Raw genomic sequence first — 67,587 nt, 5'->3', positions numbered from 1 at the left:
GGTTTTCCAGGGTACACACATGGGTATGCAAGAACAATTTTTTTAAAAGACCATGATTTGAAAGAGAGCAAGGTGTGTGTGTGTGTGTGTGTGTGTGTGTGTGTGTGTGTGTGTGTGTTATATGGGGGTGGGTTACAAGGAAGGGCTTGATGGGAGGCAAGAGATAGAAATGATTTAATTTTATTATAATACACACACACACATATATATCTATATAAAAGGCAAAGGTACACCATCCATCGACTGAGCTTAATGCATACATACAGGATATTCTACCCAACAAATAATACACACATTCTTCTAAGTGGCACATAGTACCTTCTCCAAAATTGTTCATGTCATGGGCCATAAATCAAAGTTTAATGAACAGTTTTGAAGCAACTGTATGTCATTAAAGAAATCTGAACAAATGTCAGATTTCAAGTGTCAAGCAAAAAGGAAAATATAACTTACCAGGACCTTCAGGACATAGCCAAGGGAGTCTAAGGGGACAATTTATAATTATAAGCACTCATATCAGAAAAGCCATCTCAAACAGCCTAATGATGTACATTAAGGCTCTGGAAAACAATAAGAAGCTAATCCCCAAACCCCGTAGATGGCCAGATAATAATAATAATAACAATAATAATGCAAATTTGGGAAGAAGTTATTGAAGTAGCAAAAATCAATATACAAGGTCCACCAATGAGATGGTTGTTTGAAAAAGTTGAGATTTATTTAACCTTAGCCCAATTTGCAAAAAGAAAGAGGAGGATGTGAAAAATTCTAGGTGAAAAGAGTGTCCTTAAAACAGACTTCAATGGCTATTAGCCATAAAAGTACAGAATACCCAGAATTGCAGAACTCAGGAAGGTTAACAAGTCAGAGTCCAAGTGAGGATGCCCTAATCCCACTTGAGAGGAAGAAGAAAGCAGTCATGGGGGTGTGGGGAAGGACCTGGATGGGAAAGGGGACAGGGAGGGCAAGAGGGAAACATGATCAGGTATTTGTGGGAGTGGGGATCGGGGGACAGGATTGAAGCCCTGAGGGCCAGAACAAAGGATGGAAACAGGCAACCTTAGGAGGTGGAGGTGGGAAGACCCTCTAGAATGCACTAGAGAATTGGGAGGTGAGAGACTCTCAGGACTCAGAGAGGGGGACCTTAGATGAACTGCCCTTCAGTGGGGAGGGCAATTGTAGGGTCCACCTCCAGCAGCAAAACGGCATCAAGTGGAGGGATGGGGTTGCCATCCCACAGGCAAAACACTGACCCAGAATTGTTCCTGTCTAAAAGAACTGCAGGGAGAAAAATGGAGAAGAGCCTGCAGGAAAGGAGATCCAGTGACAGGTCCAAATTGAGATCCAGCTCAAGGAAAGGCTCCAAGGCCTGACACTATTACTGATGCTATGGTGTGCTTCCAAACAGGAGCCTGTCATGACTGCCCTCCAAAAGGACAACAAGCAACTGTAAGAGTCAGATGCAGATATTCACACCCAACCAATGGACAGAAGGTGATGACCCCTGTGACTGAATTAGTGAAAAGCTGGAAGTAGCTGAGGAGGAAGGCAACCCTATAGGAAGACCAGCAGGCTCAACTAACCTGGACCCCTGAGATCTCTCAAACACAGAGCCACCAACCAGGCTGCATACACCAGCTGATATGAGGCCCTTAACACATATACAGTAGAGGACTACAAAGTCTTGATTCAGTGAGAGAAGATGGACCTAACCTACCCTCAAGAGACTTGAGGCCTCAAGGAGTGGAGGGTGGGGGGAGGGGTCTGGGGGGGAGACCCCTCTCGGAGAAAGGAGGGGTAGGAGGTATGGGATTTGGAACAATCAGAAGTTGGACCCGGACGAGGACTGGACTCTAAAACTAAGATTAAAGAATTAAAAACAAACAAACAAAAATCCAAAACAACAACAAAAACCCCAAAAGACAGACTTCAATGAAATCCAAGATATCATTGGGTAATTGTTTGAAACCTAACACATCACAAAGCTAAAAAAAACCTATGAAAAATATATGAATTTCTAAATACACTAGGCCTACCTACCACAATTAAAGCCAGATGATATGTAAGCTGGTCTATTGGGACAATAGAATGAAGGCTGTAATTAAGTCTCTGGGCAAACAAAAAAAAAGAAAAGAAAAAGAAAAAAAAAAGTCTAGAACCAGCAGATTTCTCTGTTTAATTCTATCGAACTTTGTTTGTTTGTTTTCGTTTTGTTTTGTTTTTAGGTAGATTATCAGTATGTAGCTCTGGCTAGCCTAGAACTTGATTTTCTATGTAAACCAGGCTGACCCCAGACACAGAGATCCACACCTGCTTCTGCCTTCTGAGTGCTAGGACTAAAAGTATCTGCCACACACTTGGCCCTTATCAAACTTTTAAGCAAGATGTAATACAGAAATCCGAATGGGGAGAATTTACCAAAGTCTTTCTATAAACCAGTATTATCCTGATGGCAAAACTGGATAAAGATGCTACACATTAAAAAACTGACCAACCAATTTTTTTGATAAACATTGGTACAAAAGTTGCTAGTTAGGGGATAGATGTTTCAGTGGTGGCTAGACGTGCTTCCTGCTTTTCCAGGAGACATAATTTGATTCCCAGAAATCTACAGGGTACCCAACACCCTCTTCTCAACTCCCTAGGTGCCTGCACACGTGCATGCACACACATATAAACAAACACACACATTAAAATGAAAATTCAAAAGTACTTGCAAACAAAATTCAGGAACACATTAGGAAGATCATATATCAAATATTCAGGCTTCATAACAGAGATGAAAGATTAGTTCAGCATATACAAATCAATAAATATAATATACCCTATAAGTAAACGTAAGGTCATAAATCATTTAAGTATCTCAATAGTCACAGAAGGCATTTGACAAAGTCCAACATACTTTCATGGTAAGTCCTGAAACATTAGGGATTGTTGAAGTGCACCTCAAAATAATAATGCTGTATATGACAAACTTAGAGTCAGTGTTATGCTAAATGTAGAAAGCTCCATTTCCTTTAATATCAGGCAAAGACAAGGATTTCTACTCACTTCTCCTTAATATTGCACTTAGAGTCTTGCTATGGACATAGGACTAGAGAGAGGCATAAAAAGGATAAAAATAGGAAAATAAGAAGTCAAGCTATCTTTATTTGCAGACAACAGGATTCTGTACTTACAATGTCCTATAGTCTCTACCATAAAATGTCTTGGATTTTATTAACTCTTTCAGTAAAATTGTAGGATAATATCAATGTACAAAAACCAATAGCTCATGTATATTACATATATACATGAGCGCACAGAGAGAGGGAGTTGGAGGATGGGGCTGGGAGACCAAGAAATGCAACAGAACAGTAAGGATTCTTGTTTCAGTTAACATAGATGAAGCGGGGGAGGAGAAGCTCCCAAACGAGAATCCCAAATCAAAATCCAGCCCTTACAGGCAGAAGTCTCTACATTTACCCAGCACTTCTGAAGATGGTCACAAGCAAATTCATCATTTGTTCCTTTCCTAATGGCAGTAATTTTTTCTTTAGCCCTTGAAGCTGAGTTGAGAGATAAACTATCAAGAAAGAAAGGTTGGAAGGTATGACACTATTCTAGATCAAGTTGTTACAGGGTTTCCATGCATCCCTGGACCTACAAATACTGCGTACAGTTAGTTCTTGATCCCCTTTTCAAGAAAACAGAATACAGACGTAATAATGACCATTATTACTTTAGTTTCTCCCTTACTCCCATAATAGGTATGGTGATTTGAATATAGCTGGTCCGTAGAAAGTGGTACTGTTAGGAGATAATGCCTTGTTGGAGGAAGTGTATCACTATGGGGGTGAGCTTGAAGCTCTGCCAATTGCTGAAAAGTCAGTTTTTTCCTGGCTGCACTCAGCTCAAGATGTAGAACTCTCAGCTCCTCCTGTGCCATGCCTGCCTGGCAGCTGCCATGTTCCTGCTTTGATGATAATAAACTGAACCTCTGAAACTGTAAGTCACACCCAATTAAATGTTGTTCTTTATAAGAGCTGCCTTACTCATCTCTTCCCAGCAGTGGAAACCCTATGTAAGACAGCAGGTCTGCTTAAATGAGTTTTTGAGAGAAGAGAAAATAAGATGGGATGATCAAGTCATCAAAAGAAAAAAAATATTATTTTTGAAATTGCAGCAAACCTTTCAGCAGGAAACAGGTGTACAGTTTCCCATGGCCTGTAGATGAATGATTACTGGAAAGAAAAGAAGACTAAGGAGGCCAAAGGCCTGGAGATGACAAAGCTAAAACAAAACCAAAAACTTATATCTAGATCCTGCTCCTCCCTGCTAAACTATTGGCCTCTTGTGGGTTCCAGGGGCAAGGTAGTCATTGTCTTTGGTTGTGTCCTATTTGTTGTGGGTAAGCCTAGCAGGCTTCCACGGTCAGGTCTAAACCCACAATTATACAAAGAACAATAGTAAATCTCAGTGGGTCACAAAGCAAATTGGAAAAGGCACAACTGTGAAAAAGGAAGGAACGAGAAGAAGTTTGATTGGTGGGAGGGAGAGGAGATGGTGGAGTGTGAATAACTAGAATGCATCCTATGAATATATGAAATCATCAACAAATTCAGTAAGAATTACATCCGTTCAAAAAGATGCTTATGAAACCTACCTGAGGCAGAAATGGTTTACCTGAAATGTCAAGTACTTAACATACACAACGAATGTTTTCCTCCCTCAAATTCTTCAATTTAAGAAACAGCATTTTACATTACTGGTGATGCTGGTATTAATACCATTAATACCACTGGTGAATGTTGGTGTTAGAGATGGGTGGATCGAGATAGTACCATGGATTCACTTCATTTCTAATCCAAAGTTAGTCTTGAAAGCGACCATGTATAGGCCTTTCATACCATTTTACTTTGTTAGGCAGCATTTCTTAAAATGTAAGAATTGATTTCCAGTAATCATTTTACCGATTACACTTCTTCCCCCAACCTGTAAGTATGAGTGTTAAATAAATACTCCCTTAAATAATTAAAAAGCTGGACTGGAGAAATGGATCGAACGTTCAGCACTTGCTGCTCTTACAGAGGTCCTAGTTTCAACTTCTTGGGCACTGAACACATATGATGCACATATAGGAAGTCAGGCTTATAAATGTTTACATTAAAAAATTATTAAAAAGCCAATGGCCTATGATCTAAATTTAATATGGAAGAGTTGGAAGGGTTTAACTCTGGACTATCTGTCTTCTAAGATTATATTCAGAGAAGGACAAGACAACTGAATGGAGGTGCCTACATGGCAGTGGAAACATACTGGAAATGTGCACCAGAGACAGGAACCTTGTAGGATTCAAAAACTTGGGGTAACAAGGGCCCAACAGTGCCTCCATAGCCTCCAGATTCTAGGTGTTAGTTTCTCAGTCTTCACAGATTTGCAGCCCACTATGGTAAGTAAGTTAAAATCTGCACAAGAGCCTTGCTTTGGAAAAGGGTGTTCCATCATCTCTCAGTGATCTGCCAAGGTGTCCTAGTTAGGCAGTCCCTCTGGAAATAGAGCCTTTGTCTCCATCAAGCTGTTCTTGGGGTGAGAAAGCATCACGTGTTTCATCTTTCGACTCACACTTATTCTATTGCATTGAACCGAGGGAAACAGCCATATAAACCCAACCTGGTACAGAGGAATGACTGTGACTCAAGTCCCATGGGTGCTTTCGATAGTCACACTCAAGGTCTGAGACATCAGGTAAAGTGTCTTCATACACCAATGGTGTGGGCAGCTTCAATGGAGATTTTTGCAAATGCCAGGTCTAAATGTTGCCATTTGTAGAGTCAGTGTCTTCCCCCTCCCTCCTGCGCTGCACCCATGGAACAATTACTGAGAGGGTAATCAAGACACAGCCTGACTCCAGCTGCCCTGCTAAGTGGGACTTGACATCTCTGAAGCTCTGGCCTTTGCCTCAATCCTCCTGTTGATAGCCAAAGGGAACACCCTAAGGCAGTGGTTCTCAACCTTTCAAAGCTGTTAAAAATCAAATATTTACACTGCCATTCATAACAGTAGCAAAATTGCATTTAAGAAGTAGCAACAAATAAGTTCATGGTTGACATCACCACAACATGAGGAGCTGTATCAAAGAGTTGGAGCATTAGGAAGGTTGAGAACCATTGAGGGCCTAAAGGAACTTTGCACAGGTCTGGCTGCAATCCCACTGCTAAACAGGCGCACTAATGAGGAAGAGAACAACAGTGAAAACTTGTTAGTAGCCACAAAAGCACAGATGATCTGGGAGAGTGTGTCAAGGGTGTTCTTTTGCTCGGTCATGACTAAGCATGCTAGCACTGCTCAGGGCGAGGTACTGGAAAGGGTTTATCTGCTAGAGCCTGTTTCCTGTCTTCCAAAAATCTGATTGCCTCACATTTTGCTGTCTCTCTCCTAGACCATTGTAGTTAGCCACATTGGATGGCAGAAGCAGAGGTGACCAACAAGTACTGAATGCTGTGAAGAGTTTCCACACCACCTTCACAGCACAGCTCTAATGACATGGGGGTGCTCCTTTCTGCCACATCCTCTTGAGTTATGACCCTCAGAATACATGCCCACACATATGCATCTGAAGCCAAGCATGTGCCCCTCCCCTATGGGAATTCCTAGTAAAGCCCTCATCTTTTCTTTGTTGGGGGGAACATCCTATTTTTACAAGTTGTGCTCTACTGCCTGCAGGCAACACTATTCTTCTTCGCTTGTCTATGCTAGCTGTGATGTTTGGCTTGCCACTTAAAGTTATGAGCCTATTGTGTTCCCAAAGAAAACGACAGTTCTTGCAGCTGTCCACATATAGGTCCCATTTCACCTTGTCTGACAGTGCATGGCTGTCTTGCCTGGGCATGGTACACAGGAGGGGAACCTGAAGTTTCTGCCACTTTTTTTCTTTCATACCTATTGGCCTAAGTCATGCCTTCTTGGAATTCTTCGGGTAACCAGTTCTGCTGGGACCCTGCTGGGAACATCAAGCATGCCTGTGGAGTGGCTGGAGAGATGCTAAGCCTAAGTCCATGCCTTGCTCTTGCAGAAGATCAGTTCAGTCGTAGCACCCAAGCACTGGGTAGCTCACAACTACCTCTAACTCCAGCTCCAAGGAATCCAATGCCATCTTCTACTGCATGTTCTAGTTCACATACATTCGCAGACACAGACACAGACAAAGACATAGACATAAATAAACCAATATTTGAGTGAATTCTGTTGGTCTGCCACTGCTATTTTAGGAATGGGCTACATAGAGAACACCCCCCCCCTTCATTGCTATCGGTAGCACATCTGTCAAAATTGCTAAAGACACCAAGGACAATGGATCATTCCAACCCTGCCATGCCCAGGATCATTAATCACAGCCAAAGATGCTGTTAAGAGACTACGCTGTAGTATTCAGAACAAATTAAAACCAACATTGCATGATATCACTGACTCCTGAAGACACATCTTCAAGACAAAGCAGCTTACTAAGAAGGCCACATTGAAAGTGGCAAGGCATTGCACAAATCTCAGCATGTCCCATGAAAAACATTCTTTTAAATTGGTGCCTTCAAAATAAAATTCTCTAGTGATATCTTACAAAGACACTGAAATGGATGAAATGACTGGTGAAGAATGTAACCTCTGCATGTGGTGGAGCACACCCATCAGCCTAGAAAGCTGCAGAGGCAGGCTTGCAAGGCCAGATTGTGATACAAAGTAAGTTTGAAACTATCCTTGGTGACAAAGCAAGATATAGTTTAAGTCAATAAATGAAGGCTTAGTGAGATGTCTCAGTGAGTAAAGGGACTTGCCACCCAGCCTGATGACCTTAGTTTAACCCTTGAGGCTCACTTGGTAGTTAGAGAACACTAACTCCACTTTCCATCTGCTGATCTCCACATACCTACACTCACACAATCAGTAAATAAATAAACCAATGATGACCAAATAAAGAAAACAACTGAGATATCAATGAGATCAAAAAGAATGCAAATACGCAGTTATACAAACAAACACACAAAAGTAGAATAATGAACCTAGGGAGATGGCTCAGGGAGAATTGAACCAGAGGTCCTGGGTTCAATTCTCAGTAGAACACAGTGGTTTGTAACTGCAGGTCCATGCGACCCTTTGCTCTCCTCTGCCATGTACAACCAACAGGCACTAAAGTGGCGCACAGCCATGCATCCATGCAAAAACAGTATACACTTACAAGAAATAAGTTTAGAAAAAAAAAAAAGGAAGACAATTCATACCCGGTTTGAGCGAGTGGAGTGAGATTTTAGGAGGACTTCAATAGAAATCACAGAAGTGAAGAATTTAACAAGCCAAAATATTGTTAAGAACTGGAACAACATACTGCAAGAATAAAGGATATCTCAACTTGATGAAATAGTCCTTTTGAAATAGTCCAACCAGAGAGAGAGAGAGAGAGAGAGAGAGAGAGAGAGAGAGAGAGAGAGAGAGGGAGAGACTGAAAACCTACAATATTTTTAATAACTATAGTCACCTTCTCTTCCTTCGCTGAGTTCTGGTGTTAAGGTGCTGATCTTCAGCACATGAGAAGGGGAAAGTAATAGAAGTTAATGCTGCTCAGTTGATCTCTATAGACAACAAAACGGAGACCTTGTAGTTAGCTATTGGGAGAGCGCTTGTCTAGCATGCATAAAAGCCCTGGGTTTGATCTGCTGCCCTGCATAAACTTAGTATGGCAGTACTCACCTGTATTCCTAGCCCCGAGGGCAGAGGCAGAAGGATCACAAGTTCAATGCGATCCTTAGTTCCATACAGAGTTTGAGCCCAGCCTCTTGTACATTAGAGCCAGTCTCAAAAGACCAATCAAACCCTAATATTCATGCTTAAATGGAAGCAGGGTGCCTTACTTAAGAAAGTTTATCTTTGCTCCTTAAACCACACAACAGGAAGTGATGGATGGTTGAGAACTTCCGGGCATGGTTCTACAGTATTTTCATTTTGTAGACAGAGAAAGTCTTAGGAGATAGACTTTTTAATACATGGAGAACACTGAGATAAAAATTAAAAGTTGAAGTCAAAATATCTAGTGATATGAGCCATATACATCTGAATGTAATCCTTAAATCTGGGTTCTGAGACTGCTTACTAGGATCACTTTAGAACACCCAGTACTTACTACATAGACGACAGCAGGGATGGATATGTAGCTTAGACTCTTCCCAATGGTTCTTAAACGTTTTCCAGAATAGCACTCTTTTCCCATGTACTGTGAACACTGCTGATAAGATTGCTCCCCAGTGGGGACTCAAAACAGAAACCAGAAAACGGGATTAAGTCCCTACTCTGTGATGGCTAATTATAAGGACCTGAATCCATGTAGTTCCACTGGCGGTTGGATACTTTATTTTTAAAGCAGTGAAGCTATTTATAGCACTGGATTTTTATAAAGGTTATATAGTATAGATGAAAGCACTATGTAACCAAAATGGGATGGTGCTACCATCCCTTGAAAATCCAGTCTTTACCCTTAGGTTCAGACTGAAGAATTTAAAGGAAGGAACACAACATAGATGGTAAGGAAGGGTTTATATGAGATTCATTGCTGGCATCCTGCCACACAGGATTGAAATAAATGAGGGAAAGAGCTATTCTTCAGTGACACAGGTGCTTTTCTCTCTGCCCTTTCGTACTTTTTTATTAACACGGTTCTGTTTTTAACAGGTGTTGTTTGTCTGAAATTAACTCCCATGGGTGAACTTCTTGGCATGGAACACATAGACTGTACCTGCAAAGAGGCATGTGTCAGAGAACATCTGTTCCAGCTGTTAGGATCATTACACTGTCATCAATAACCATCGCCTGAAATCTCATGGCACTGAAGAGATTCCCAGATGACTGTCTTATGTCCAGGTGTGGGGCTGTTGATATGCCAGATGTCTGGGGTTGGGGACTGGCATGTGCTTGAAGGTCAGGGGATAAATTGCAAGACATAGTCTTCTCCCTCCACTTGTGGGTTTTGTGCATGGACTCAGGTCCTGAGGCTTGCATACAGACACTTTAGATACAGGCACCTCATTGCCCTTCCACCTTTTTTGTTAGAAATAAATTTCATGTAGTCCTTCATGATTATTAGATACTCTGGTAACTTTTAATAAGATTAATATAGGTGATCTTTTAAAGGAAACAGGAGATGATTAATAAGCACTAACAGAGCCATATGAAATCCAACACTTTTTATGCTAACTTAAAAAAAATTAGTGGATGTTATCACCTCCCTCACTAGTATATAGTACCTTGTGATGAAAGCAAGCCTCAGACAGAGTGCTATACACAGATTCTTATCAGAAAGGAGACATGACACAGTGCTCAAACAGGACTTTGTGGAAGTCCTAAAAAGTTGTCTACATCCCTGGAATCATTTTGAAAGGAGTCATACTGCTAGCAGAAGATTTAAAAACAGTTTTTAAAGAAATCAATTTGCTTGATATATAAGTGTTTATTTTTATAGTTTTTAAAAATATTTTTTTGTTACTCAGTACATTTTGATCACATTTTCACCCTCCTCCAATTCATCCTAGATTCTCCCTATGCACCCAACCCAATGTTGGTTCTTTCTCTATCTCCCCTCTCAAGAGAACAACAACAACAACAACAAACAACAACAACAAATCAAAGAATATTCCTCCACACACAAAAAGATAACCTTCAAACAAAAATCAAAGCAAACAGGCAAAACACAAATAAGACAAAAACAAAACAAAACACAAAAACAAGCCTCCATGAGTATTTTTTTGTGTTGGCCTGCTACTGGGCATGAGACCTCCCATGGAATGTGGTTGACCAATCCAGTGACAGTCCCCTGCTGAACACTGAAACATCTGATCTTCCTGTTGCCAGCAGGTATCAGATGCAAATAGCTTCTTGGTTAGGGGTGGGACTTTGTGTCCTTTTCCCATCTCCATGCTGACACCCTGTCTGGCTTGTTGTACCTGTGTGGCTCTTGCGTGTGCTGCCACAGTCTCTATGAGTTGGTTCATCAGTAACGCTAAAACATGGTGTCTGAAAGACACATTTCCTTGGTGTCATCTATCATCACCTCTGCTTCACAGTCTTTCCACCTTCTCTTCTTTGCAGACTCCCAAGCCTTGAGGGGAGGGCTTTGATTCTTGGAAAAGAAGAACTGCCTTTGTGATATGATAGCCAGGCATTTTCTTAAACACTTTTCATTTCCACAGTTAAAAAAAAAATCCCTTGTAACCCTTCGTGTTAATTAATATACTTGTAGTCTGATTTTACATCATGACATTGAAAAAGTATGCATGCACCCGACTATCCAAATTAACTGCCTTTGATTGTACAGATTAAAGGTTTTTGAACCTTTAAATGCAAAATATTTTAAAATATACAGAAATGATAATTATCATCAAGAAACAAGGTGACAAGGCAGAGGGTCTGATAGAACCTAGTGGGGAAACCCCCACTCAATTCCCGATTCGGGGTGCACCCAAAAAATCACAAAGGACCATCTTGATGTAATTACATGAGGTCGTTTAATGACAGAGCTCCGGACCGACATGCATCCCACACAGGAGATAACGGATGTCGGCCATGAGGCTCGAAAGCTAGGGGTTTTTATGGGGTAAGGGGCTTAGGGGTGTGGAATTCAGCATAGCGACACACTATTGGCTTATTCAAACATCAGCAGAAAAATTACATGTACATGCAGGGTGTCACAGTTCTGTGAGTTGTTGACTCAGTTCAGATAGCCCTGTTATGTCTTCACATTCCTCTTTATCTTTAAGGTTAAGCTGTTCCCAGGAATGTTTTAACTACGGGGCATACCCAGGTTTGTTTTTCTTTTTTCTCAGCCCCAGGCAGCCTCTAGGCTCACAAACAACCAGCAATTTCTGAGTACTTTATATGACTTACAGGTCTTGAAATTTCATCTTTCTTTCGGGTCATTTTTGAGAAGGAAAAAGTCTGTTTTAAAGAGTCTTAGTACTGAGCAACACAAATTGCTATTTAAGTAGAAATGGCTGATTTAAGTAGAAAATAAATTTGCTAGAGGATATTTGGTAGCTCAAAGGACTCTTGGGGAACTAGATCTAGAAATCTACAGACAACAACTACAAGTGGATAATTAGTACAGGGGTCTTTAATTGGCCATGGAGCTATTCACAGACATTTCATAGCCTATAAAACGGATTGAAAGAGGACAGCAGGGTTATACTTGTCAAGCCTGGGCACCTGAGATCTAATAATGAAAGGCAGATGCCACAGCACACATACCCTTCACTACTGTCCTAAGACCTTAGCTCCATCCACTCCACTCCTACAGCTGAAGCTTTTCTAAGTCATCATCTTCTCTTTGGTGCTACTCAGGATTAAGTTCTCTTTGGTGGTACTCAGGATTAAGTGAACATATCTTTGGCAGCAAATGAAATCTTGAGTGAATGTGTACTGTTAAAATGGGTGTGGCCATGTCAAGAATCACAATGCTTCAGACCCAGGGAACCAGCTAGGCCTTTAGCAAGTCAGGCTGAGAGGACTGGTGAAAGAGAGCCTTTCTCTGGTTCAAGTACAGATGGTTAAGAGCTATTGACCTTTAACTAAAATCCATGCTTACAGAAATTATCAACCACAACTTCCCCTTCTTGGATGACTACAACCTGAAACTGTTCGCAACAGAGACTATCTACCTAGATTAACTAACTGAACTCCCCCAGCACACAATCAGTATACAGTAAGTCTACTCCTTGTTCGGAGATACATAATCAATACCCCAACATTCCAGGCTGCTGTGCATTTCCATCAGAGCATGTGCCCTACCTGATCCCAACTTTTCTGTGTGTCTTGGTGTCTGTCTTTTCTTCATTCCCTTACCTCTACCATCAGGTCAAGTCTGAAAGACAGGCAACTGAATAGTTTTTGTCATTACAGCTTCAGCCCCTGGACTCCTACGGTAGGAGTTTGTCCAAAGTGGTCTCAGATGGTGGCATAAAGCAAATAAATGAAAAACGTTTAAAGTGTCCACAAAAGGCAAGTTGAATTGGAAGTGAAAACAGTATCTCTGAGGTAGGGAGGCCCAAAATTATAGATTTGGTAGTCTGGTTAGGAATCAGGATTAAGTCTATAGCCAATCATTTTACTCCATATGAGAAATCTGAATCCAAGAGATGGGTTTAATCCTATAGATGTAGTGGCTGTCACAACTGCTTTAATAAATCACATTTATTAAATGAAAATGATTATATTTTCACTTTATTGATGTGAGAAAATTTGGAGAACTCCATGTAGAGCACCATTTGTTACCAGGGGAATTGGGATTCCTTTTTTGGGTTCTCAGTTTTGTTAATAGAAGTGAATTCTGAATCCCAAGGACAATTAAAGTCAGAGGGCAGGCAGGTTGGTAGCTACTAGGAGGAAAGCTATGGAGAAGACAAACAGAGAAAGCTGTGCTACTTAAAAGTTCAGAGGGCATATTCAGGAATGGAGGTCAGCTAAGTGGAAGAAAGGCCGGATTGTTTCAGAGAAACAGCAAAAAACCCCAACTGTGAGAGAAAACATGCTTAGGCTCTTGGCCGTATATGAAAGTAAAAGAAGAAAGAGAAAAACTCCTAAGTCAGAAAAGCTGCTAAGTCACATGGCAGGGCTCTGTAAGCAGTGAGACTTCTGGGAAGGAAAGCTCACTAAGAGGATAATTATTCCTCCCATTCCTTTCCTGAGGGACAGCCCTTTGACCAGATAATAGGCAGGCCTAGCTCCACTGACTCTGAAGGGAGGAGACAATGGCATGAAATGTTACAACCTTTGGAGCAGATCGGAATGTCAGTTCTCCAACCAGGGTCAGAAGTAGATTCCATTCTTTAGACCAGGAGGAAAAATCTTTCCCTTAATGAGTCTCAACAGAGCTCTGGTGTCCTCAAGCGTCTCCAAGGCGACTGTAACTTTAAGAGACATGGAAAAAAAAAAAAAAAAAAAAAAAAAAAAACCACACACACACACAGATAACACTAATATAAATTAAGTGTTGAGAACTAGCAAGGGCCAGCAATATTTGATCCCTTTGTTTTAAAAACATTAAAACATTTCTATCAGAAACTTAAGCTAATGCCATAGTAAGAGAAACTGGACAGGGTGGCAGGGGCTACATTTGAGGAAATGAAAGCAGGCTGGAGCACAGAGTTGGGGAGTGTGTGGGAGTTTAAACTGGAGGTGAAAAACACACAATTTGTTTCTATATGAGGATGTTCCTCTGTCCGCCCCCCCCCCCCCCCTTGCTCCATCATGCAAGCTAGGTAAGCATGCTACCACTGAGATAACACCCACATGCCCTATTTAAGGATTTGGAGGTTTATCTGAAAGGATAAGCCATTTAAAGGTTGTAAGGCATTTTTAAAACACACATTCTCCCTCAATCCACAGAAGAAACTTTGTCGGATAGATGTTATCAGTGTTTGTTTACACATGAGCGGGCTAGGGGTTTGAAATGGTTTGACCTATATGAGGGGCTGCAAGCAGCAGGAAATGGAATCAGAAGGCAGGCAGGGACTTTTTGGTGGAAATGTTTTTTTTTGGGAAAGGAAAGGGGTTTTCTTGCTTTTTGCCTGGCCGTATTCTATTCAGGCTTCGTTCAGAACTTGTTTTTCAGGCCCAACTGTGCATTCCCTAGTAAAATCTAGTTTTTAACTAAGAACGCCATGAAGTCAGTTTAGCTTTCTATCTTTCTTATCTTCCTGTTTTCAAGGTAACAAGTACCTTTGTTGTGTTAGCAACAATGTTGTTATGCTTCCAAGTCATTGTCCCCCTTAAAGCTAATGTGATTCCCCATTTGCTCAAGCATCCCTACCGCATCCTAATCGTTAAAGTCCCACTTTTACAAGCTCTCTATTGAACTGGAACCATTATCTCCTCTCCATTGCAAGATGGATTTATAGCGGTCCGTACGCGAACGAGACTGTCTTAAAGCCCTCCTTAACAACGTGTTCTTACAGGTATTGAATATCTTTTAAATTCATTTTGTACATGGAGGGACACACTGTTTCCCTGTATATTCACAGTCCTGTGAGAAAGGTTTTGTTACCATTTCACAGATGGAGAAACCAATTTCAACCCCTGAGACTGCTGCTCCGCAGCACCTGTGAAATGCGGCGCTCACGTGTGTACAACTATGTTAATTTAAGTGCCATCAGAATGCAGATTAAAATCATCTGTGGTGTTTGAAGGTGCGCTTAGGGCCAAGGAAAGCTAGCTAGGGCTGTAGAATAAAGATGTTCAGGATTGGGGATTAATGGCGGACTTAATTAGAAAAGCAGGCTGGGGCAAGGAGAGACAGGTTTTGAAGGTTTGGTCAGCATATGCAAAGCCATATATTATACCACCTATATGAAAGAGCAGCAACGCCTTCTACATAGATTTATAGTCCACTTGCAATTATCCCACTCTAGCTGGCTCAGTTTCGGTCCAACTCTAAGCGGTGACCTCGCTGCTTTGGGGCCTGATCATCCGTGGTCTTCCCTGCTTTTGCTGCTAATCCCGGGTGGGAGTTAAACAGGCCCAGGGTGGGGCAGCGCAGCGAGCACCTGCCTCCCCAGGCTCGCCGCTGGGCGTGGAGAGCGGCTAGGAGGCCGGGCCAGGGAAGGAAGCGCGCGGCGCGCCTTGTCCCTGACGGCGATCCGTAGCGCTGGGAGTCAGCGGCGGAAACATGGCGGCCGTGTCGGTCCTAGCGAAAGTTTCTACCGAGGCCTTGCGGTGCTAGTGCGGGAGGCCTCGGGCTCACGTCCCCACATCACCTCCGCGTTCTGGCTCGGAGGCTCCGCGCCCTTTGGCTCTGCGAGCTTCGCAGCGGAAAGAGCGAGGCTCGCTGGCGACCGCTGACTCGGGTAAGGGGCATCCGGGAGCCGAGGGGCGGCGGAGGGCTGGGGCGCCGCCCAGGGTCCGGCTGAGCCGGCCAGGCCCCGCCCCGTCGGCCTCCTGGTGGGATCGATGCTCGGGGGCTGGCGACCGCCAAGGGAGGGCGTGCCTCGGTGTCCCGCCTCACCCTGACCCGGGAGTCGCGTGGTGTCGCCTCGTCCCAGAGCTAAGGGGTAGCGGAACAGCCAGGGTCCCGAGCCCACTTCTCCATCTCTCGCTAGATCGAGCCCTAACGGGAGAGAAGTTACCATAGCTGCTCAAAAAGGAGAGTCCGAGTTGCCATTCTTCTAGTTAAGAGGTGGGCCGAAAGAGTTATTAGCAGGAACTCAGAGAAACTAGGCTGCAGGTCTCCAACTCCTGACGGCTCAGTGTTGTTCTTTCAGGTTTGGACATTTCCCCTACGAGGAACAGACATAGATTTCCACTGAAGGATTATGAAAGCGATACATTGTGTCTTGAAGTCCATTGTCTTAGGACACCATGAGGGCACTTTTCTGTTTTGGAAGAAATTTGGTGAATTAAGTGAAGGTTGGAGTAAAGCCAAGAGCAGACAAGCCAATGATTCCTGGACTCTCACTTAAGTACTAGTGCTAGCTGTGGCTTATTAGAAAGTGGTTTATTTTATCTGCATTTCTTAAGTAGTTTTTTCTATTATTAGTCAGTCTCCTCTCCCCGCCCCCCCCCCTTCGGAATTGAATGTTAACTTGATTACAGACTGCTGGATACTGAGCGTGCATTGTGGAAGACAGATCTCCCCAGAGACTTTGTGACCTGTGAAGAATGCAGACATTAAACAAATGGTGAAGAAAAGAGTAGTTTTACTTTTCCATTTCAGAGAGAGTGATCCGAGAGGCGATTCTCCTACGAAAAGAATTGTAAGCCCACACCTGAATGAAGGGTTTGACAGATAAAGGGCAGATAGGGCTAGGAGGAGGAAAAGGAATATGTCCAGAGAGGGCACGCCATTTCTGTAGTTCATAATTGAAGTGTAGTTGGAATAAAAGTGAGAGGAAGAGCAGTAACAGATGGGGCAGTTATTCCTGTCCACTGTGTAGCACTTTATAAAGGCACTGAAAAGTTTACACTGTAATACTGTGAGGGGTGGAAAGCCAATAGAGAATTTTGCATAGTGGAGCATAACACGATAAAATTCGGGTCTTAAAAACACACTTTAAGAAGGGCAGAAGTTGATAGGGAAGGGAAAAAAAAAAAAAAGGAACATGTTTAAGAATGAGGTCATTGTCACCAAAATTTAGGTGGTGATTTTTTGGCGGATAAGAAGTAGTAGAAATGTGAAAGAGATGCTTAGGGAAAGAGAAATCAAGAACGTGTGAGGATTAACTCATGGGTCAAGAAGTGTGGGGGAAGGTTAAAGGAGTAGATAGGACTATAGTGGGGTCAAAGCCAGCGCCTCCCCAATGCTAAGTATGCTTTCTGAGTTATGACCCCAGCCGGAGATCTTTCTAATGGACTTTAGCAGTGACTTGCTCATTGACTCCATTCTGCTTTTATTTGCCTCTGGAGTCTTCCATCAAATCATTAGGGAAGGCAGCTCAAGTAAAAACAGTCACAATGCTTTTAAAATTTGTTTTCATTTCTAGTTAAGGCTATTTTTAAAAGTCAGAATGGGTAAAAACCTTTAAAACTAAGGCTCATAAGAATGTGACTGCACAATATTTCATGGTACAGCTGTAGTTCTTTTTCAAAATTACATAATATATGGAAGCAATTTAGATTGCTCAAAGCCTAGGGTTGGGATTAAGCATGGGTTAGCAATGAACAACTTTCAAGAGAATCATGGAGAAAGCACTGACTTGTGAAAAAAATATGGATTCCTAGACTTTAGAAGCCAAGGGAAGTTTCAGAAGGCGATAGTACTCATCAGTATGAAGGCTTCTAAAGAAAACGTGGAGACTCCTGTAAGGATTCCATCATGTTCAGGAACTTGCGGATCATTCTAGAAGTTGCCAGAGCAGTTGCACTGAGGGAATCACACCTTTCAGCATTTTGAAGTGAGTGTATGAGAACTTGATCAAACATTAGCTGTGAGGAGGGAGGAAACTGAATGTGGTAGACAAGATGGGGAGAACAAAGATTTTTTTCTGTTGTTTCTTTACCCATTGGTAGTTTTAAAAGCCGACCTAGTAAGTGAATAAGCACTTAAGTACTAGTGAATAAAGCTTAAGTACTAGTGAATAAAGGAGAAAAGAGAGTTTGGAGAGAGAATGGCGTTCTGGAACAGGAAGGATTTATACAGGGAAGGGGACTCTGGCTGACATGCAGAGATGCAGAGAAAGGTGGATTTGTGCTATTGGGAACCTAAGGAAGTTTCTTTTTTATGACCTTATAGGAAGCAGTCATGTGGCTAAAATACAGTGAAATGTGAGTGTCAAGAGGGTGTTTCCTGAGTGTGCAGTGAATTTTTTTTTCTCCCTCTAGTAGTACTTATTTTAATCCTACAATCTACCGCCAGCATTTAAGTCTTTCCCTCTCTTTCTCGCTCTGTGTAGTATAGGCATAATATTTTATGAATTTTTTTGTAGTCCAGATCTTATCGGTTTGTTACACTTTTGTTTGTTTGTTTTTCCGAGACGGTTTCTCTGTATAGCCTTGGCTGTCCTGGAACTCACTCTGTAGACCAGGCTGGCCTCAAACTCAGAAATCTGCCTGCCTCCGCTTCCCAAGTGCTGGGATTAAAGGTGTGTGCCACCACGCCCAGACAGTTTGTTACACTTATGAAAAAACATCCACTATAAACAACAACAACAAAATACCAGACATTTTCATTAATTCCACATGGCAAGAAGTGCTTTCATGGAAACCCAATAGAGGAAAGTTACTTTGAATATCTGATGAATAGATTTATAAATAAAAATATGTTTTGGAACATAAGAAAGTAGATATAGAAATAGCACTTGAAATATGCTTGGAATCCTACAGTTGTCTCCCAGGCATTGCTCCCCAGCCAAAGGCTGGGTAGAGGTTAATTCTAAGTTAGCTCATGTGTCTGGTGAGAGTGCCTTTTAGTGCATCTCTATTAGGAAAGTTTAAATAAACTGATCCCCTATGTGTGGGTTTGGTGATGTGGTTCAAGCCTAATGCCTTGTTCATCGTAGGAAAGCACTCTTAGCACTGATATGTAGCCCTAGACCACAAACTATTTGTTTTCTGAATATATGAGTTTTTGAGTGTTATATGGCTAAGCTATTGCAATAGATCTGTTCTTACAGTATACTGAAGAACTACCTACTGGATGGATCAGTACTTGTGTGTGTGTGTGTCTGTGTGTGTGTGTTCATACACAGCTCAGTGAGTGCATGTGCAATGGCATTCTTGTAGAGGGCGGAGGACAACTTATAGGAGTTGGTTCTCTTCTTCCACCAGACCGCCATTGCACCTCAGTCATTGTACTTATGTAGTCAGGCTTCACAGGTGAGCTAGCTCATTGACCCTCACAGTGTATTTTTTTTTTAACCATTTTTGTATTTTAAGTCAAAGTTATGGGAGCACTTAGGTTGAAATAATTATTTGGGTCCTAGAAAATAATTGCTGTAGTGACTTTTTGAGAAGGTAGACTTGAAGTTTTCTTACTTTACCATGAACACTTACTGGTAAGCGGTCCAGTATTTGGGTTGTCAGTAAGAAGTTCAGCAATTGATTTACTAAATAGATGATCTATATATTTGAGAAGTAAGTGATTAACCCAGTGATTTATTTTCGTAGGAGTGAAAGCACAAGAATTATGGTGCAGCTTTTGGGACTGAATAACCGTATATAGAGTTAAATGTTATATAGAGTTAAATGTTACTTCTAGTTAAGAATTAGCTAAACAATATAAAGACTGATATTTTATAGCATTTTAGAATGGTTTTGTAAAAAGATGTGGCGGATTACAGTAGTAATTCTCTGTGTCCTAGTGCTTTCCAATTAGAAGTAATAGTGAAGCCCTTCATTCCATTTGAAAGGTGAGTGAGATTTCAGTGTGTCAAAGGCAAGTGCTTATGATCTCAACTCAACTAAATATTCAAATCGGGATAGGTTAGACAACTTCAGCATTAACACTGGTTAGTACTGACAGAGAAGACTCCACTTACACTTCATGATGCAATTTTATCAGTATGAATAAAGATCACGGGCATTTTCCTTTGTGTAACTTGCAGAGTTTGTATGATTATTAAGATATATGCAATTAGGATTTGAACTGGACGGCAGAAAAACCTTAGTTTTTCTCTGATTCACTTACTTAGTATAAAGAAGATGGCACAAAATATTATATATACTTAACTGTGAAATATCTTTCCTTCTCTTTAGGTCATTACAAAGAAAACTTCTGAGAGAATGTTGGAGTAGGCATTACCAACACCTTGGCTTTATTGAATGAAATACAGGAAGTTAATTTTTGTGCCTCTTGGGACCCTCCAGTGCCAGATTACATGTGCAGATCACTGCGATACTGTGTTAGTCATTGTCTCTATCTAGCAATGACTAGGCTGGAAGAAGTAAATAGAGAAGTGAACATGCATTCCTCCGTGCGGTACCTCGGCTATCTAGCCAGGATCAACTTACTTGTGGCCATATGTTTAGGCCTTTATGTAAGATGGGAAAAAACAGCAAATTCCTTAATTTTGGTGATTTTTATCCTCGGCCTCTTTGTTCTTGGGATCGCCAGCATACTCTACTATTACTTTTCAATGGAAGCAGCCAGTTTAAGTCTCTCCAATCTCTGGTTTGGATTTCTGCTTGGCCTTCTGTGTTTTCTTGATAATTCATCCTTTAAAAGTGATGTGAAAGAAGAAACAACCAAATATTTGCTTCTGACATCTATAGTTTTAAGGATATTGTGTGCTTTGGTGGAGAGAATTTCTGGATATGTCCGCCATCGGCCTACTTTACTAACCACAGTGGAGTTTCTGGAACTTGTTGGGTTTGCCATCGCCAGCACAACTATGTTGGTGGAGAAGTCTCTGAGTGTTATTTTGCTGGTTATGGCTTTGGCCATGCTCATTATCGACCTGAGAATGAAGTCTTTTCTAGCTATTCCAAACTTAATCATTTTTTCAGTATTGTTATTTTTCTCTTCATTGGAAACTCCCCAAAATCCAATTGCTTTTGCATGTTTTTTTATTTGCCTGGTAACTGATCCTTTTCTTGACATTTATTTTAGTGGACTTTCAGTAACTGAGAGGTGGAAACCTTTTCTGCATCGTGGGAGAATTTGCAGGAGACTTTCTGTGCTTTTCACTGCAATGATTGAGCTTACATTCTTCATCCTTTCAGCATTTAAACTTAGAGACACTCATCTCTGGTATTTTGTGATACCAGGTTTTTCCATTTTCGGATTTTTCTGGATGATTTGCCATATTATTTTTCTTTTAACTCTTTGGGGATTTCATACTAAGTTGAATGACTGCCATAAAGTGTATATCAACCACAGGGCAGATAACAATAGCCTTGACAGAATCATGGCATCCAAAGGGATGCGTCATTTTTGCTTAATTTCAGAGCAGTTAGTTTTTTTTAGTCTTCTTGCAACGGCAATTTTGGGAGCAGTCTCCTGGCAGGTAAGCTCATGGGTTTTTGTTTATTTTCTTATGTCAGTGCTAATGATAACTGATACGATCCTAGGTAGAGGTGCTAAATGCTGACGATCTCAGGATACCTATGCCCTTAAAAGCAATTCTTTCTGTAATGACAGGAAGAGACTAGCATGAAAAGAATTTAATCATAAACTGTTTCTATTGTAACAAACTATATAATTTGAGTACTTCAGTTTGGGATGTGGGCATACAAGAGCAACTCTTCTTGGTGCAATTCTTTGCTTTGTACCAATGTGTTGCTGCTACGTGTACTAGAGATGGAAGTGTTAACGGGAGCTAGAAAGCCTTGCCTGGGCATGGGGCTTCTATTCAGTGTGGGCTGCCGGCCTCAAGGAATCTGTGTGGGAGTCAACCCCGTGGTGAAAACTTCCGCAGGGCAGCTTCCTCATTCTGCCAGCTTGCTGTAGCTAGGGACTTTCAGAACTAAATGATGTCGGAACTCTGCAAGAACTTACCTCCTCTTCTTCTTTCTGAGTTGGCCACTTTCCCAGTCATAACTACATTTTCTCTGCCAAGTCAGCTTCATTCCTGCAGGGCTCCTTCCCAGGGCATGAAATTCTGTTAACCAAGTCCTTTCTTGGTCACTAGATGTTTTTTCTGCTCTGCATATATCAGTGGATTTCAAGTAAAGTATGTGTACCAATGGGAGTGAGTACACACAAGCTTTCTAAGGAATCTCTCAGCAAAGATAATGTCAGAAAAATCAATCTCCAGGTTGTAACTTTCAGTGGGATTGTTTCCTAAAGTTGACCTATTTGAGAAAATCATTCAAGTTGACCCTTAAGTGGTATCTCATTTGGGTTTTAATTTATAGGTGCCTAATGAAAGTTGTGTCATTTTGTATGCTCTTACATTTTCAACATATTTTCAAATATCCCTTCGAATTTCTTCTTTGACCTCTGGGTTATTTTTGTCTTTATTGTGGGAAATCTTAATATTTGTGGATTTTCCAACATCAGCCTTGTTGATTTTTGATTTATCTTTATAGTTGGAAGACACAATTTGTATGAATTTAGCCTTTTAACAAAGACTTGTTTATGATCTAAAAAAAGGTTAGAGTGCTATTGAGCCAAGTCAAGCTGGGTAGTGATGTTCTTATATCAATATCCTTGATGGTTTTCTATCTAATCTATCAATGTTGAGAGATATTAAAATGTGTACTTCCTCATTTAAGGCATTATTAGTGTGTGTGTTTGTTGTGTGTGTGTACGTAGGTAGGTATAGGTGTAGATGTGCATGCTGCAGAGGCCAGACAGGCGTTAGAGCTGTGTTTGTGAGCCATCTGATGTAGGTTTTAAAACTCCTTGTTACTTGATTTTTATCACGATAGATGGCATAGTTTAGTAGTTTCAATAAAAACTCCATGACCTGCCTGCAAAGCTTAAAACAGTAACTGTAGAAAAAGTGTGCTGAACCTTGTTCTTGGTCTCTGAGCATTTGAGTCACGTGAAATCTGTTTACGTTCTGAAGCCTGGGAGTCAGTGATTGGGGGGGCAGTTAGGATTATACTTTGCTAAAAGTCTCATGGGATGACCTGGGATTCAGTGATTGGGGGGGCAGTTAGGATTATACTTTGCTAAAAGTCTCATGGGATGACCTGGGATTCAGTGATTTGGGGGGGCAGTTAGGATTATACTTTGCTAAAAGTCTCATGGGATGACCTGGGATTCAGTGATTGGGGGGGCAGTTAGGATTATACTTTGCTAAAAGTCTCATGGGATGACCTGGGAGTCTTTGGGGGGGCAGTTAGGATTATACTTTGCTAAAAGTCTCATGGGATGACCTGGGAGTCCTCGTCAGCAATACACCTGTTAAATGCTTGTTAATTTAGCTCTTCAAAACTAATGTAAACCCACCTGGATAGATTTACATTTCCCAGTTGGCTGCTACTTGATAACAGTTGTACGTGATGTTGACATTTTGCCTTACAGAAACTTAGACTTTTCAGCATAGTTTTTGCTTAATTGATTATAGAAAGATTCCAAACCCTTTACTCTACCCAGTATTCTGTGAAGTGTAACTATACTTAGAGCAAAAAAGAAGAGGAGGAGGAAGAAGAGAAGGAAAGGGAAGAGGAAGGAGGAGGAGGAGGAGGAGGAGGAGGAGGAGGAGAAATAATAATAGTACTGAAAGAGCATCATTTCTACACGTGTCTATGAAACCCTTGTCTCTCAATCTCACACACCCTTTAACCTGTATGTGTGAGTTCTCCGTGGACTTCTGCTAAAGTGCAAATAACATTCATATGAAACATAATTTGGGAAACACCCACTGGTTCTACACAAGTTGCAGTTATTCAAATGATTCAAATCAGAACATTACACAGTGAAAGGGAAACAATTAAGGCCTTCATTGAGGAAAACTATTTTGGAGAGAGTGACATTGCTAATCCAATTACATTCTCAGCTATTACAAATTATTTAAATTGGATCTTAACAGATATTTAAATTGAACTATTTTTACTTAACATTTCTAAATATTGTTCCTAATATTCTCATTCTTTCTCTCTCTCGCTCTCTCTCGCTCTCTCGCGCACATGCACACACACACACACACACACAACCTTACCACATTTCTGTAAGAATAATACTGAAGTGTTAAACTTTTTTTCTTATATTTCATTAATTTATCCTTTAATTGATTTCTACTGGAAAGTTTTTCCACTGGTTGGGTGGGGACAGACCTAATCCAACAAAGAAAAATAAGAAAGAAACTTTTCAGCAGATGAGTTTGTCAGCTACTGTCAGGATACATAAAAGTAGAGATGACATAACCAACTCCTCAGTTATTTTTCTTTTATGACTTTTTAAAAAAATTTTAACTAAGAAGTTGTCACAAACTCCATTTAAGTAGATTTGATTTTTGTTAGTTTTTCACTCTATTATTGTCAGAATGGGTCAAGAGTTTCATTCCAAGTTACTTTCATTAAAGAGCTGGAATTTCATATTAGTTACTGTTGTGGTTCATAATCTCACTCTTACTTTGAGAGGCACCTGACAGCTGCTGTTTCCCAGTTTGTATTATGTTCACTGCCTGCTGTTTGCTTCTGTCTTAAGCTTTCCCTTTAAATAAGTCAACTAGAAAGGCACAATAGCATAGCATACCTAGTGTTGCTTTTATGGCAGTTGATAAGAAGGCTAAAAGGGAGACTGAATCCCACTTAAAACCCACACCATTTTTAGACATATTTAGACATGCTCTCTGAAATATTTCACTTAAACTTTCATATGCCTTCCTTTGCTAACCACTGCCATTTGAAGATTCCATGGGGATTTGATGCAGCTTTTTGTGGAAGCCCGTTTCACACCAACTAGAAAATCCATAATACAGCTAATTTCACTGTAGGTGAAAGAGGGACCAGTCCTGAATATGATGGAGTCATAGTATAAGCCTTGCATTCAAAGAAGTCTGTCAGTACAGCGCAACTTCACTTCTAGCAAGACAGAAGGGCCGGCCTGTCATCACTTAGCATGGGAGCGGGACTTTCCACTTTGCTGCTGAATTAGAAGTTCAGTGTTTCCATCTGTTCGTTTGTTTGTTTCACTTACTTGCCTCAGTTTAGGTTACAAAGGGGACATTATTTTTGTTTAAAGCCAAAATTTTATCAATTTTTCTAGAAACTGTAAAACAGGATGTCCTATGTGTTCCTGTGGCAGTGACACACAGTAGGAAATGTATAAAGAAAATGACATTTATTTTTGCTGTGTTAAGATTGGGAAGTCCTATTTCAGTAGTAGAAGTTGGGGGAGGCGGTGTGAAAGGGAAGGGTTTAGACGTGTCTTTCACAGCTTTGAATCCTTATGTAAGAGTCATTCATTCATCTGTGAAGGTCTATTGTAAGTTCTGTATCCTTACACTTGCAGTTAGTCCTCATCTCCTAAGATTGCTGTACTGGGAATGAAGTTTCCTGAGTATGCTTTGAGGGAACATATTGAAACTACTTCAGAGCAGTAGATGTTTTTCCCTCACTCACCCACCTGAAACAGTGGTCCAAGTAGTGTTTTCTTCATAAAGTATGACTGTGATACAGTTCCCAACAGATAACTTCTGAGCAGTGTATTGTGAGCATCATAGCATACACTTTCACAAATCTAAATTATGTGTCACTTACTCTGCTTGGCCTATTGATGCCATCAGCAAACAAAATGTGGGGCTCTTGCTGGTAAATGTGACCTACCACTGTAGGGGAAAGAGGGACGGTCCTGAGTATGATGTAGTAAACCTTTTAATATGTAGGAAGCACAGCTAAATATGTGGACCACTAACACTCATTTACTGTTGGCTGTGTGCTGCTATATGTAATTTTAGGACGGACAGTACAGGTTTATTTACATACAGCAAAACAATGCGCTATACTATGTTACAAGACAGTAGGAAATGTTCAGTTCCATTATGATCAATGGGACACGAATGGATAACTTGTTTACATGCACAGAATTGGTGTATATGGCCCATAATTGACTGCAATATTGTTACTATGTGCATAACTATTGTTTCCTCTTCACCTGATTCTCCATCCTTTCCTTGTGTGATAGTGTATGCTGCTAATCAGGGTAGAGGTAGGTGGACCTCCATGTGTTAGAGTGACAAGTTACAGTCAAGCTAAAACAACATCCTGAGACCCGGTTTCAAAGAACAAAAATGCAAAACAGCTCACCAATCAATGAGAAAAAACCTACTAGAATATCTTCTCTATTTTAATAAGACCTGCCCTTTGTAAACTGTCCTGTGTATGTATAAGTGTGTTGAATTCTTGCAACTGCTGGAGGTAGCTATCATTACTGTTCGTGATGAGGAAGCTTGGCCGTTGTAGCTGCTTTGAATCGAGGAAGCCTCCACTCAGCCTTTACTCTCCAGGGCTGTTGTCCTTGCTTTCCTTGCTTTCACACCCGGCAAGGGCAGAGAATGAATTACTTCATCTAACTGCTTTGTTGGTTATAGGGAAGCATCGGTAAGACTTGCTTGAGATCATTTCTGGAACTGTGATTTCACTTTTTAAAGCTTTGCATTTTTTGTGTGTGGTTTTGTCTCTTTTGAGAGCACTCAGTCACAGGATAGATTTCTAATGCTTTTATTAGGACATTGATGATTGTACATCAAGTCTCCTATGTAATAATCATTAGACATTTAGATAAAAATATAGTTCTTTAGATTTCTATTCTTTTGCTTCTGATTACTTCGGAATTTTGTTGAGGGCTAGAGAGATATGGCTTTGCTATTAAAAAGTGATTACTAGCCGGGCGTGGTGGTGCACGCCTTTAGTCCTAGCACTTGGGAGGCAGAGGCAGGCAGATTTCTGAGTTCTAGGCCAGCCTGGCCTACAAAGTGAGTTCCAGGAGAGCCAGGGCTATACAGAGAAACCCTGTCTCAAAAAACCAAAAAAAAAAAAAAAAAAAAAAAAGTGATTACTATGCAACCATGAAAACAAGAGTTCTGATCCCAACTTGACAAATACAGTGTTTCTCAAACCCCTATGAGTCCAGCTTCAAGGAGTCTGGCTTTCTCTTCTGGCCTATAAACACATAGGTACATGTAATTGCACACACATGTACACATACACTCACAGCTACATATAAACTAAATTTTTAAAAGATAAAATCTTTTGTGTAGTTATTTTTAATTCAACAAGCACAAGCACTTTAATCCAATAAGAAGAAACAAAATGTTTTGAAATTATGTGACATGTATTACATAAGAAATATGTATAAATTATACGGCAATTATATAAAGTGTAGTATATTTACACTGAAAGGATTTTTAATACCATTAAGCTGGCAAATGGAAATGTAAATATATACAAATTAATGGCCTTCCAGAAATGTTATATATTACCCCTTTTAAGTAAAAAGCAGGCCTATATGTACACACAAATATATATTTGTGATTAAAATACTAAAAAAACATTATGTGTATATTTTGTTTGCATACATGTCTGTGAACTATGTGTGTATCTGCAGAGGTCAGAGGAAGGTATTAGATCCCATGAAGCTGGAGTTACAAAACATCGTGAACTCTTTTGTGGGTGCTGGGAATTGAACGTGGATCCTGTGCAAGAACAAGTGTTCTTAACTGCTCAGTCACCTCTCTCCAACCTCTATGTTTATAACTATGTATACATATATATGTGATATATGTTTTATATTATGAAGTATGGAGATAGTCTAATAGACTATTTGAAGGGATTTAATCATTTATACAGTTCATATTTTGCAATGTTCATAGCTGATTATTTTACACTAAATGATCATAACGTGCTATAATCTATATTATAAAATTGATAAACTACAATGTACCAAATTGGTCAGTGTATCTGTTTTTTTATTATGAATACATTTTCTCCTTTTGCTATGATGAGCCAGTCCTTAGGGTTGACATTTTTTCCTGCATATAGGCCAATTATTTATGCAGCAATGAAAGAATATGGAATCGTGCCAGTATTAAAAAGATATAATAAATGGGTACTTCCCTCCTCCTGCTTTTTAATATTTAATATTTTTATTATTTAATATTGGCTTTTAAAATTCTTTTCTGTCTGCCAGCTGCTTTAAAGATATTTAAATGTGCTTAATATTTTTTGTTGTTATGATGTGCAATTTAGACAAATTGAGTTTGGGGTTTTTTAAAGGTTAGTTATTATATAAAAATGAAATTAACTTTTACTTGACTTTCCTTAAGGTTTTATTCTCCTAGTTTCTGGATGCCCTGAACTCTTCATGGGACTTGATAGTGAGTCTTTCCTGAAGCACCCTCTTTGATAAAGTAGTAGTCATGGTATTTGGAATAATGATCCACATATGGGTTGAACATGGAGAAATGGTTTTTGTTTTTTCTCTTTCACATCAGAGTTGTTACATTTTTGTTTTCAGTTTGGATGGAAGGTTATTTAACAAAATTTTAAAACTATGTGCTGTGTTTTGCTACAATTTCTAAAAAACTTAGAGTTCTGTCATTGCTCTGGTAATTCGTCTGTGTCTGCAGATTGTGCTTTTACTTACGATAGTTTTAGATTATCAGTTGTGTTTTTACTTAGTGAAAATAGCGGTTAAAAACTGAGTCAATACACATGCATAGAAATATCCACAAACTGTGTAACCTGTTTTTTGTATTTCTTCCAGCCAACCAATGGAATCTTCTTGAGCATGTTTCTCATTGTCTTGCCGCTGGAGTCCATGGCTCATGGGCTCTTCCATGAACTTGGCAACTGCTTAGGGGGAACCTCTGTTGGATACGCTATTGTGATCCCTACCAACTTCTGCAGGTACTGTCATCTGCTATACTCAATAGTAACTGCTTGAGTGTTGGCATTGTCTCAATGATTTTGGTAGATTATTTTTCCACAACTTTATTGCTGTAGAATATAGTGCTCTTACAATTGTTCCTTGTGTCTAAAGCTAGGCTGTAAGTGATAATGTAGTTTTCAGGATTAAATATCAATACCTTGATAGATACGTCTAGCCTTGTATTTTAGCTAGGCTCAGAAAGTCTGGGTGAGCTTGAAAGGACAGGCTCCTCCTCAAATGGAGTGTCATGAAAATCCCGTGAACACCTCAGGGTCTTTATCTAAAATAATAATGGGAATATCTCTCGTCTTGGAGGGACTATTTGTAGAGCTGGTATGATTTAGGATGTAGAAATACTCTGGTCTATGAAAAATTCTGTACAAAAATGAAAGATTAGTAATTGAATCTATTAAAAATTAATTTTATTATAGTTTCATTCTTATAATTTTTTACCTTGAGTTAGTAAATTTGGAATGCATTACAAAGATCCTGTGTTTTTCACTACAGAAATTAAATATGAGATCACACTATATACTGCTTCCCCTGTTTTATGTGTAAACTTAGTTTTCTCAAGAAAATGTCCTTTCCTTTGTTCTTGAAACAGTTTGTACAATCTTGATTTTAAAAATTTTTATTCAGTGTCTGTCACGAGATAATGTTATCAGCCTTACAAATAAGAAATGCAAGTTTTAGAAACCATGCTTTGATTTTTTCTAAACTTAACTGTTAACATGAAAGGAACTACAGGAGAGAAACCTGCCCTTCAATTAGCATGGTTGGTGATGGATAGTCATTCTAGATGATGGATGAGAATGTAATAGAATACTTCTTTTTAAAGATTTATTTATGTATTTTATGTCTGTGGCTGCTTTGTCTGCATGTACATTTGCACACCAGAAGACAGCTTGAAACAGTTATGAGCTGCTGTGTGGGTGCTGGGAATTGAACTCAGGTCCTTTTGAAGAGCGGTGAGTGCTCTTAACCACTGAGCCATCTCTTCAGTCCTGTACTATGAGCAATCTAAGCTTATCCCTGACTAGTTTACCAATAAATGAGACTCAGACTATGGTTATTTTATTTGGCTTTACAATTACTGAAGGTCACCCCTAATCTACTCTTCTAACTGCAGGCCTGGCTACCTCCCCAGAGGTGTACCCCTAGATACTTGCTGTTTCTCCTGGTCATGTGCTCATGGCTTCTTTCTGACATCTTCTTTCCTTCTGATCTCTCCTCCTCCAAGCAGGTCACTCCTAACCCACCTACCTCTGAACCCTCCAGTAATTGGCTGTAGCCAGTTACCCTAACCAATAGTTTTAAATCAAGCAACAAGGTAAAGTTCAGTCTGTTCGTATTGGCAACTCAGGGAAAGTCCTCTTATCTTTCTTGTCCTGGTGAGTAGTTATGTATCTAAATCAATTTCTATCGCAACCTAAAATTACCGTCTGAGACCCAGAATAGCTTCTTAAATCCTAAACAACTTAAGCTTTAGTCTTCAACCCCAGCAGAGGCCTGAGAAGAAAGTAAATATTACTTGTATGCAGGAAGCACAAGGATGTAGCTCCTTCCAAAAAAATAAAATGGCAGAGACAGCTGACCACTTGGACAGTCCCCAGGATTCTCTATAGTGCTAGAACATGTGTCTTCAGCCTTCTGGCCCAGAACATCTGACAGATCGTTTGTGAAGCAGGAATTATGAAGGACTTGCTTACCCTGTCTTGGAAGAGCTTGGAAAGCAACTTCCAGAATTCTGTCTACAGATAAAGTTAGAGCATTTTCTTTCCCAGTGGCTAGTTTGCCACAATTGAATTAACTCCATATGGAGGCCTTTCGAAGCTATCATCTGTTTCTAATTTGAGTGGAGCTACTGCCAGAAGCTGCTATGTCCCAATGTCAAAAAGGCCTTACCTTGATAGAAAACATCTTAAATGCCGCCTGCTGTGAGTCTCTGAGGTTTTGAGTATTATCTATCTATTCATAGCATATCTGAACAAGCAAATGTTGCTTGTCTCCAGCTTCCTATTATCTGTATAACCCAGGATGTATATCTGTAATAATCCAAACGAGAGTTTAATATGTCTTGAGTTTGATTGACTGGCTAGTAACTTGCATTGCTAAATTATCCTAAACAGTTAGTGAGAGCAGCTATAAAAAGGACTGGGATTAAAACTTGTACTTTTAAATGAGTTGCATAGGCACAATGCCTATCTAAGAGCTGAAACATACATATATTATGTTGTAACAGAATTAGTCTTAAATGTGTCTCAATATACAAAGATTTATACCAATGAAAAACCTTAAACCTGTATCAATAAACAAAAATCTGAACCAGTGTAACAAAATATAACCTTATTATTATATCATCATACAAAATTTTGTACCAGTGTAACATTATGGCTATAAAATGCTTTTGCTTTAAGAGTAAATTCAATAATCTACATACATTTGTCTAACTTCTTATAATATTTATATATCCCCCTTCTCCTTTCAATCCCCTTTCCCTTACCTAGGAAAGAAAGATAGAAATCCCTGAGTCTATGCTTTCTATTTTATTTCCTCCTTATCCCAAACCATAATTATTTGTAATATCCCTTAAAATGACAATATATCTATAACTCATAAAATAACCAAAACCATCCACCCGAACTTAAGGGCCTGGAGTGTCATTCTTCTTGTAATGCTTCCTGCTGATTTGTGGCAAAGAATTCCCTTTGGGAGAGACCCAGGGAAATTAGAAAACTGTTAAGAGTTAAGACTATAGCAAAGGCTATAGCTTTTATTGTCTAATCTCTGTATGCTGAGAAAGTGCAAGTGTAATTGAAGTCCTGATTGGAACAGTCTGAAAGGCTGGACCAAATGAGCTAGCTAAATATTTCCTAGAAGCAAGGAAACAGCTTCCATGCAGTTGAGGTAGGATCAGGCAGGGAGCTGGAACAACAGGTCTCTCATCTCAGCATCCCAAGGCTGAATTCTGTCAGGGATTTTCATCTCCTATTTTCATCTTCTATGTCAATTTCTCATCTTCTATTCTGCAATATACAAACTTTACAAGGAACACATAGCTCTGTGAAGACATCTGTATAAAATATGCAGGTTGCTCAGAGCAATTAAGTATGATTTCCTGCTCTTTCTTTGAACAGGTAAAGAACAATTGCGTTTCTTTAGAAGTTAGTTTGATCACATAATCAACCCACAATATAAATCTCCATTCATGCCATATGAAAGAATGGTGTGCAGTAATAGTCCTGAGAATTTTGTAGCCCACAAGACTTACTGGTCATGCAAGACGAAGAAGTTCTGACTGGAGCCATATATATGTCCCAGTCAGATCCAGAATAAGATTTTCTAAAAACCAGCATTTTTTTTTTCTACTTTTGCAGCCCTGATGGCCAGCCAACACTGCTTCCGCCAGAACATGTACAGGAGTTAAATTTGAGGTCTACTGGCATGCTCAATGCCATCCAAAGATTTTTTGCATATCATATGATTGAGACCTATGGATGTGACTATTCCACAAGTGGGCTGTCTTTTGATACTCTGCATTCCAAACTGAAAGCTTTCCTTGAACTTCGGACAGTGGATGGACCTAGACATGATACATATGTTTTATATTACAGTGGACACACCCATGGCTCAGGAGAGTGGGCCCTCGCAGGTAAGTTTACTTTTGTCCATTGTGGAATATATGTATTCATGGAATATTTACATAGAGACATTAAAGTTCTCCGCTCCCTGCGGCTTCACAGATGACCAAGGTTATATGGTTCCTTTTAATTTTGCCAGGAATTCCTACTTCATTTTAGTAAGCTACAACTAGGATATGAGAATGGTTTCCTGTATAGTTTTTAGAGGGAAAAATAAAATGATTGACTTGAGACTTAGAACCTCTCTGCCTTTAAAAGTATTTTCAAAATCATTCCACATCGTAATACCTTTTAGAAGCTGATAAACTCTTGACTAATACTTCTTAGTGCTTACATGTTCTAAGTTCAGATGTTAATAATGTTTTCACATGTGAAGTATTACTGGACTTAGAGTGTCAGGCCATGCGGTAGGAAAAAAAAAAACAACTTTGGTTTACCTGTATATGGAAAAAGAAAATACTTTATTTTCAAGACAGGTTCCAAAGAAGTATTTCATGAGTTGTTTAGTCTTCCTAATGATAATAAAGATTTCATTACTTGTAGACTTTGTTTTGTGGATTATTACCGGCCCAGAACCTAAGAGAACTTAGGATGTAGTAGTAGGGGCATCCTTAATTAATGCCTAGGTATGAAAATTCATGACATATATTATGAAAAAGTAAGACAGTTTTCTTTATTTTAGATTGAAAATATATCATTTAGATTTAGATCCACCCTAGTTTTAAATTGAGATCAAAACGATAGTCATAAAATGTAAGCTTAGGCATTGTGATGTCTGAACGTCACTGCCAACTGTCTTGATTTAGTAGTGAGCAGCAGACTAGGAAAGCACCTCAGGGTGTGCTTTATGGCATTTCCAGAGACGAGGATCCCTAGGCCCAAGGAGAATGTCCATGAGTGTAGGTGCTGCAGCCTGATGGTCTGGAGGGCTGAGTGAAGTAAAAAGGAAGGAGCCAGGCAGCCGAGGTAGTTTGCTCTGCTTCTGCACTGTCAGGAATGAGTCGCTCTGCGCTGCTGCTCCAGCAGTACTCACGGAAACCTCGGAACCCAGGAGCCAAGAACTTCTGGACATTGTTTCTGTCCTAAGCCTTGTCACATAGATGCAAAGATGATCATACCTACACTCAGTGGGAGACACCACGCCAGACAGAGACAGGGCTGCCAGTAGGAAACAGGCCTAGATAGCAGATGGCTTTAAGCCCGCTTGTGCCCACTAGTTTCATGTCTGACTCGTGACTGAGGTTATATCATAAAGGAAAGCAGACTTTTAGTTTTGTTTTGTTTGTTTTTTTTTTGCAATTTAATATTAAGTAATGCAATGGCTACTTTAGGAGTAAAGGCAAACATTGGACACATTTAAGTATCAGTACTGTGCCTAGTACTTAGTACACATAATTAGATGTGCTTTTCCTATAGTCTTCAGTCTGTTGTCACCTTACAGTTTTCAAAGGATGAAGTGGAAGCTGAAGGCAGTATGTAACTTATTCTGATCATCCCAAGCTCTGCCCAACGCCTGGCATATTTTTTACTCTGTCTCACGTTGCCACCATCGCAGTCAACACAGTTCTAAAGAAGTGGCACGCCCTGGTTAAGTAGAGAGTTTGCTACCATGGCTCACCATTGTAAAGAAACATGAGTAGGCTCACACGTTCATTTCCTGTACTGTAGCTTTGGAATGACAGTCCAGAAAAGAGCTTTCTCTAGGTGGGGAATAGGGCTCTGTATCTTCCAACTCAGAGCACGCTAGAAAAGTCCTAGTCCTTTCAAAACCCTACAGAATAAAATTTCAGACTAGAGGAAGGAACTGAATGTTATAAATGCAATATGTATAGTAAACATTGTAAACTAACTTTATTGAGTATCCACAAACCTTAATTTAAATGTACTATAAGACATTATTATCTCTTTCTGTGTTGCTCGGTCTTGTCTGTAGTATGTGGACTCAAAATGATCTTCCTGACTTTGCCTCTTGAGTGGAGTCTAGCACTAGAGGTGTGCCCCTTCACACTCAAGTGGCTAAGAAAATAATTTTTGAAATAAGTTTTTAACGTGTACTTCCATTAAGGATTAAACCTAATATAAATGTTTTTCAGAAAGGTTGCATTTTCTTCTTAAATATTTTAAAATTTATTTCAAGCCCTTCTTTAAAAATAAATGCTACACATTCATCTTAATAATACTTATATCACCTTTCTCTTTTCTGGAAGGAAAAAAAAGATATAATAGAGAGCATCTAAATTCGGTATTGTTGAGTTTTAGAAACTACAAGAAAACCAAGGAAAAGCTACTCCCAGGCTTCAGTGCTGCTCTACCTCTTGTTGATGCTACAAGAAAATGAGGCTAGAATGTGCCGACGTGCTGAAATAGCCTTGAGTGCCATGCTAGGCATGATGTTCTGTGCAGGGTGGAGTTTGTGTCATTGCTTGTAGTCTATGTGTTCTATCTAGTCCGGTGTCCAGAGACATATAATAGGTCTGGAAATTATGAAAACTTAGCTTGTGGACGTTTTCTGAAAAACTGGAAGAATACTAGATAGAAGTACATGGGAACATGTATTGAAGTCTTGTCTCGAAAACATTTTGCATGAGTGCTAGAGCAATGTATACGTCGCGTGCATTCACTGCCTTCCTCGTAACCAGCTGATGATTGGTTATACATAGATACTGTGACATAGCCTGACTTGTGAAGTCCTAGTACCAGCAGAGTTGCAAATTATAAAAGATACTCTTATTACTTTGATAGTTTAGCAAAGATGATACTTTCTCTTAGTAGAAAAATGTATTCTAAAAATAGTTTGTTGGATTTTTGCTAGTAATTCCAGCATGCTAAAGCTTTTTCTGATTGTGAAAGTATCAGTTGCTCTGTGGAGAGTACTAGCAGGCTTTGCAACAGGCCGAAGAAATGAAAAGATAAGAATGAAATTGATTCTGCCTGCCTTTGGTATGGGTGCTGGACAGAGACTTCTGGAGTCTCACATCAGCTCCCATGTTTTGTAACATTGAAGCACAGTTTTGGAAAGAAGTAGTCAGATAAGAAACAATTACCTTAGTCCTGTTGGCACAACAGAGCTGAGGCATATTACAGTGGGCGGCAAAGTCCATACAGTTTATCCATACCATGGGGTCTGTTGACTTACAAACAGTGCTCGAGACAAGGGTCTACGGATAAAGATGGAGATAAGTTTAATGCTGGCCCCAAACACCATAGAGGCCACGCACACTGTTGTAAAGTACAGAGAGCATCTCCCGCAAGGATGGCTTTTATGGCCTAGAAGTAAAGGGAAAGAGTCTGGGATAAACAAAACATCAATTCTGGAAGATACGGGTAAGGTCTGGCTCATCACACAGATCACCGGGGTCTAAACTGCATCCATTGCCAGCATTCCAGGAGGAGGACAGGTCAAACATCTCTTTCATTTGAAAGGCGTCTCCAGTGCTTATGTGCATGCACAAGCACATTTTGCCCTCTACAGTTGCTCCATTTAAAATTTATGGAAAACAGAAAAAAAGTGTTTTGTGTTGGGAAAGGCAACAGATTTCCAAATACCCAGTAATACCTCCTGCTATAATTTCTGCAGATAAGCTTCTGTGTTGTACCTTGTCCTTATGATAACATAAAAATTCCCTCATAAAATTTTTGTAAGTTTTATTTTATTCTAAAATTTTCTTAAGATTATTCTATAGTTTATTTCCATTCCCCTTGTTTTAGAGTTTGTATTACCTTAGCAGTGGTTAATGTTTGTAAGCTCGCCTCTACTTCTGGTCTTTTCTTGGGATAGGTTACTAGAATTAAAATGATTGTGCCCTTTTACCATTGAGACAGCCAGGGATAGAATGTGGTGAGGACAGCTGCCTCAGGCACAAAGCTGAAGGGAGAAGTATGCAATTCTTTAATTTCTTGTACTTAGAAAGACGAAAAACTCTACCAAAAGACTCATAAAACTGACAAAAATTTAGCATGTTAGCAGGATTCAAACCAACATAGCTTTTTGTGTATCAGTAGTGAACTCAGTCTAGACAATATCACTGACAATAGACTCAGAAAATAAAAAGAGCAAAACAAAACTGTAGGACTAATCTTACCTAAGGAAGACAAAGACTACCTATAATATACAGCTAAGAAATCAACTACAGAAAGCAGTCGAAGATAGGAAATTCTATGTCCATAGATTGAAGAATTATATCATACTGCAAAAGCAATCAACAGATTATTCCAGTTCCCAGTAAAATACTAATGAATTTCTTTATAAATAAGAAAAAAATCTAAATCCTAAAATTTGTAAGTGAGGACTCAGTAAAACCATGGAACTAGACATTTTGTAGGTAGAAATAAGGATATATTGAGGACCTCAAACTGCCAGAGCTGTTGGAGGGTGGGTAGAGAGAATAACTACTACAGAAACGGCCTTGCCAATTTTATGGGGACCAGTTGTGTGTGTGGGGGGAGGGGCAGTGGCTGACAGAGAAGTCTGGGAGTTTGAGTAGCTGGCAGTTGGGTGGGGGTCAGAATAGCCTGGGAGCTGGTGTGGGGACTTTGCTCTGTAACAGGCTTGTTTGAGTTAATCAGGTACTAGACAGCCTTCTAGGGGTAGCTGGCCTCGGGGAGGTGGATGGGGCAAAGGATAAGGGAAGACATGACTTTCCTGACAAGCTTTACAAGGGTTCTGACAAGTGCTGGGTTTAAATTTTGTTTGTCTGCTCATCATTCTTCTGTTTCCTGGGTCAAAATCCAGCCAAGGAATAAGCATAGACATCAGGACATCAGCGGCAGGCAGCAGTGCCCAGCAAACAAAATTCACATGAAAACACAAATACTTTAATAACCAAGCAGGCTGAGGAAAAAGAGAGCTGCCTGTAGTCTGTAGTATAGGTGCTGGAAGTGTAAACTCTGTTCTATCTATCAGCTTTGTATCTGCAGCAGTGACTCTTCCTTATCAGCGTGGCTTGGAGTGCTGTGCATCCATGGTGTTTCCTTCTAGAGACTGAGAAGCCCAGCACGCCCGCAGCAGTTAACAGCGTGCTCGCTCAGTTTCTGTGTCGTTTAACAGCCCCCAGTATCTCCTCCTGCCCCTCTCCTCGCTTCCCTCCCATCTCTCCATCCTGTCTGTATTCTTAAGAGAATATTTTCGATGCCTCTGCACTCTGAAGTCCAGGTAACCTCAGAACCTGGAAGGGCTGTTGTGTTGAATTTTGGCATTATTAAGCTGTTATTACTCAATTTGGGGGAAAGTTTCCTTCATTTATTAGGTGCCTACTTTACTTAAGAACGTAAAGAAAACTTGGGGTTTTTTTTTGTTTGTTTGTTTTTGCAATGCTATATATAACAGGAATTAATACATTATGTCTGTATAGGGCCAGTTTACTATGTTGAGTTGGCATTGTCTAGAAATTAAAAACTACATTAGATAGTTTAAATTTCATTTTTTTCCAATTTGTAAAAAGGCTATAGCCTGTCTAAAATATGCAAGGTTTTATCTGCGTGGATGAGATCATAGAAACTAATGAAGTCTTTTTTAAATACTGGGGAAAAAACTTATTCATAATAATAAATATAATATTTTAATGTTGTATTCTTTAAAAAAATGCAAAAATCCACAGTGAGCCAGATAGAAACATGTTACTTTAGAGTGTTGGACCTGGGGGATTTCTGTGTTCCTTCGGGGGTTTTTCAGGTATAGCTCTGCTTTATATGTAAACACACCCAGAAGTTCTTCTCCAGGCTTAGGAAGCGCTAAGGATTTCTGAGGAGTGGCCCTGGTCCTCACTCAGGAGGGCCTGCTTTTGAAGGCACAGGTGGATTGGATTACCAAGTGATTTTTGTATAGAGCAGTTATTTGGAGACATTTACATCTTGGGCTGTAGAACCCCTGTAATCACAGTAGCTGTGAAAAGCAATACAAAACAAAACTGGAAAAGGTGTGGTTGTATTCAAGTGTTCTTTGTGGGAATAATCATGAAAATGGAATTTTTCTATATATTTAATGTTTCTTAAAACCTCCTTTTGATTTTTTTCCTATGTAAAAATGTAATATCAATTCTCAGGTCATAAAAGCCAGGTGACAGCTTGCATTTGGGATTAAGAGCTCTTGTTTCTACCCAAGTTTAGAATGTTTGCTTTGCTGCAATTTTACTTTTCTTTTACTAAATTTATGTACAGAGAGTCAGTCTCTAGCTTGCAGTAGTTCGGCGTAATGAGTTTACAGTGGTGCAAAAGCCGGATGTAGTCACTGAAAGCATTTGTTCTGTTCTGCTGCTTTCCCAGGGCAGCAGTGTGACATAATGCAGGGATGCTGCGTAGTGTCAGCTAGCCTCAGACCCTGCCAGTCACAGTCACGATGATAGACAGCTAATGCTCAATGGAAAGTATTGTGCCGCTTGGCTTTCCTGTTTATGTTTAGTAGGTAAGGTATGTTGAATGCAGTTTCAACTTACAGTGTTTAAAAAATAACTTAGATTTCTCTTTGCAAATCAAGGAACATATTAGGGCTCAAATTATGTTTTAAAAAAGTATCTGAAAACATACTTTTTAAAAAAATACTTTTTTTTAATAATTCAGTTATTGCCCCTTCCCATTCTGCCCTCCCACAGTTCTTCATGTAATTTCTCCTCCCCCTGTCTCCAAGAGGTTGTTACCCCCTCCTCAGTGCCCCCCCCCACTCCCCCTTGAAAGTTAGACTCCTCTTTTCCCACTGAGGCCAGACCAGGCAGACCTCTGCTGTATATGTGTCCTGAGCTTTGCACCAGCTCGTATATGCTGCCTGATTATTGGTGGTTCAGTGTCAGAGAGATCTCAAGGGTCCATGTTAGTTGAGACTAGTGGTCTTTCTATGGGGTTGTCTTCCTCCTCAGCTTCTTCCAGCCTTTCCATAATTCAACTACAGCAGTCCCTGACTTCAGTTTAATGGTTGGGTGTAAGTCTGTCACAGTCATCTGCTAGTTGGACCTCTCAGAGGACAGCCATGCTAGGCTCCTGTCTGTAAACACACCATAGCATTAGTAATAGTGTCAGGCCTTGGAACCTCCCCTAGAGATGGATCCCAATTTAGCCTGTCGCTGAATCTCTTTTCACTCAAGCTCTTCTCCATTTTTGTCTATGCAGTTCTTTTAGACAGGAACAATTCTGGGTCGGGGTTTTTGACTGTGGGGTGGTAACCACATCCCTCCACTTGATGCCCTGTCTTTGTGCTGGAGGTAGATTCTACAAGTTCCCTTTCCCCGCTGTCAGGCATTTCATCTAAGGTCTCTCCCTTTGAGTCCTGAGAGTCTCTCACCTCTCAGGTCTGTGGTGCTTTCTAGAGCCCCCCACCCCACTCCCATTCATTCTGCTCACTCTCAGGGCTTCTCTCCTGTCTCCCCTTTCCCCATACCTGATCATAGTCCCCTCTTCTCCTCCCTCTCTCTTCTCCCACCCATCTCCCTTCCTTCCTTTGCCCCTATGATTGCTTTCTTCTCCCTCCCAAGTGGGATTGAAGTGTCCTCACTTGGGCCCTTCTGCTTTTTAACCTTCTTGAGTTCTGTGGATTGTATCCTAGTTATTCTGTATATTTTGGCTAATATCCACTTATCAGGAGTATATATCATGCATATTCTTTTGGGTCTGAGTTATCTCACTCAAGATGAGATTTTCTAGTTCCATCCATTTGCCTACAAAACTCATGATGTCCTCATTCTTAATAGCTGAATAGTATTCCATTGTGTAAATGAACCACATTTTCTGTATCCATTCCTCTGTTGTGGGGACATCTGGGTTGTTTCCAAATTCTGGCTACCACAAAGAAGGCTGCTATGAACATAGTGGAACATGTGCCCCTGTGGCATGGTGGGGCAGCAAAGATACTTTTTTAAAGGTATCTCTTTTTTTGTTATCGCTGTTGTTTAAGTATTCTAAAAATTTAAAGAAACAGACTTAAGAAACCACCGCTATAGCAACTGTATTCTTGTCCACAGGTGGAGACATACTTCGCCTTGATACGCTTTTAGAATGGTGGAGAGAGAAGAACGGTTCCTTCTGTTCCCGGCTTATCATCATCTTAGACAGCGAGAATTCAACCCCATGGGTGAAAGAAGTGAGAAAGATTAATGACCAGTATGTTGCAGTTCAGGGAGCTGAGCTGGCGAAGACAGTAGATATTGAAGAAGCTGACCCGCCACAGCTGGGTGACTTTACTAGAGACTGGGTAGAATACAACTGTAACTCCACAAACAACATCTGCTGGACTGAGAAGGGGCGCACAGTGAGGGCCGTGTATGGCGTGTCAAAGCGCTGGAGCGACTACACGCTGCACCTGCCGACAGGAAGCGATGTGGCCAAGCACTGGATGTTACACTTCCCTCGGGTTACGTATCCGTTAGTGCACTTGGCCAACTGGTTATGTGGCCTGAACCTCTTTTGGGTCTGCAAAGCTTGTTTTAGGTGCTTGAAAAGGTTAAAAATGAGTTGGTTTCTTCCTACAGTGCTGGACACAGGACAAGGCTTTAAACTTGTCAAATCTTAATGTGGACATCAAGGAAGGCTATTATTGAGAGTTCATGTTACCATTTATCAGTAACTTGCCATTTTTTGTATGCTGTATTTTTATTTGTGGAAAGTATCTTGCTACATTTGTAGCTGTTCTCACTTTGTCTTTTCTTAAGTAATTATGGGATGTGGAAGATATTGGGAATATGCATGATTTTATACTAAAAGTATATGGAGGGTCATGAAAATGCTGAATGTAAATGTGTAAGAGATGTTAAAAGTAACAGTGCACTTTCAAATAACTTTCCATTTGTCTCCAATGAAAAGAAACACAGTTGTCTGTGCTCTGGAGTGGCCAATGGACAATTCCTAATGCCTTATTTTCTAGGCACCCGTTAGAGAATGTAGACCAGACAAGTGTGTTTTAAGAGAACTACCAGTTTACTTAGTAGGAGATTCTTTCATGTGTGTGATTCATATAGGTTTGGCCCCAGGACTGTTTGCAGAAGTATAAATACTTGGAGCAGGAAGAGACCTGCTCATAATGACTGCAAAATGCCCTTTTACCACCACACCCAGATGTCTTGGCTATGACCTTTACAGTACAGCAGAAAAGCCCCAACTGCCTTTGAGATGAAAGCATTGTTAATGTAGGTAACAATAAGAGCTTACATGCTACAAAGTGTTCCTTCATGGTTAGTGAGGGACTTTGAAAATACTGGTAAATTTAAGAGTCCTTCTCAGGGTAATTTTGTTTTCTTAATGAGTAGTATTTCCAGCTACAAATTCCTTTCAAGTAAATTGCCATTCTTTTCAAAAAGTACACACTTACAAAAATAAATGTATCAGTTTCTCATTGACCGATTCTTCCTGTCTTACGTATTTATGAGGAGTTAGTACTCTGCCATGAAAGTTGCTTTTCAGTCCTATTGTAATAACTTTTTTCTGCTGAAGGTCAAGGATGGGAACAGATCATTTTGTTGTTGTTGTTGTTATATACCTGTATTGTATTATGTAAAAAAGTATTCATTTTGGCAGTTTTAGGTAAGCATAATGGTATGGTTGTAATTTGTAAACTTTAATTCAGTGTTTTGTTGGAGTAAAGTAGGCGCTGATCAGGATATCTCCTTAAGAGGTAAGTCACTTCCTGTCCCCTTCCAATTATCCTTACATTCTAGATTTTCATCTTTGAAAGAGGGAGGTATAATTAAAGTGGAGATTAGACTTTGTTACCATGGTGACTTCTCACCGTTGAAGCCATTTTTCCATGCCCAGAGAGGGAAGGTAACGGATGCATCTACCATTTTCTACCAATGACTTGAAAACTGACATTTTATTTAGAAAGAAGTCACACCATCAGGGAACTTGTATACTGTTATCTATGCAGCATTGCTACAGCCTATTTCTATGTTTTGAATATTGTACTCTTAATACTTTGAATAATATTTTGTTAAAAATTAATTTTTCATTTAATGTGAAATTAAGAGTTCCTGAATATTTTACTGTATTAAAAGTGGAAGTTATACAAAATGCCTTTGCTTTTAGAGTTTATGTTTGGTGGCATGTTGATTTGAAAATATTTCCTTATTCCAGAATACTGAAGAATTGATACAATATTGAAAGTTAGTGGCATCCTATATACAATATTTTTTTTAAAAAATGAATCTTGTTTTACAACTAGAAATACAGATAGTAAATTTCACTGAATAAATCATTCATTTGTGTGCATCTTGAATTTCAGATGGGTGCCATTTCACATCAGTTTTGTATAATTTTTAGGTTCTTCAGGTCCACAATTAAATAAGGAAACTAGCGTTGAGATGTTACCTTGCTGTGCACATATCTGTGTATCAGGAGCTAGGCTCCCCTACCTAAGTGGAAAGGCATTGCTCTCTCTAGCTCTAATCCTACAATTCCTTTCTTCCTTTCCATATGAAACAACTCTATACACAGCCATGGGTATTGTCTATGATCTAATTATTCTAAGTATTTTTCTGTGATTGATTTTATTACACCTTCCCAAATGCTCTTAATAATTTAACATAGAAATTTGTATTTTATAAATTATGAAACTAAGGCAGTGGACTCTTACAAAAATGACAGAATAATAAACTGCTCTGAAGCTAATTTGAGACCCACATTGTGTCTCAGACTCAGCTCTGGTTCAGAACCCTTTACTACTTTCCAATCAAATGTCTGTAGTGTGTCTGCTGTCCTTTTCCTCTCATGGTAGGATGAGCGTTCTTGAGGCTTTGACAGGGAACTCCTTCAGGCTTACATTGTATGGGTTATAAATGTATGTACAGCAGTATGTACACAAACATGTTCCTTGTATACAAAAGTTCACATTTTTTTTCAACTTTCACTGTATATTATACCCATAGCAACCCAAGCCCCACACACAGCAGTCCGCTTACATTACTCCTGGTAACTCACCAATTATCTCCCTATTGTCAAGTGAGTAGGCATTATTTCTGTTGCTTTCCAGAGCATCTTTTAACTACTTACCCCCCTGTATGTTTGGTTTCTATAGTACTATTGACTTTCTTGTTACTACTCATGACACCCCTTAGTATGTTGGTCTATTTTCTAACCCTTTCTCTTTATAATTAGTATATTAACCTGAAGATCACTGCCGGGTCCGTCAGCTGTGTTCCAGAGCCTTGTTCACGTGTGAGAACTGTAAGTCTGTAAGTCATTGATTATTCTCAGATGTCTTCCTTAGCAGTTGTCTCTGCACGTGTGTCTAGCATTCATGTACTGAAAGGTGCCTTTTGTGTATTACTCAGTTCAGCAAGTGCCAGTGAAGAGTCCACCTTGCCCTACGTGTTGCTCCATTCCCTTATAGCCTATGTATGTGTGCACTCTTCTGCTGGCTACTCCGAGCTTTCCTCTTGATTTCCCTGCTTCCTTATTCCCAGAACGTTGCCAGTGCTTTTGGTATTTGCAGAGCTCCTCACTTGTCTCCCCTCCTATTGCTTTTGTCTTACAAAATCACTTCACTTTCTCAACCATCTCAAGTCCTGGTTTTTGTTTTCTTTTCTCTTTGGTTTTGTTCCTTTCTAATTAAATCTCCATATATTTTTCAGAGCTAATCTATCACTCTATGAGCATGAGACTGGTTTACCATTCAGCAGTATCCTGCCTCTAGTCATCCCTCATTTTGTACTAAAAACTATCTGCAAAATCTTTAGAGGAACTATTGGGTTTCAAAAAAATAGTCTCATGTGGATTAACACCATGCTGTGACATTTGTCCCAGTTACCACATTTAGCCTCCTTGGCAGAGTAGACAGACAGTGCTGTTGGCATAAATCTGGTATGATGGATTTTTCCCACATCTGTATGAATCACATGCACCCAGGAGAGGTGGTCAGAGTAGATGACAGGCATAAACAGAAGTTAATGAGTATTACAGCTTGAATGATGAATATTGTGTCATTAGTACCCATCACAACATGTTGGAGGTAGAAGGATCCTGATCAGGGAGAGGAAGACCTTAGATCTGGTAGACAGCTAAACTTGGTCTACAGGGCTATGCAGCACCACAAAGTTCCATTTTACTATAGAGGCAGGTCATTCCACTTGAGCTTCATTAGAACATGTGGTTATACTATTATTTAGAGTGTGGAAAATAGAATAGGAACCACGGAGACCATGGGTGAAATAGTTCCCTTGCAAAACTATGCTTGGCCATGTTTCAGCACAGTAGAAGGTGGGAAGACCTGGTCAGCATCTGTGAGGTCCTAAATAATTCTCATGTAGACTCACATACTCACAGCAAGGCATGTCAGTTCATAAAATCAGAGATTCAGGGTATTGGCAAGTTAAGTGATATTCTTCCCACTCCTTGATATCTAGTAAGTAGACCCCATTTTCCACAGTGGAAGATGTAGCCCTTACTTTCACCTTCAATTCTTTAAGAAGTGCATCATAGACCTGAGTCATCAATGTAGTCAAGAAATTGCCCAACTCTACAAGAGGGAATCTTACCCTACCATGCCCCTTCCAATACTGTTAGCAGCTCTTTTGCAGAAGAATCATCAGATTTGAAGTTCAGGTCTGCCAGGAGCCTCAAAACTTCTTGGAGACAGATACTTCCATATCTCTCTCCAGATGACTTCCGACTGGAATCAGGCCTTGTGTTTTTCTACCCTGTGGATCTGATGTCTAATGTGTCTACAGCTTTGATGCTCCACTGTTTTTTTTTTGTTTGTTTGTTTGGTTGGTTGGTTGGTTCTTTTGTTGGTTTTGTTTTTTTTTTAATTTAATTTAATTTTTTACTTATTTACTTTACATCCCACCCACTGCCCCTCACCCGGTCACCCCCTCCCACAGTTCTTTCCCCATCCTGTCCTCTCCTTCTTCTCTGATCATGTGGGCCAACCCCCTGGGTATCACCACCACCACCACCACCACCACTATACTTCAAGTCTGCAAGGCTAGGTGCTACCTTTTCCCACTGCTGCCAGACAAGGCAGTCCAGCTAGAACATATCCCACATACAGGCAACATCTTCTGAGATAGCCCCCAAATTAGTTGTTTGGGACCCACATGAAGACCAACTATACATCTGCTACATGTGTGCAAGGAGGCCTAGGTTCACCCTGTATATGTTCTTTGGTTGGTGAGTCAGTCTATGAAAGCCCTAGGGTCCAGGTTAGTTGATTCTATTGGTCTTTCTGTGGAGTTCCTATCCCCTTTGGGGACTGCAATCCTTCCTTCTATTCTTCCATAAGAGTTCCCAAGCTCCATCAACTGTTTGGCTGTGGGTTTCTATATCTGTCTGAGTCAGCTGCTGGGTAGAACCTCTCAGAGGACAACATGCTCCCATCTGTAAGCATAACAGAGCATCATTAATAGTTTTATGGATTGGTGCTTGCCTATGGGATTTGGGAGTCTCAAGTTGGGCCCATTATTGGTTGGTCATTCCCTCAGTCTTTGTGCCATCCCCTCCCCTGACAGGACAAATTTGGGGTTGAAAGTTTTGTGGGTAGGTTTGTGTCCCTGTTGCTGTGTTGGACTCACTACCCAACTACAGGAGGTGGCTTCCTCAGGTTCCAGATCCTCAATGTTGTTTATCACAGCTAAGGCCACTCCTATTGATTCTTGGATGCCTTTCTTGTCCCAGGTCTCCATCTTGTCCTACAGATGCCATTCCCCACTTCCTCACCCCCATCAGTTGCAGATGTACATTCCATTCCATTTTCATGCCCATCTAAGCCATCTCTCCTGTCCTTCCCCACACTTGACACTGAAGTTCCCATTCCTTTCCCCACTTCTGTCCCTCCCATTCCCCTCCCTCCGTCTGCCTCTTACAGATTTTTATTCTGCCTTCTAAGTGAGATTCAATCTTCCTCGCTTGGGCCTTCCTTCTGGTTTAGCTACTTTAGGTCTGGGTCCCTCTGTTTTCTTAAGTTTATTTGATAATCCTTACTCATCCTGGGAGGCAGGATGAATATTTAAGCAATCACATGTTTTCTTGTTCACTTTTTTCCTAGGCATAATCTGACAAATATAGTTTCAGTAAGTCATAAAATAATGATCAAAGATCGCAGCTTCATGAAAATTCTAGTTACTCCTACCTTCTTTAATAGGTAAGGAAATAAAATTTATGTTTTCTCTAGTCTTCATTTCAGCTTAAATGTTGGACCCTTCAAAGGAGGTGAGGAGGTGAGGTGAGGTAGCAGAAGTAAGGAGGTTAGAGAACTTCAGGAGTCTAACATGGTGGCCTGGCTCTGCGCATCTGGGCAGTATTTCCAGCACATCTGACATTGATCCTCTTTTACTGGGGGAAATCTCCCACCTGTGTTTGCTTGCCTGTTTTTCTTCCTCTTCTAATGTGAACTCATCTGACATGGCTTCTGTCTGCTCAGATCTGTTTGCTCTTGTGGAATACTCTTACAGGTATGACCTGTGTGATCATATACTGATTCTGTGTTCAGGACTTTCCTTTAGTCTAGGGGAAACCAGGCATAACCTTGCCCTGACAAGTCTGGGCATGCATACAGACCTGAAGCTACCCTTCAGCACATTCTCCACCACCTGCTCAATACTGCTCAGTATGCAGAAATAATTATATCTCCAAAGAGCCCTGTTACTAAAAAATAATATCAGAGAGCCAGGATCTGTGATCCAGTTATAGTCCTTACAAATATATTGTCATCTTCTCTATTCTAGGTTGAGCATTAAGTATTCAAGCAGTCATAGATTGATAATATTTGCATACTTTTGTTGAGTGTCATAAGTATAAAATGTGCTTGGAATATTTTAATTTGAGAAGGTAAAATCTTGCTCAAGGAATGGTATGATGTAATCAAAAAGATATGTAAACCAGTTTGGGACAACTACAAAAGGCAGAGGTAGGAGAATAGAGCAACAGACAATGATAGAAATGGATCATGAAACCAAAAACTCTGTGATTGTATTGATACAAATGATCACATATTAAAGCAAAGGCATTAAAAATCAGTAGAAAAAATAGAAAACTTCAAAATTATTGGTTGGATTTAGCAGAACTCAAGAATGAATGAATAGTTTTAATAGGCATAGCCAATAGCAAATATCACGATGATAGATTTAAAATCACCTTTAATAGTAATTCATGGATTAATGTTTTTGATTTATAACATGAGAGTTTGTCAAACTAGATCAGAGACCTTTTTTACTCTTAAAAAATGTTTAATGTTTTGATATTCTATGTTCTTTCCTCTACTTCAGCTCCTCCCAGATCCTTCCTACCTCTCTCCCCACACAACTTCATGTTCTTTCTCTTTTTTGCTAAAATTAAAAACCAAGCAAATAAACAGACAGACATGAAAAAAAAGAAAGACAAAAACGAAAACAAAACAAAACAAAACAAAAAAACCCAAACCGAATCAAAAAGGACACAAAAACTATGGAGTCCATTTTGTTTTGGCCTACTCCTGGACACAGGGACTGCCTGGAGTGCTGTTGATGTCCATAGTGAGACTCCATGGGAGAAGACTTTTCCCTTTCCCAGCATCAATAGTCTCTGGTTGGGATGGAAATTTGTGTCCACTCCCCTTCTCAGTGCTTGGCTTTTGTTAGTTTGAAATTGTACAGGTCTTTTCAGACTGTTACAGTCTTTGTGAGTTCAAATGTGATCAGTCCAGTTGTCTGAAACATGCAGTTCCTTAGAGTCAACTTCCACCTTTGGCTCTTAGAGTCTTTCTACCTCCTATACTGACCTACACCCACCCTAAATCTACCTTAGAGATAGACATAGAATATATATATATATATATATATATATATATATATATATATATATACATATATATATATATGTGTGTGTGTGTGTGCGTGTGTGTGTGTGTGTGTGTGTGTGTGTGTGTGTGTGTGTCCCTGCCAGAGCAAATAGCAAGGTGATATGTTTAAAATCAACCAGAGAAGTTTGAGAGGTGGGAAGTTTGATGAAGATGTCCCATTTTAGGGCTGAGTGCTCCAAAGTATCTCGCTCGCACTAGATATTGTCCAGTTGTAGGTCTCGATTCATTACCATCTACTACAGGAAGCTTGAATCAGGCTTGTTATGTATTAGTTTGTGGATATAGCTATATGTCATTAGGAGTTATTTTATTGCTATGTTCATTTAGCAGAATAGTAGTAGTAGGTTTTCTCCTAGGGCCCATGACCTGTTGAGTCTTGGGTTCTTGGCTTTATTAACTGTTAGGTTTGTGTTCCATCTCATGGAGTGGTCCTTAAAACCAATCACAAAGTTGTTAACTATTTATTCCCTTAAGATTTGTGCTACTATTGCATCAATATATTTTGCAGGCAGAGGATGTCATAGGTCTCAGGGGTTGTAGCTCTGGTTGATGTTAATGAACACTATTCTCCTCTGGTAGGTAGTATGTGTAGTACCCTCTAGCCCTATGAATGCTAGTAAGGTTGAGGCTTTTAGTTGATCAACAACTTGTCTTCTCCATGTTCATTGACAGAAGTCAAATGATGATATAACCAATAGCCTTAGCAATAGCCTGTGTTTTGTGTGGTGTGTGTGTGTGTGTGTGTATGTTGGGGGGGGGGGCTCTATGGGACCCCTTTGGCCAATGATGCAATAAGATGTAACCCAGTCCTTGTGTGCATTTTTACTTGGTAGAAAAAGAAGTCTAGTTGAGGCATGAGGCATTGCTTGTGTGTGTGTGTGTGTGTGTGTGTGTGTGTGTGTGTGTGTGTGTTTGTACTTTAGGGAGATCTAGTGGATTTCCATATGGTTTTTCAGAAGACTTTTAGTGTCCCTCACCATAACCTCTCCTTCACCCTGCCTTCTCATCCCCCTCCCTTTTAACATTTCTCTTTTGTTGTTGTTTTTTTGGGGGGGTGTGTGTGTTTGTTTGTTTGTTTCGAGACATGGTTTCTCTGTGTAGTCCTGGCTGTCCTGGAACTCACTTTGTAGACCAGGCTGGCTGTGAACTCAGAAATATGCCTGCCTCTGCCTCCCAAGTGCTTGGATTAAAGGTGTGTGCCACCACCGCCTGGCTCGTTTTAACATTTCTATTCATTTTTCCCCTTTATCCCTTTATCATACTCTAAGCTGTTTCCCCTTCTTTGGAAGAGTCCCTTCTCTTTACTGGCTACCTAACTTCTGTAGTTATTCTGACCAAAACATACATGCCTAAAGCCGAAAAGCTAATATCCACATATAAGAGAAAACATACAATGTTTGCCTTTTGGGTCCTTGCCTGTCTCACTTAGAATGATTTTTTCCCCTAACTTCATTAAACATTAAATTTCATAAAAATCTAATTTTTAGGATTGGTAAAAATTTTTTCCCAATCTGTTGATGGCCTTTTTGTCTTATTGGCAGTGTCTTTTGCCTTACATAAGCTTTGCAATTTTATGAGGTCCCATTTGTTGATTCTTGATCTTACAGCACAAGCCATTGCTGTTCTGTTTAGGAATTTTTCCCCTGTTCCCATATCTTCGAGGCTTTTCCCTACTTTCTCCTCTATTAATTTCAGTGTCTCTGGTCTTATGTGGAGGGATTTGATCCACTTAGACACCAGTCAGAATGGCTAAGATAAAATATTCAGGTGACAGCAGATGCTGGTGAGGATGTGGAGAAAGAGGAACACTCCTCCACTCTTGGTGGGATTGCAAGCTTGTACAACCACTCTGGAAGTCAGTCTGGAGGTCCTCAGAAAATTGGACATAATACTACCTGAAGATCCAGCAATACCTCTCCTGGGCATATAGCCAGAAGAAGTTCCAACTGGTAATAAGAACACATATGTTCTTATATAAGAACACATATGTTCATATATGTATATATGTTCATAGCAGCCTTATTTATAATAGCCAGAAGCTAGAAAGAACCCAGATGTCCCTCAACAAAAGAATGGATACAGAAAATGTGGTACATTTACACAATGGAGTACTACTCAGCTATTAAAAACAATGGATTTTTGAAATTCTTGGATAAATGGATGTATCTGGAGGATATCATCCTTAGTGAGGTAACCCAATCACAAAAGAAGTCATTAGATATGCACTCACTGATAAGTGGATATCAGCCCAGAAACATAGAACACCCAAGATACAATGTGCAAAACACAAGAAAATCAAGAGGGAAGACCAATGGGTGGATACTTCCTTCCTCCTTAGAATAGGGAGAAAAATACCCATGAAAGGAGTTACAGAGACAAAGTTTGGAGCTAAGACAAAAGGATGGACTATCCAGAGACTATCCCACCCAGGGATCCATCCCATAATCAGCCACCAAACCAAGACACTATTGGATATGCCAGAAAGATTTTGCTGAAGAGACCCTGTTATAGCTGTCTCGTATGAAGCTATGCCAGTGCCTGGCAAATACAGAAGTGGATGCTCACAGTCATCTATAAAATGGAACACAGGGCCCCCAATGGAGGAGCTAGAGAAAGTACCCAAGGAGCTGAAGGGGTCTGCAACCCTATAGGTGGAACAACAATATTAACTAATCAGTACCCCCAGAGCTCGTGTCTGTAGCTGCATATGTAACAGAAGATCGCCTAGTCGGCCATCATTGGGAATTTTATATGCCCAGTACAGGGGGATGCCAGGGCCAAGAAGTGGGAGTGGCTGGGTAGGGGAGCAGGTTGAGGGAGGGTATAGGGGAGTTTTGGGATAGCATTTGAAATGTATATAAAGAATATATCGAGACAGCCGGCCACCTTCCTGGTGAGAGCACGGGGGTCTGCCTGGCCTGAGAGGTTTGTGGCACAGGCGCCGGCGGGAGCCTTCTTGGCTCCGGGACTCCGCGGAGGGCAGGCTGCACGGGTGACCGTGTGGAATACAGAGTGCCAGCCGTTTCTGGAACGGGCGAGAGTCGCAGAGCTTCTGGGCGGCGCCATCTTCAGCTCCAGACAGCCGGCCACCTTCCTGGTGAGAGCACGGGGGTCTGCCCGGCCTGAGAGGTTTGTGGCACAGGCGCCGGCGGGAGCCTTCTTGGCTCCGGGACTCCGCGGAGGGCAGGCTGCACGGGTGACCGTGTGGAATACAGAGTGCCAGCCGTTTCTGGGACGGGCGAGAGTCGCAGAGCTTCTGGGCGGCGCCATCTTCAGCTCCAGACAGCCGGCCACCTTCCTGGTGAGAGCACGGGGGTCTGCCCGGCCTGAGAGGTTTGTGGCACAGGCGCCAGCGGGAGCCTTCTTGGCTCCGGGACTCCGCGGAGGGCAGGCTGCACGGGTGACCGTGTGGAATAGAGTGCCAGCCGTTTCTGGAACGGGCGAGAGTCGCAGAGCTTCTGGGCGGCGCCATCTTCAGCTCCAGACAGCCGGCCACCTTCCTGGTGAGAGCACGGGGGTCTGCCCGGCCTGAGAGGTTTGTGGCACAGGCACCGGCGGGAGCCTTCTTGGCTCCGGGACTCCGCGGAGGGCAGGCTGCACGGGTGACCGTGTGGAATACAGAGTGCCAGCCGTTTCTGGGACGGGCGAGAGTCGCAGAGCTTCTGGGTGGCGCCATCTTCAGCTCCAGACAACCAGCCACCTTCCCGGCAAGAGCCACAGAGCTTCTGAGGCAGCGCCATCCTCAGCTCCAGACGGCCGGCCTCCTTCCGGACAAGAGCCACAGAGCTTCTCAGGCGGCGACATCTTCGACTCCAGACAACTGGCCACCTTCCTGGCCAAAGCAACACAGCTTCTGGGAAAGATCCTGTTTTGGGCCTTCACCTTCAGCCAGGAGGAGGTCCAAACACCAGATAACTGTACACCTTCCATGAAAGAGGAGAGCTTGCCTACAGAGACTGCTCTGACCACTGAAACTCAGAGAAGAGAGCTTGTCTCCCACGCCTGCTGATAGAGGGTAACAAAATCAACAGAGGAACAATCTCTTAACAAAGACAACTATAACAACTAACTCCAGAGATTGCCAGATGGCGAAAGGTAAACGTAAGAATCCTACTAACAGAAGCCAGGACCACTCACCATCATCAGAACCCAGAACGCCCACTTCGCCCAATACAGGACACCATAACACACCTGAAAAGGTAGACCTGGATTTAAAAGCATATCTCATGATGATGGTAGAGGACATAAAGAAGGAATTCAATAACTCACTTAAAGAAATACAGGAGAACACTGCTAAAGAGTTACAAGTCCTTAAAGAAAAACAGGAAAACACTGCTAAAGAGTTACAAGTCCTTAAAGAAAAACAGGAAAACACAACCAAACAGGTAGAAGTCCTTATAGAAAAACAGGAAAACACATCCAAACAGGTGATGGAAATGAACAAAACCATACTAGACCTAAAAATGGAAGTAGACACAATAAAGAAAACCCAAAGTGAGGCGACGCTGGAGATAGAAACCCTAGGAAAGAAATCTGGAACCATAGATGCCAGCATCAGCAACAGAATACAAGAGATGGAAGAGAGAATCTCAGGTGCAGAAGACTCCATAGAGAACATCGGCACAACAATCAAAGAAAATGGAAAATGCAAAAAGATCCTAACTCAAAACATCCAGGAAATCCAGGACACAATGAGAAGACCAAACCTACGGATAATAGGAGTGGATGAGAATGAAGATTTTCAACTCAAAGGACCAGCAAACATCTTCAACAAAATTATTGAAGAAAACTTCCCAAATCTAAAGAAAGAGATGCCCATGAACATACAAGAAGCCTACAGAACTCCAAATAGACTGGACCAGAAAAGAAATTCCTCCCGACACATAATAATCAGAACATCAAATGCACTAAATAAAGATAGAATACTAAAAGCAGGAAGGGAAAAAGGTCAAGTAACATATAAAGGCAAGCCTATCAGGATTACACCAGATTTTTCACCAGAGACTATGAAAGCCAGAAGAGCCTGGACAGATGTTATACAGACACTAAGAGAACACAAATGCCAGCCCAGGCTACTATACCCAGCCAAACTCTCAATTACCATAGATGGAGAAACCAAAGTATTCGACGACAAAACTAAATTCACCCATTATCTCTCCACGAATCCAGCCCTTCAAAGGATAATAACAGAAAAAAACCAATACAAGGACGGGAACCACGCCCTAGAAAAAACAAGAAGATAATCCCTCAACAAACCTAAAAGAAGACAGCCACAAGAACAGAATGCCAACTCTAACAACAAAAATAACAGGAAGCAACAATTACCTTTCCTTAATATCTCTTAATATCAATGGACTCAATTCCCCAATAAAAAGACATAGACTAACAGACTGGCTACACAAACAGGACCCAACATTCTGCTGCTTACAGGAAACCTATCTCAGGGAAAAAGACAGACACTACCTCAGAGTGAAAGGCTGGAAAACAATTTTCCAAGCAAATGGTCTGAAGAAACAGGCTGGAGTAGCCATTCTAATATCGGATAAAATCGACTTCCAACCCAAAGTTATCAAAAAAGACAAGGAGGGACACTTCATACTCATCAAAGGTAAAATCCTCCAAGAGGAGCTCTCAATTCTGAATATCTACGCTCCAAATGCAAGGGCAGCCACATTCATTAAAGACACTTTAGTAAAGCTCAAAGCACACATTGCACCTCACACAATAATAGTGGGAGACCTCAACACACCACTTTCATCAATGGACAGATCGTGGAAACAGAAACTAAACAGGGACACAGTGAAACTAACAGAAGTTATGAAACAAATGGACCTGACAGATATCTACAGAATATTTAATCCTAAAACAAAAGGATATACCTTCTTCTCAGCACCTCACGGGACCTTCTCCAAAATTGACCATATAATTGGTCACAAAATAGGCCTCAACAGATACAAAAATATTGAAATTGTCCCATGTATCCTATCAGACCACCATGGCCTAAGACTGATCTTCAATAACAACATTAAGAATGGAAAGCCAACATTCACGTGGAAACTGAACAACACTCTTCTCAATGATACCTTGGTCAAGGAAGGAATAAAGAAAGAAATTAAAGACTTTTTAGAGTTTAATGAAAATGAAGCCACAACGTACCCAAACCTTTGGGACACAATGAAAGCATTTCTAAGAGGGAAACTCATAGCTCTGAGTACCTCCAAGAAGAAACGGGAGAGAGCACATACTAGCAGCTTGACAACACATCTAAAAGCTCTAGAAAAAAAGGAAGCAAATTCACCCAAGAGGAGTAGACGGCAGGAAATAATCAAACTCAGGGGTGAAATTAACCAAGTGGAAACAAGAAGAACTATTCAAAGAATTAACCAAACGAGGAGTTGGTTCTTTGAGAAAATCAACGAGATAGATAAACCCTTAGCTAGACTCACTAAAGGACACAGGGACAAAATCCTAATCAACAAAATCAGAAATGAAAAGGGAGACATAACAACAGATCCTGAAGAAATCCAAAACACCATCAGATCCTTCTACAAAAGCTTATACTCAACAAAACTGGAAAACCTGGACGAAATGGACAAATTTCTGGACAGATACCAGGTACCAAAGTTGAATCAGGATCAAGTTGACCTTCTAAACAGTCCCATATCCTCTAAAGAAATAGAAGCAGTTATTAATAGTCTCCCAGCCAAAAAAAGCCCAGGACCAGATGGGTTTAGTGCAGAGTTCTATCAGACCTTCAAAGAAGATCTAATTCCAGTTCTGCACAAACTATTTCACAAGATAGAAGTAGAAGGTACTCTACCCAACTCATTTTATGAAGCCACTATTACTCTGATACCTAAACCACAGAAAGATCCAACAAAGATAGAGAACTTCAGACCAATTTCTCTTATGAATATCGATGCAAAAATCCTTAATAAAATTCTCGCTAACCGAATCCAAGAACACATTAAAGAAATCATCCATCCTGACCAAGTAGGTTTTATTCCAGGGATGCAGGGATGGTTTAATATACGAAAATCCATCAATGTAATCCATTATATAAACAAACTCAAAGACAAAAACCACATGATCATCTCGTTAGATGCAGAAAAAGCATTTGACAAGATCCAACACCCATTCATGATAAAAGTTTTGGAAAGATCAGGAATTCAAGGCCCATACCTAAACATAATAAAAGCAATCTACAGCAAACCAGTAGCCAACATCAAAGTAAATGGAGAGAAGCTGGAAGCAATCCCACTAAAATCAGGGACTAGACAAGGTTGCCCACTTTCTCCCTACCTTTTCAACATAGTACTTGAAGTATTAGCCAGAGCAATTCGACAACAAAAGGAGATCAAGGGGATACAAATTGGAAAAGAGGAAGTCAAAATATCACTTTTTGCAGATGATATGATAGTATATATAAGTGACCCTAAAAATTCCACCAGAGAACTCCTAAACCTGATAAACAGCTTTGGTGAAGTAGCTGGATATAAAATTAACTCAAACAAGTCAATGGCCTTTCTCTACACAAAGAATAAACAGGCTGAGAAAGAAATTAGGGAAACAACACCCTTCTCAATAGTCACAAATAATATAAAATATCTCGGCGTGACTCTAACTAAGGAAGTAAAAGATCTGTATGATAAAAACTTCAAGTCTCTGAAGAAAGAAATTAAAGAAGATCTCAGAAGATGGAAAGATCTCCCATGCTCATGGATTGGCAGGATCAACATTGTAAAAATGGCTATCTTGCCAAAAGCAATCTACAGATTCAATGCAATCCCCATCAAAATTCCAACTCAATTCTTCAACGAATTAGAAGGAGCAATTTGCAAATTCATCTGGAATAACAAAAAACCTAGGATAGCAAAAACTCTTCTCAAGGATAAAAGAACTTCTGGTGGAATCACCATGCCTGACCTAAAGCTTTACTACAGGGCAATTGTGATAAAAACTGCATGGTACTGGTATAGAGACAGACAAGTAGACCAATGGAATAGAATTGAAGACCCAGAAATGAACCCACACACCTATGGTCACTTGATCTTCGACAAGGGAGCTAAAACCATCCAGTGGAAGAAAGACAGCATTTTCTTTCTTTTTTTTTTTTTTCCATTTTTTATTAGGTATTTAACTCATTTACATTTCCAATGCTATACCAAAAGTCCCCCATATCCACCCACCCCCACTCCCCTGCCCACCCACTCCCCCTTTTTGGCCCTGGCATTCCCCTGTACTGGGGCATATAAAGTTTGCAAGTCCAATGGGCCTCTCTTTCCAGTGATGGCCGACTAGGCCATCTTTTGATATATATGCAGCTAGAGTCAAGAGCTCCGGGGTACTGGTTAGCTCATAATGTTGTTCCACCTATAGGGTTGCAGATCCCTTTAGCTCCTTGGCTACTTTCTCTAGCTCCTCCATTGGGAGCCCTATGATCCATCCATTAGCTGACTGTGAGCATCCACTTCTGTGTTTGCTGGGCCCCGGCATAGTCTCACAAGAGACAACTACATCTGCGTCCTTTCAATAAAATCTTGCTAGTGTATGCAATGGTGTCAGCGTTTGGATGCTGATTATGGGGTGGATCCCTGGCTATGGCAGTCTCTACATGGTCCATCCTTTCATCTCAGCTCCAAACTCCGTCTCTGTAACTCCTTCCATGGGTGTTTTGTTCCCAAATCTAAGGAGGGGCATAGTGTCCACACTTCAGTCTTCATTCTCCTTGAGTTTCATGTGTTTAGCAAATTATATCTTATATCTTGGGTATCCTAGGTTTGGGGCTAATATCCACTTATCAGTGAATACATATTGTGTGAGTTTCTTTGTGAATGTGTTACCTCACTCAGGATGATGCCCTCCAGGTCCATCCATTTGGCTAGGAATTTCATAAATTCATTCTTTTTAATAGCTGAGTAGTACTCCATTGTGTAGATGTACCACATTTTCTGTATCCATTCCTCTGTTGAGGGGCATCTGGGTTCCTTCCAGCTTCTGGCTATTAGAAATAAGGCTGCTATGAACATTTTATTGAAAGGACGCAGATGTAGCTGTCTCTTGTGAGACTATGCCGGGGCCCAGCAAACACAGAAGTGGATGCTCACAGTCAGCTAATGGATGGATCATAGGGCTCCCAATGGAGGAGCTAGAGAAAGTAGCCAAGGAGCTAAAGGGATCTGCAACCCTATAGGTGGAACAACATTATGAGCTAACCAGTACCCCGGAGCTCTTGACTCTAGCTGCATATATATCAAAAGATGGCCTAGTCGGCCATCACTCGAAAGAGAGGCCCATTGGACACGCAAACTTTATATGCCCCAGTACAGGGGAACGCCAGGGCCATAAAAGGGGAGGGGGTGGGCAGGGGAGTGGGGGTGGGTGGCTATGGGGGACTTTTGGTATAGCATTGCAAATGTAAATGAGCGAAATACCTAATAAAAAATGGAAAAAAAAGAATATATCTAATAAAAATAAATAAAAAAGAAAAGGCATGTTTTAAATAATAACCAAATTATAAGAGTTCTTAAAGAATTAACAAACAAGATATCTGAAATTATTTTTCAAATCCAGAGGCTCTGGGGTCCCCCTTGTGGTGGATTGTAGAATTTTGAAATATAAAATCTCTATTTTTAGAAAGAACACAGACCCTATTCACACAGAACCATTCTCACCAGTATAGAAAAAGGGCAATGTTTCAGACAAATGTTTGAAGTAAAGCCAAGATGCTGCTCTTCAGCTGATAACAGTTATTGATGTCCCTTAACCTAACAGGACTGTTGGCCACAAAGTTATAATATAGCTTCCTCTCATATTTCAACTTTGGATATGAATTTCAGCTTTGCATTGGCTAGTTCAAATGTCTTCATTGTAACACTGCCAAAATTCACGATTGCCTACGAGTGCCAGGAAGCTCTTGTAGTCTTCATTCAGCTATTTGTATCTGGTCTATACAAACTGGTGTTTGGCTTCTTAAACAGGAATCCCTTTGAATATAACAGACATTTTCAATTATCTAACTCTAGGATCATAGTTTCTTACTCTTTACTTGGTCAAACCTGCCATAGAAGAACAACACCAATCTTTTCTCAGCTCTTTCAGGTTTTGGTTCAAAAGAAGAGGTTTGTTAAATCATCTAACTGATATTTTTGAAGGCTTGAGGAGTTTTCATTTTCCCTTATACCTGAAGGAAATGGAAAATTAAAGCAAGCAATGAGTTACATTTATTATTTAGGAGATACTGTAGAGGAGTTTTAATTCTGCAACATACATACTCTGGCAAGGGTCTAAAGACCTAGATCTGTGATCTGCCTGGAATATAGACACATCCTTACTCCACACCTTTAATTCCAAACAATGGAGTCTAATTGAGGGGTAGATGAAGTGATGTATCAAAGAAATATTTGACAAGATGAGTCAGTGATAGGATACTTCCAATTCTCAAGAGAGCAGCACAAACAGAGAAGCAATTAAGGAGCAATGCAGGGAAAGAAAGTAAGTTTTGTTCAGTGAGTGAGTTCAGTGCAATGAAGTTGAGTTCATTCATGCAATTCAGTGGGGGTCAGCAGAGGCAGTTGAAGTCAGAGAATGAGTGGGAACCAGAAGATTAGAACAAATTGCCAGCATTAGTTTGAGGTCAAGCAGAGCAATTCAGTTAGAATCTGAGAGAAGCCCGATTGAATTAGTCAGCTTTAACATGAGTCTGAGTGAGAACAGAATTGAACCAGCCATCAGAGTTCAGAAAGAACTAGAAAGCATAAAGTTATTCAACATTAAGCCTCTGAGTTGAAAATTATATCAGGAGAATAAAAGATACTACTATATGATACAAAAAACCCCTCGGTGTTTATATAATTCATAAGTTCAAGAATTGTTTTCCCCCCTCTGTGTATGTATTTATAGTCAGTATTGAGACTATAGTGTGGCCATGACTATTATTTTTGTTAGTTGTTTTGTTTGTGTAAGTACAATGTTCATAACTAGGGCAGAGCTTATCACTTTCAAAAGAGAAAAAAGATAATAGTGAGGATATATATAAAACAGTGAAATTATAGAAATGATTAAGACCCAAAGCAGCCATTTTCCCTTTTAACCCAGACAAGATTGTTTTCAAAGGGGTGGGACATACTCACACCACTCTTGTTTACTATTAGCAACATTAAGAACCACAGAGAACAGAATTAAAATCAATGTGTTATAAGCATGACTCCCCTCAAAAAAAAAAAAAAAACCCAAACAACAAAAATTCTATAACACTAAAAATGTATGCTCAGAGATGAGGGTAAAATACAGTCACTGAAAAGTTTATTTTATTTTATTTTTTATTCTTTAATCTTTTTTTTTCGATGCAGATTTTACCCTCCTCCTGGTCCACCCTCAAACTTTTCCTCATCCCACACCTCCTCACCTCTGCACCCCCCCCATCTCCAAGAGGATATCCCCACCCCACCAGACCTCCCTACTCCCTGGGGCCCCAAGTGTCTTGAAGGCTATGTGCATCTTCTCTGAGTCCATACCCAGCAATCCTCTGCTGTATATGTGTTGGGGGACTCATATCAGCTGGTGTATGCTACCTGGTTGGTGGCTCAGTATCCGAGAGATCCCAGGAGTACAGGTTAGTTGAAACTGCTGGTCTTCCTATGGGACCACATTCCTCCTCAGCTTCTTCCAGCTTTCCCCCAATTCAACCACAGGGGTCAGCAACTTCTGTCCATTGGTTGGGTTTAAGTATCTGCATCTAACTCCTTCATGTGCTTGTTGGGCAGTCATGATAGGCTCCTGTTTGTAAGCACACCATAGCATCAGTAATAGTGTCAGACCATGGGGCCTCCCCCTTAACTGAATCTCAATTTGGGTCGATCACTGGACCTCCTTTTCCTCACACTCTTCTCCATTTTTGTCCCATCAGTTCTTTCAGACAGGAACAGTTCTGGGTCAGAGTTTTGTGGGATGGCAACCCCATCCCTCCACTTGATGGCCTATCTTTCTGCTGGAGGTAGACTATACAAGTTTCTTCTCCCCACTGTAGGGCAGTTCATCTAAGGTCCCTTTCTTTTTGTTCTGAGAGTCTCTCACCTCCCAGTTCTCTGGTACATTCTAGAGGGTCCCCCAATCTCCTACCTCATGAGGTTGCCTGCTTCAATTCTTTCTGCTGGCCCTCAGAACTTCAGTCCTGTCCCCCTTCTGCCCAATGCCTGATCATGTTCCCCTCTTCCCCTCCCTGTGGCCTTCCACACCCAGGTCCCTCCCAACCTCCCCATCCTGTGATTGCTTTCTTCTCCCTCCCAAGTGGGGCTGAGGCATCTTCACTTGGGTGCTTTGCTTGGTAGCCTTCTTGAGTTCTGTGGATTGTATCCTGGGGATTCTGTCCTATTTTGGCTAATATTCACTTATTAGTGAATGCATACCATGCATATCCTTTTGGGTCTCAGTTACCTCACTTAAGATTTGCTGCCTCCAGACTTGCTGGAATGGAATAAGTGTGCTCTTTGGAAAAAATAAAAATAATATAAGATTAAAGGTTATCAATGCAGTCAGAAAAGAATAATAACTAAGTTGTTATTTATAACTTAAAATCATAAGTGGGCACATCTAAATGAGCATCAATTCTCTAAAATTGTATTAAAAAGCTTCATAGAGTTCCAAATATGTAGAAAGTTAAATAGTGTGTTAAACAATCGTATATAAGTCATCTCTTCGTGTGATGAAATTAAAGTAATAATACATCATTTCTAGGATACACATAAACCTTAGTCTGTAAGACTAAGAACAGAGAGGAAAAGAATGAAATAAAATTATCAACTGTGTAAGAAAGTGGGAGAGGAGGGGGCAGCAGAAGAGGTGGGGCATTCAGAAAGCTTAGCAGTAGAGCAGATACAAACCCACACTCACTCTCTGAATACGTTTGAGGCTAATATAGGGAGGATGGTGGGAACAGGGCAGTCCATTTTGCTTTGCCTTATGGTGTCTGTCTTAGGGTTTTACTGCTGTGAACAGACACCATGACCAAGGCAAGTCTTATAAAAAACAATATTTAATTGGGGCTGGCTTACAGGTTCAGAGATTCAGTCCATTATCATCAAGGTGGGAGCATGGCAGTATCCAGGCAGGCATGGCTCAGGAGGAGCTGAGAGTTCTATGTCTTCATCCAAAGGCTGCTAGTGGAAGACTGACTTCCAGGCAACTAGGGTGAGGATCTTATACCCACACCCACAGTGACACACCCATTCCAACCAGGTCACACCTATTCCAACAAGTCCACACCTTCAGATGGTGCCACTCCCTGGTCCAAGGATATACAAATCATCACAGTGTCCTTTTCAATAAATTTTCCTAACTAGTAGTTTGAAGTTGGATACTTTGTAGGCACGTTGGTTACTAAGTGCCTGGAAAGGCATTCTGTATTATCATGTCCTTAAGGACTCACAGTGAACTTTCCTGATAGACTTTGAAGCCCTCTTTTAGAGGTGAGGTTTACGTAACATTGCTCTGGCAGTAAATGAAAAGAAGAAGGAGAAGGAGAAGGAGAAGGAGAAGGAGAAGGAGAAGGAGGAGAAGGAGAAGGAGAAGGAGAAGGAGAAGGAGAAGGAGGAGAAGGAGAAGGAGAAGGAGAAGGAGAAGGAGAAGGAGAAGGAGTAAGGAGAAGGAGAAGGAGAAGGAGAAGGAGAAGGAGAAAGGAGAAGGAGAAGGAGAAAGAAGGAGAAGGAGAAAAGGAGAAGAAGAAGAAGAAGAAGAAGAAGAAGAAGAAGAAGAAGGAGGAGGAGGAGGAGGAGGAGGAGGAGGAGGAGGAGGAGGAGGAGGAGGAGGAGGAGGAGGAGAAGGAGAAGGAGAAGGAAGGAGAAGGAGAAGGAGAAGGAAGGAGAAGGAGAAGGAGAAGGAGAAGGAGAAGAAGAGAAGAAGAGGAGGAGGAGGAGGAGGAGGAGGAGGAGAAGGAGAAGGAGAAGGAGAAGGAAGGAGAAGGAGAAGGAAGGAGAAGGAGAAGGAGAAGGAGAAGAAGAGAAGAAGAAGAGGAGGAGGAGGAGGAGGAGGAGGAGGAGAAGAAGAAGAAGAAGAAAGAAAAAGAAGAAGAAGAAGAAGAAGAAGAAGAAGAAGAAGAAGAAGAAGAAGAAGAAGAAGAAAAGAAGAAGAGGAGGAGAAGAAGAAGGAGAAGGAGAAGAAGGAGAAGAAAAAGAGAAAAGTAAGATGTAAGTTACCCCAAAGCATAACACATCCCACTGAAACAATTATGCATTTATTACCATTCAGTTTAGTCATGCCCAAATATATCCTATGATCTTAATTATCCAGAAGAAACAGATGGACAAACCTTTTGCCACAACCTTACCTTATTTTAAATGCAAAAAAATGAGATTTTTCAAGTTATAAAAATAAATCTTCAAAATGAATATACTAAACTTAACCTATATCCCGTATATAGCCACTCATCTTCATATTAGGTATTCATGGCCAGGGTGTGCATCTTATTTTCTCCTCTGTGTTCCACAATGCTCATGCATTTCAGCTGCTGCTTAGGTCTCCGTTTCATTCTGCTTAAAACTGCTTGATTAAGAAGTAGAGTTTTTATTTCCAAAATGATTTATAATAGATGACAATGTAATTATATTAGGAGACATTTTAATTTACAATTTCATTTCCAGCTGAAATTTATGCAAAATAAAATCTAATTTATTTTAAAGAATATCAAACCTGCTAATCAATTCTCTTTTAATGAATTCCTGGGAAGAAACTAGTGCTGGCTATGATTCCTCACAGAGTTATCTTCCAACCATATTGCTTTTAAAAAGTATTCAATCTATTTTTATGCTCTTTTGGGAGGGAGAATTGTATTATCTATTTACCACAAAATGAAGACTTTGGAACCTGACCTATAAAAAGGGAGAATGTTTGTTGTTTTCCTTTGGCCATGTATATTCAGGTGTGTTCATTTAAATTCCCTTCAGATGAATTAATTAATACTTGGGTTCTGATAATTTCTAGTAAAAATAATTTCTACCTTAGCTATATTTTAACATACACTTTAAAGCTGATGTGACCATAGCTTCTTTGAGGATCATTAAGAAAGAATGTGTTGAAGAAAGAAAAATTATCATAAGAAAAGATAAATGAACAGGGAAGTGGTTCTGAACCCTTGCTTCTAGTGGGAAATCCCATAAAGGGATGAAAAGTTACCAGAAAACATGAATCAGCTCATTAACTTGATGCATCGATAACATCAGCTATTGACTTTTAATGCTTGTCCTTATTATTTATGATCCTCAGAACTCTTCAGATACATTTTAAATTAAACGTAATAGCATGAACTAGTTACATCATTATGCTTACTGCATCATCTATTTAAAGCAGCTCAAAGCACAATTCACAGAGGAGAAACAACGCTGGTGGGCCCATGTTGTTTTGTGATGCAAATTACTAATTATTAAATGTTGAATGTGGCAGCTATAATTGCGGCTGTATTTGAAGTGATCAAAAAAACTGTCGACATACTATGAAGTATTTTTTGGGAAAGCAAGTTAACATTGCTTTCTTTTATTGTTGTTCCATGACATCTTTCTGCTTGGGCTCCTACCAATACACATATACATCTGAATCATAGCTTATTTATTACTAATAGCAAGGCACACGTTTAGAAGTTTTTGCATGTCAAAGCAAAGCAGATTACAATGAGCAAACTACATTAGTTTTCAAAGGTGGTTTTAGAAATGGCAATTCAGTCGCACATTAAACAACTCATTGAGTTTTATAGAATAGTTGAGAATAATTAATTCTGTCTAGTAGGAAACAATTTTATTTCCAACTTAATACTTTATTTATTATTTGGAAATTTCTCATCATGCACTCGAACTACACTTCCCTGTCTGTCCTCCCAGGCCACTTCTTAACTCTTGTGACTCTCCCCCTAAAGAAAAAGAAAGAAAGTTCAACTTGTGAGGCCCATATACTCACTGGAGCATAGTTAAACTCCCCAAGGCCAGCCCCTTAAAGGAAACTAAGTCTTTCCCTACCTGAACCCCAGCCAAAACTCATCAGTTGTAGAGACTGACATTTTAGTATCCTTGTCACAATTTTAAAGAGTTCTCTTCAATGACTTTCTGTCTAGGTTGTTACTTTTTTTTTTTTTTTTTTTTTTTTTTTTTTTTTGAGGAGGCAGGGGTGGTATGGGGGTGAGAGTTGTCACAGGAGCTTTCTGTGACTCAGCAGTCATCAATACAATTAATAAGTAATTTTCTTACCATTTATATTACTACAAATGGGAGTATGGATCATGGACTTTGAATATGTCTGCTGTTTTCAGGAAGGTACCTGTTTAAGAATTCAGCACAGCCATTGGGCGTCAACATGGCTTCAGGGGCAGCACAAATTACAGATATGGCAATGGTCTTTAGTGGTAGCTCAGCCACAGGCAACACAGAGGAAACAATTTTAGAAATGCCATGAAAAGAAAATAATTTTAGATGCATTTACTATGTTTTGTGTATGTGTACATGTCTATGTATGTTTGTAGGTGCACATGTACCGTGACATACATCTGACCATCATCAGAGAACAATTGGCTTTCCTTCCATCATGTAGGTCTCGGAGATTGAACGTGGGCCTTCAGGCTTGGGAGCAGGTTCTTTAACTTCTGGACCATCCATCTCACCAGCCCCAAAGTTAGGGTTTTAAACAACGTTTTATAAATCTGCACACTATCAGTGGAGTAAACTATTAAAGCTACTGTGTTGTTTCCAGAACTATGTTAAAAATAACATAGGTTAATGTGTTAGGTTTTCATGTTAGTTTAGTTTTTGAGTTTAGTTTTCTTTTTTTAGTTTTTTTCTTTTCTTTTTTGGTTTTTCGAGACAGGGTTTCTCCGTATAGCCCTGGCTTTCCTGGAACTCACTTTGTAGACCAGGCTGGCCTCTAACTCAGAAATCCACCTGCCTCTGCCTTCCAAGTGCTGGGATTAAATACTTGAGTTTAGTTTTCATGTTAGTTAGTTTTGAGTTTTTGAGTTTTTGAGTTTAGTCTTCCTATGTAACTCAGGTTGGCTTGGAACTCAGTACACAGACTAGGTTGGCTTTTAGAAAAATTCCACTTTTTTCCATTTTATTTTTTTGATTAATATAATGATCCTCCTAGTTCATAATCCTTAGTGCTGGGATGAACAGCATGCTCCTGCCAGCCATACTTATGCTACCATTATCCATCTAGTAGAGGTTGACTCAATATTTTTAACAAGCTTATGAAGAGAGTTGTTTATTATTATTATTATTATTATTATTATTATTATTATTATTATTATTATAAAATCTCTATGGGTGAGAAATGAGACAGAGGTAAAATGAGGAACTATGGGGAAGGCATAGGGTCAGGAAGGATTCACCCTGTGTGTTCTACCAATGAATCGAAATCCTAACCTAACCCTGTGCTAAGATAGCTATCTCTCTTCAACTGAGTTTTTATGGAGTGTCTGTGCTTTCATTGAGTAATGGGCTTTCTTCCATTCACTGTGCTTTTCACTTCATTCATTCAAGAATATCTGGAGGAGTCCTAGTGTGCGCAGGAAGACTTAGCTTTATTCAACAGTAAATTATTAGTTGATATTCTATATAGTTGGGTTTTTTGTTTTGTTTTGTTTTTGTTTTTGTTTTTGTTTTTGTTTTTGTTTTTGACAACTTGACCCAAGACTAGAGATATCTTGCAAGGGGAACCTCAGCTGAGAAAATGCTTCCCCCATCAGATTGCACTCAGGCAAGTCTGTAGTGCATTTCCTTGATCAATGATTAGTGTGACTGGGCTAGCTCTTGGCAGGCAGTCCTGAGTTGTATAAGGAGATACAGTGAAGAAGACATGTAGAACAAGTCAGAAAGCAGCCTGCCTCCAGTGTTTCTGCTTCAGTTCCTGTCTCTAAGTTCCTGCCTTGAGTTCTTGCCGTGACTGTTATGTGGAAGGGCAAACTAAATAAAACGCTTTCCCAAATTACATTTGCCATAGTGTTTCATGAGAGCAGTAGATGCCTTAGCTGAAACAGTTGTGCTATTGAACTTTCACTCAATTCTCTAAAAAGGCCTTCTGTCTCTAACATTTAAATATTTGCTCTATGTTCTGTTCTGTTTCATATAATCCTCATAGCATGTTTGTAGGTTACAGTGGATTTCATCATATCCATTTAAGTTAACACATGACATGGTACTATGGTTTGAATTTTAAATATTCCACAAAGGTGCATGAGTTTAAAACTCTGTCCTTTTTTTTTTTTAATTTAATTTTATCTTACTTTATTTAATGTTTTTGTCATGGGAGGTGGTAGAACCTTGAGAAAGTGGAGCCTATAGTCTTTAGTCACAGGAGTATGGGTTCCAAGAGATTGTGGAGCCCTTATGTCTTCTTTCTGCCTTTTCCTTTCCGGCTGTGAGATGGATGGCTCTGCTCTGCTACATCTTCTCAACAAGACATACAATCTCCCTCTCCCACCAGAGCTGAAAGCAATGGTGTCTTAGTTAGGGTTTTACTGCTGTGAACAGACACCATGACCAAGGAAGGCAAGTCTTATAAAAACATTTCATTGGGGCTGGCTTACAGGTTCAGAGGTTCAGTCCATTATCAGCAAGCATGGCAGCATTCAGACAGACATGGCACAGGCAGAGCTGAGAGTTCTACATCTTCATCCAAAGGCTGCTAGTGGAAGACTGACTTCCAGGCACCTAGGGTGAGAGTATTAAGCCCACACCCAGAGTGACACACCTACTTCAACCAGGTCACACCTATTCCAATAAGGCCACACCTCCAAATGGTGCTACTCCCTGGTCCAAGAATATACAAACCATCACAACTGGTTTCTCGTATCCTTGTAATCATGGGCTGTGTCTTAGTTAGAGTTACTATAGCTGTGTTAAAACCCCATGACCAAAGCAACTTGGGGAGGAAAAGGTTGATTTGGCTTGCACCACCATATCACTTTCATCACCAAAGGAAGTTAGCACAGGCCAGGAACCTGGAGGCAGGAGCTGATGCAGAGGCCATGGAGAAGTGCTGTTTACTGACTCACTCCTCATGGCTTGTTTAGCCTGCTTTCGTGTAGAACACAGAACCACCACCCTAAAGTGGTACCACCCACAATAACTGGGACCTCCCCATCTATCACAGATTAAGAACATTCCACACATATAGGCTTGCCTATAGCTAGATCTTATGGAAACCTTTTCTCAACTGAGGCTGCCTCCTCTAAGAAGACTAACTTGTGTCAAGTAGGTCGAAATAAATCTTTCCTCTTCTTAGGGGATCATCTCTGTTATTTATTTATTTATTTATTTATTTATTTATTTATTTATTTATTCATCAGAAGCTGACAGACACAGAATTCTTTTTTTGTTTGTTTGTTTGTTTGTTTGTTTGTTTTGTTTTGTTTTGTTTTGTTTTGTTTCTTGAGACAGGGTTTCTCTGTGTAGCCCTGG

General features: G+C 40.4%; 1 protein-coding gene across 4 annotated transcripts; it reads left to right on the top strand.

The window, feature by feature from the left end:
* Nucleotides 1–15,588: 15,588 nt before the first annotated feature.
* Tmem168 (transmembrane protein 168) lies at nucleotides 15,589–42,998 on the top strand. Of its 4 annotated transcripts, XM_006504952.4 has the most exons (7): nucleotides 15,772–15,857; nucleotides 16,603–16,763; nucleotides 17,728–17,900; nucleotides 20,200–21,449; nucleotides 28,601–28,743; nucleotides 32,143–32,417; nucleotides 40,353–42,393. In XM_006504952.4, the coding sequence occupies exons 4-7, from the start codon at nucleotides 20,322–20,324 to the stop codon at nucleotides 40,898–40,900; spliced, it is 2,094 nt and encodes a 697-aa protein (XP_006505015.1). In that variant the 5' UTR covers nucleotides 15,772–15,857; nucleotides 16,603–16,763; nucleotides 17,728–17,900; nucleotides 20,200–20,321; the 3' UTR covers nucleotides 40,901–42,393. The 4 variants fall into 4 exon arrangements, 3 of the variants coding, with proteins under 3 accessions (NP_083266.1, XP_006505015.1, XP_006505016.1); XM_006504953.4 differs by lacking the exon at nucleotides 16,603–16,763 and having other exon boundaries at nucleotides 15,776–15,857; NM_028990.5 differs by lacking the exons at nucleotides 16,603–16,763; nucleotides 17,728–17,900 and having other exon boundaries at nucleotides 15,589–15,857; nucleotides 40,353–42,998.
* The last annotated feature ends 24,589 nt before the right edge of the window (nucleotides 42,999–67,587 follow it).

This window comes from Mus musculus, chromosome 6 (assembly GCF_000001635.26).
Source record: "Mus musculus strain C57BL/6J chromosome 6, GRCm38.p6 C57BL/6J".
NCBI lineage: Eukaryota > Metazoa > Chordata > Mammalia > Rodentia > Muridae > Mus > Mus musculus.
Note: the sequence above shows the minus strand (reverse complement) of the source record. Positions and strands in the feature narration are given on the sequence as shown.

Excerpts from the sequence above, each read along its gene's own strand:
- Tmem168 (NM_028990.5), top strand. The coding sequence starts at position 20,322 with ATGTGCAGATCACTGCGATACTGTGTTAGTCATTGTCTCTATCTAGCA. Across the intron at positions 21,450-28,600 it reads TGGGAGCAGTCTCCTGGCAG|CCAACCAATGGAATCTTCTT; the intron begins GTAAGCTCATGG and ends TATTTCTTCCAG. Across the intron at positions 28,744-32,142 it reads ATCCCTACCAACTTCTGCAG|CCCTGATGGCCAGCCAACAC; the intron begins GTACTGTCATCT and ends CTACTTTTGCAG.